The sequence below is a fragment of the Mustela nigripes genome, chromosome 1, assembly GCF_022355385.1.
Source record: "Mustela nigripes isolate SB6536 chromosome 1, MUSNIG.SB6536, whole genome shotgun sequence".
NCBI lineage: Eukaryota > Metazoa > Chordata > Mammalia > Carnivora > Mustelidae > Mustela > Mustela nigripes.
Genome location: NC_081557.1, coordinates 237456627 through 237528273, shown reverse-complemented (window position 1 = coordinate 237528273; position 71647 = coordinate 237456627). Strand labels below are relative to the sequence as shown.

General features: G+C 44.8%; 1 protein-coding gene across 3 annotated transcripts; it reads left to right on the top strand.

The window, feature by feature from the left end:
* Nucleotides 1-19042: 19042 nt before the first annotated feature.
* On the top strand, nucleotides 19043-56037 carry BEND4 (BEN domain containing 4). 3 transcript variants are annotated; one of them, XM_059383280.1, is made up of 6 exons: nucleotides 19043-19623; nucleotides 25318-25455; nucleotides 26953-27519; nucleotides 39461-39552; nucleotides 45523-45763; nucleotides 49193-56037. In XM_059383280.1, exons 1-6 carry the CDS (start codon nucleotides 19125-19127, stop codon nucleotides 49408-49410), a joined length of 1755 nt encoding a protein of 584 aa, XP_059239263.1. In that variant the 5' UTR covers nucleotides 19043-19124; the 3' UTR covers nucleotides 49411-56037. The 3 variants fall into 3 exon arrangements, with proteins under 3 accessions (XP_059239263.1, XP_059239276.1, XP_059239268.1); XM_059383293.1 differs by having other exon boundaries at nucleotides 45523-45692; nucleotides 49193-49286; XM_059383285.1 differs by lacking the exon at nucleotides 25318-25455.
* The last annotated feature ends 15610 nt before the right edge of the window (nucleotides 56038-71647 follow it).

Sequence of the window (71647 nt, the reverse complement as noted above, 5' to 3'; positions counted from 1 at the left end):
CTGAAATCCCTGTTGCACGTCTGTAGACCCTGCTTTTTGCTTCAACTGTGCCTTGGGATCCAGGGGTTTCCTTAACGTGCTCTCAGGGGCCTTTCGTGGGCCGACCCAGCCTTCCAAAACATTCCCACTGAAAACACACCTAGAAATGATGAAACTCCATGGCTTAAGCACAGGACTAGCTTTGGGAGTGATTAAATAAACAAAACTGGACCCCCAAAATTGCTCAAAGATTCCTGGTATTCTCATTGATACCCAGTTAATACTGGTATTATCGGAGTAGAGGCAGATGCAAAGAAACGTGGCCCAAATCACAGGGAATAAGATGGATTGTTCTGGCTATTACTACAACCATGTTTAAACTGGAGTCAACATGCCACAGTCAACCGTTCTATTATTGATAAATTAAAATTTATGTATGTACAGATCCCTGAAACCTTGATTTTAAGAAACTTGGGGTTTTTAATCCCCCCTCTGCTTGGAACAGTCTTCTCTTTACTCCTAAATAACTCCTATCCACATTTCACGTCTCCGCTTTCCTCATTATTGGTCCCGTGGAGAGGCTGTCCCTGACTCCTTTCCCACACCCCTGCAGGCTCTCCCACTGCCCCCTCTCATATGGTCTCAGAAAACCTGGACTTTTCCTTTAATGCTCTTAATGTACCTGTAATCAACATGAATTTACCTGTTTAATATCTGCCTCTTTTACCAGACTCCAGCTGAGTAACTGGTGGGCAGAAGTCATGTCCGTAGTGCTCACTGTTGTGTTCCCAGCACCTAGCATGGACTAAGTGTTTGGTGGTTCTGGGGAGTAAAGAAATGAAGGAAGTGAACACAACCTGAGCTATGTGTTGAAATGACCATGGATACTTACAACGGTTCTACTTTATTAAAGCAACAAGGTCCCTTATTGGGGAGGGGGGGGGCACAGTGATCCTTGGAGCAAGTTGTGGATCATTTTGTCAAGGCTGCCATTCCCAAAACTCCCTAATGAGATCATTCAAATCCTTTCAGGTACACCTACAGGGTCAGGAAGCTCATGGAATCTTGGACTTGAGCTCTAATCAAAACCTGACCTTAAAATTTCTTGGAACATTAGGAGGAATGGTAGAAGTCGGGTCAACCATCATTCAGAAGCTTCCAGCAGATATTAAGCAAAGAGCATCCAGAGAGACAAACCCAGGTGGTGCTTTTCAGTGCCCCGTGCAGTAATGTCCTTGGCACTGGGTCATTCCCCCACTTCTCAGAAGTGAGGACTCCCTGGGCGCCCCGAGAACTAGCGGCCGTTAGAGCACTGAGAGGGAGCAACCCTGGGAGATGACAGCACCACTGATGAAGGGGTGAGTCCTCCGAGCAAGGTCTTTGGCCTGAGTATCAACAAAGAAGAACCAGCACAAGACCAGAAGTGTGATGGGCGCCAAATGTTGCCCATATCTGGTCTCTATGGGCCTCCCCGGGAGGACTCCAAGCAGTGTTCTCTAGGCGGGGTGTTTGTGGAGCAAGAGACTCTACAGAATGAGAAGAAGAGCAGGAAATTTAAACTGATGTGGCCGTGGTGTCATTTGTACCTGCAGAGTGCTCTGCTCCGTACCCTTTGGGTAATACCACTGCACCCCAGGCATAAGGAGAAGGCAAAGAGAAGAAAGTTCAGAACATTATGCGTAGGAGGTGAGGGGATCCTGGCATTTAAAAAAAAAATGCCCTCCTTGGAGAGAGAGACAGCATTAGAATCACCACCACGGGCTACAAATGTTACAAAGGAGAAGGAACTGATGAGTGAATGCCAAGGCAGCAAGCACACACAGCGCGACAATGATGCCCAGAATGTCAAAAGCTTGGAAGTTTTCCTAATCCTTGTTTAATCTCCATGGGAGGTTTGTTGTTGTTTTTTTTTTAATATAGAAATGCATCTTTAATTTCATAATGAAAATCAAGAGGCAAAGAGATTTGAGTTTATCGCCAACTCACAAAAAGTTATCTATTCCATCAATGAGTGGACATCGTACTTATAAAAAGAAGGGGGTTCCAGGTGACGAGCATTCAGCCTCTGAGGAAACTGCCTTCAGCTCCTTCATTTAGCAAATAGGTGGTGAGCCAGGCACTGTTTTAGGGGCCGGGAATATTACGGTCAGCAAAACTCTCAGCCTTCATGGGGTCTGCAACCCAGTGAGGAGAGGTAGACCATAAACAAAGGAAGCAAGGGGGGAAAGTATTAGTTCTGAAGACTTGGGAGAGAAACGAGAGAGGAGGCTGGTGAGCATCAGAGCCGGGCAGGGCCTGTCTCACGAGGTGAGACTGTGGTCTTCGCCAGGCCTCACGTACTCATGCCAGGAATCTGATCACAGACTTGGGGACGCTGAAGGGTCAGGTCATGAGGATGGGGGCAGGGAGGGGAAGTTCCAGGCAGAAGGAACAGCGAGCAGAAAGACCCTGAAATGGGGGCTGCTCCGCAGGTGTCCCAGAAACAGCAAGGCTGGTGCGGACAGAGTGTGCTGGTTGCTGGAGGTTCGATCAGAGGCATGGTACCAGAGGGGCATGCAGGTCTGGTGTGAGCTTTGGTGGGAGTGAGAGGGTAAAGCGCAGGAGATCTGAGTAAAGCAATGACATGACCCAACTTCCCTTTAAAAAGCATTACTCCAGGGGCGCCTGGGTGGCTCAAACAGTTAAGCATCTGCCTTCCGCTTGGGTCATGAACTCCAAGTCCTGAGATTGAGCCCCACATTAGGCTCCCAGCCAGCGGGGAGTCTGCTTCTCCCTCTCCCCCGCTTGTGCTGTCTCTCTCCCTCTTAAATGAATAAATAAAATCTTTCTTTAAAATGCCAAAAAATAAATAAATAAAAAGCATTACTCTGGCAGCAGCATTTCACGCATTAGACATCTATGACCTGATGCCGCCCCTCCCCCCGAGTTTAAGGCTTAAGCTTCAAGAGATCTTACACACCCACCAACTCAACTCCAATACTCCCACTGAGATATCCAAAACTGGGCTGAGAGGTCATTTGCAAAAATGCAGAAAACAGCAATCCTGTCCTTTTAAACCTGGCACAGAGATGCACAGGGTAGGTACAAGACAGAACAGAGTTGCCCCTCCACAACAACTCAGGCCATATACATGCCCACATCAACAGCTCCTGGACCACACTGAAGGTGTGGGGTTACCGTGGCTGAAGAGTACATAAGGAGAGGGAAAAAGGAAGAAGCCAAAGATTGTGTATGTCTCATAACCTCAATGCAGTCTTGAGGAAAAGAACCATCTGCTTTGATGTAGGCGAGCCAGGTCCAAAGACACAGAGAGGGTCCGGCAGGACCAGTCAAGAGGATCCTTGGCCTCGTGTAGGATAGAAATAAAATCCAAGCCAAGAGGAAGTACAGCAAAGTTTACTGAATGGCATTCAGTGAAAGATTATAGCAGACCGAGAGTCTGAGAGATTCAGAAAGGAGAGTAAGTCTTGTTGTTGCTTGGAATTAGAGGTTTATATTAGAAAGGGGTCCATGGTACGTGTATTATCAGGAATCTGGAGGGGTGGGAGCTCTGATCAAAGAGGAGGGTGACAGGTAAATAATAAGTGTTATTTCATAAGTCATTGAAAGCAGGGGGTATTGATGTCAGAGCTGGCCGAGGTTTGTTCAAAGCTAATGTCTGGGACCACCTTTGGGATCCAGTTCTTCTTAGATGTCATCAAGGCTTTGGAGGCCAAGGACAAAACTCAGAGAATGAGTTTCTTGCTTCCCCTACCCCCGGGGTGGGTACATAGCTTCTTTAGTTTACTGAGATGCAAGGTGAAGTATAAAACGTGGGTAGGTGGCGCCTAGCAGGAAAACAGCAGAGACCGAGTCTTTCTCAAAAATGGAGTCGCATCAGTTTCCATATCTGTTTGATGGTGACCTTTGGTCCTAGAGATTCCAGGATCGTTATGGAATGGTTTCAGGTCCCAGAAACCATTAAAATGTCCCGGAAAACCTCGCACAAACCTGCAAACAGAAGACATCAGGGGTCTCTGTCACAAAGAGAAGAAAGGAGGGCCGGAGGAAAGGGGCTCTCCCCAGCGGAACTAAGCCTCAGGAGTGAGGAGGGGGAGGCCAGGGGGCAGGTTCGGGATATATACAGTGCCTGAGTCCTCGCCTGGGACCACGACTCACTGTCCTGCCCTGGGTACGTAATCCTGATTAAATGAGATGATGGCCATATACCAGGGCACTCAGAGAGGCCAATCTTCTGCCCTGTCCCTTGAGTCATCTTATCACCTCCTAGGAAGGCTGGAGGGGGAACGCAGGCAGGCTTTAGACAAGTTGCATGATGGGATTCCATTTCCACTCAACATGCACACAAGCACACAGGCACAAACCGGAACAGAACATCCGGAAGAATGTAAGTCAGGTGCTGGCAGTCATCTCTGGACTGCGGTACGATGGGCAGTACTTTTGTGGTTCATCTGTACTTTTTCCCTTTTCACAATGAATGTGGATTACTCATATCTTTCTAGAGGCAGAGAAGGGCATACAGTATAGTAGAAAGGCTTCCAACACAAATGGTTCAGGCACAAAAGAAAGACTCTGACACATGCAAAGCTAATGTAACCTTGTAGGTCAACTAATCTCAAATTTTAAAAAAATATTTTATAATTTTTTTTTTAGATTTTATTTATTTGACAGACAGAGATCACAAGTAGGCAGAGAGAGAGAGAGAGAGGAGGAAGCAGGTTCCCTGCTGAGCAGAGAGCCCAATGTGGGGCTCGATCCCAGCACCCTGAGATCATGACCTGAGCCGAAGGCAGAGGCTTGAACCCACTGAGCCACCCAGGCGCCCCCCCCAAAAAATTGTTTTAAAGGAAAGAAAAAGCCAGTCTCTAACAAGTGAATGTTTTGTCATCTAAACTACATCCTCGCGGGCAGGCCTGAAAGTAGCTCCTGAATCAGTGGCCCGTGAAGCCGGGTCTGGGTTTCGGGATCTATGACAAGCTCATCACGCCCCCATAAACATATATGACAAGTTCATCACGCCCCCATAAACAGACTGGCCTGAGGATGGCACAGACACGAGGCATCAGAGTGACTTCCAGGTCTCCTCAAAGAAATGTGCCCGCCCCTCCTCTTGTATAGTTTTAAGCTTGCCAGGAGAGCCACTTCACATGGAGGGGACTCAGTGCAGGAGAAAGAACTCCTTGCCATCCCTGTCCAGTAGGAAATGGAAAAGGCTGAGGACTGTGACTGCCGCATTTTGGTTTCCCTTTTCCTTTTTACGAGCTTTTAATGACACTTATCCTTTTACCTCTGCCATTATGAGCTGGGTATTTTGGAGACTGTTAGTCATGGGTTGCCAGACCACAAAGAGACATACTTGAACCTGACCCAGAGGAAAAGGGATTATGTAGAAATGCTAACCTTGGAGCTGGATGTAATAACTAGCTGTGACATTAGGTTGCTTCTCTTGATAAGGAGTTTATAAGCATAGTTTGGTTGAACATGGGATAGTTGCCATAAATGAAGACATTCTTGTGTTTTTATGATATGCATGTCACAGGCAGCTAAAGGATGGACTGTCCTGGACTCCAGGGACAATGATCTCATCCCTCTCCTCCTCCTGGGAATGGAAACTCTGCTTCTGGCCACCGCAGTAAGCAGCAGACCCAGATCAACCAACTGTAATAGCCGTTCTTTGGCAACAGAAATGGATTGGCCCAAGGGGTGGGCATCTATTCCAGAGTGGAGTGGATTGATGTCCCAGTCTGGGATTTATATCCAAGTACTGGAAGAAAGCACACTGAACACTGCACTGAGGCTAAGAGTGGATGTAAGATCGCTCTGGTGGGCAGATGGGCCCTCTTCAGTAGAGATGAACAAGGCCAACTCACAGAGAGAAACCGAGATACACAGGGCTGAGTAGGGGGTGGGAGGGAAGGAGTCCTGCCAGCACCAAGTCCTTGGTTCCTACTGCTCAACTTTGCTGTTCTGGTGAACCTGTTACCCCTGCAACCTTCCCGCCTGCCACCCGTCAATATGGCCCTTTGCTTCTACCCTAGGATTCAGCTACGACAACTAGAATCAGAGAAACACGGGATGGACATGTTTTGGTCACACACAAAAGAAACCTAACTAGTTTGTTTTTTCATTCAAATCCATGCTGATCTTGTTCTGAGTTTATTTTCAGTTGGGGGTTAAAAGGCTTCAGGATATAAGAAGACATCAAATAAAGAACGTAAACATCTTGTCACTGGCCACCCATTTCCACATTTCTCGAAGCAACCCCTGTTGTTAAGATAGACGTACGTTTCCTCTGTGGAATTCCCTGGCAGCTGAACGTGAATACAGAAACCAGCCACGGGAAGGGGGCCCTGGGCATCCAGGGGCAGCTGGCGTGGGGAGCCGGGGTGCTCAAGGCTCAGATGAGGCAGTGTTTCCTGCACTACCTCAAAGACCCAGCACCTTACAGGAGTGCAACCTTGACAAATATGCAGAGTGTAGTCTCTCACCATAGGAATTACCAAAGAAGCTAAAAACAGAAACATGCACTGCATAATCTCTAACCTCAGGGGACAAGAAAAACAGAGAATTGCTGTGTCAATCTCATTTCCTTGTTAGGCGCATTATCATAAGTGAGGGCCTTTCGTTCTGAAAGCTACACTTCACTAACATTTACCCGACTCCAGCTTCTGAAATATTGAATTCCATAGTAATTTTATTTTTTGCTTTTGATCTTTACTGTTTTGCTCATTTATCCATAAACATGAGCTACTGAACTGAGTTGAAATTAAATAGCTAGGGTTAGAACCTGAGGCCATCCAGATAGGACTAAACCAGTAGTCCAAGTTGGGAGACCTCACCGTTGAAGCAAGAACAATAAATTTAAAGTTTTTCTCTTTGGATACTTCATGTAAGGGGACTTGATGATGATCTGTGCCTTAATTTATCTTGATGCTCTGGTTTAGGAAGGGAAGAGATTTCTATGACACAGGGAGTTTCCAGAGTTCTTATAATGTGAATTTCAGAAATCCCCCCTTTCACCAAAACACTCTCTTACAGAATGGTTCCGTGCTGGGGAATTGCTAGAACCACCCTGAACAGCAGCAGTACGTTGTATCACTTGACTAATCTTGAAAGTAGCTTATTCAACCAATTTTGGCAACTGAACTATTTCCTGAAATCCAGAATAGCAAAACATTTGAGAATGAGACAGGCACCAAATGGGGGACTTAAAAACAAGTCACAGTGCATTATAGGGTGTCTTCCATTTACTAAAATATTACCAGTGGACGGAAAGGAGAGATGGAGTACATCTGAGCCATGGGCCACCCACTGCTGGGGCAGGGAGGGCTCAGGCTTGGGGTTGACGGCAAATGTGACCTCCTCCATCTGCCCGACCAGCAGATGAGGGAGTTCTGTGTGGTTTTCCGGGGTTCAGAATTGAGGAAAGTGGGACTCAGAGGCTTGCCTAATCCGCCCAGTCACACAACTCGACCACCCTCTCAGAGCCAATAAAGGGTGACACCTAAATTTGGGTCTGGTGGTGCTGGTTTGACTGTCTAGACTCTTCACAAAGCTTAGAGTGAGGCCAGCAGACAAGTGGAAGATACAGAGATCTCCCTCAGGGCCAGTTGTTTGGATTCAAGATAGACACAAAGATTTCATCTGATTTTAACTAATGATGACAAAGACAATGATAAGAATCAAGATTTACTGAGTGTTTTCTCTGTGCCAGATTCTGTTTATGTGCCACGTATTTATTCCTTGAACCGTGCAGCCAAGTGGGTATTATTATTATCCCCATTTCATAAACAGGGAAATTAAGGCACTGAAGGTTAAGTAAGTGGTACAAGCTCACAGAGCTATTAAATGGAAGAGCCAACATGAAACCCAAGTGATGAGCTCCCGAGCTCATGCTGCTATCTTCCACGTTCTCCTGCCTCTAAGACACATGGATAATGGAGAGTTAGCACGGCCTACAACTTTCTAATTCTACACTGTGCCACTCAGATTTTTTTTTCAGAACAACACTCCTGCTACCCTTCTACTGGAAAAATGACACCTTTGGGACACAGAGCAGCTTTCAAGTTTCTCAGGGAAAAAAAAAAAAATAGGATCCCTTTCAACTGGACTCTAAAAATAAATAAATAAATTCTACACTTGAAACCGTATCTATGTTGTTAGAAATTCTAAACACCTATGATCGTGTCAATGGACTGAAAACAAATGCCCCTGTAGGTTCAACACGGGTGGTCTGCTAGGCAGGAGGCACACCCCTGCATCTGCTCTTAACTTCTGGATTCAAGAATGACCTTTTTCTTGGGAAGGAATCCCAGTTGGAGGAGGGAAAAAAAAAATACAGAACAAAACCAAACCACTGGGCTCTTTCATTAAAGGGAAAGTAAGAGCTAAGTGATAGCTGCTGTCATGCATATTACAAAAAATACGTCACTTGCTTTACAGAGCAGACTGTGTCGCAAGTCAACTCATTGTTTGCACAGGTGTGTCTGTCCCTGAACAAACAAGTCCAGAGCAATCCTCCTAAATTTCACCGACTAGAAAGGAGAGAGCGTGAAGCATAAAACTAGCTTTTGACATTCAAGATTGTCTTCCTTTGTCATTTCGATTTTCCCTTACAATTCCATAGAAGGCTTTTCCCTTGATTTAAGGGAACATTTTTATCCCACAAAAATGGTTTTTATTAAAGGCTGAAAGAGGGCTATTAGTTTGCTCTCCAAGAGAGCAGTTGCTCTGGTCTACCCAGCATCCCTTCCTTAGGGAAGCAGTTCCAGTGGGTGGCCCTGTGATCCAGACCCAGCTGATAACAGAACCTTCTCTCCCAAGCAATAAAAGACCAGTCCAAGGATAGCATTTGACAGTTCTTTCTGTTGTGGATTTTAAGCTGGGAAGATGACACTTTGTGTGTGCTGGGGGCCACCTTTCTTGCAACATGGAGAGATGAATAGGGTGGAGAGGGAGAAAATTCTGGAATCAGTGAGCCAGTTTTTTTCTAATCTCAAAGACTCTAATTCCTAGAGTCTTTTCTTCCTTTCTGTGAGATACCCTAGCATCCTTCCAAGTTGAGTGAGCCAATAAATTTCCCCTTTGTGCTCATCTGGTTTGAGTTGGATTTCTGTCTCTTGCAACCAAAAGAGTCATAATATGAAAGACTAAAAGTTTAAATCATTGCCTTGACCTCTCCCAGAAGGCACCTGCCTGAGCTGAATGTATTTCCCTCTCTTACAAAGTACCGAGCTCCTTTTATACCTGATAAACCTGTCTTTTAGTTTGAATCATCTCCTGATTTTAATCCATTTCTTTCTTTTTCACGCCCCACTTAGCCCGGACTTCAAGCCAACGTGATTACCCTCTAACTGCAGTAACTTAGCCTGTCTTTGAGAAGACAGCGACATACCCTGTTTGCTCATAAACACCAACATGCTCAAGCACCCCAATGTGAACTGGTCTTCCAAGTGCTTACCTCACCATTGCTTCAAGCAGTGGTTCTCAAGAGAGGAGATTTTTTAAACACCAGTGCCAAGGTCTTGCCCCAGAGATTCTGTTTTAACTGGTCTGGGGAAAGGGCTGGGCATCGGTATTTTTCAAAATTCTCCCAACCAAGGTTAAGTCAGCCAAGATTAAATTTGGCTGACTAAAAATAATTTATACATTTTTTTTTATAATTTATACATGTTTTTAATGATGTTTATGTTTGCTTCAACTAGAATAACTTGCACTCTGACTACGCCCTTGGGGGTGGAGTTGGAAAAGGCATGGATGTTTTCACCCTGTGTAACTCTCCCTCAGATCTTGGGGTGTGCTTAAATTCATTAAAGCACAGTGGACATCTCCAAGCATATGACAGGAATGATCAAGGCCCTGTTCGTTTTTTTTTTTTTTTAAGATTTTATTTTATTTATTTGACAGAGAGAGCACAAGCAGGGTGAGCAGCAGACAGAGGGAGAGGGATAAGCAGACTCCCTGCTGAGCAGGGAGCCTGATGCAGGGATTGATCCCAGGACCCTGATATCATGACCTGAGCTGAAGGCAGACACTTAACTGACAGAGCCACCCAGGCACACCAACAAAGGCATTTCCTTAACATCACTTATACACTGGCCCTGTGTTCTGTGGCCTCATGGGAAACCACTGTTTGTGCAAATGTGCATATCTATTGTTTGCATTGGTCTTCTGTCTACATAGATAGATAGAGATAGAGATAATTATTCAAATTCTGATAGACTTGTTTCAAAAAAAAAAAAAATCAAACACTTGGGGTACCCCAGTGGTGCCATCGATTAAGCATCTGACTCTCCATTTCAGCTCAGGTCTTGATCTCAGGGTCATGAGATCAAGCCCCATGTCAGGCTCTATGCTGAGTGCAGAGTCTATTTAAGACTCTCTCTCCCTCTGCTTCTGCCCACCCCCACTCTAAAAATAAATAAATAAATCTTTTTTTTAAAAAGAGCGGGTACCTGGATGGCTCAGTGGGTTAAGCCTCTGCCTTCAGATCAGGTCATGATCTCAGGGTCCTGGGATCAAGTCTTGCATCGGGACTTGGCAGAGAGCCTGCTTCCCCCTCTCTCTCTGCCTGCTTCTCTGCCTACTTGTGATCTCTGTCTGTCAAATAAATAAAATCTTTAAAAAAAAAAAGGTTTAAAAAAAATCAAACATTTGACACTTCTGACAAAACTCAGTTTGTTTGACAGAGACGATCGCATAAGCCACCTCTGTGGCATATGTGTTGGTTTGCCAGGTAAGAAAGGACCCCAAACCGAAACTGGCACACAGACACAGGCACACAAAGAAAGCGTCACGTGCAGATGAAGGCAGAGGTGGGGACGGTGCTTCCGCAAGCCAGGGAACACCAGAGATGGCCAGCAAACCAGCCACCAGATGCTAAGGGAGGTCATGGGACAGACTCTTCTTCCCAGCCCTCAGAAGGAACTGATCTGGCTGACACCATGCTCTTGGACTTCTGGCCTCTAGAACTGTGAGGCAGTATCTCCCTGTGGCTTAAGTTCGTGGTACTTGGTTATGACAGCCCTAGGAAATAAGCTTCATCTCTTGCAGAAAAGAAAAGTCTATGATTCTGTAATCATTCACCTTCGATGTTGTCTCTAGTGGGGGGAAAGACCCAGAAGTTTGAATAACCTGAAAAGAGTAGATTCAAGGGTCATTGCTGATCTTCAGGCAACACGTGAAGTTTATTACCAGCTGCCTTTTGAAGACAAAAGAAGAGGAACAAAAAACAAAACTTTCCCTTTTCTTAGCCTAGAAAAGAAATTCCAAAAGCCCAGCTGCCTGGACACTACCGAAGTCAGTTAGAAAATTATCATAATTTTTACAGCAAGAACATATTTCTACTGTTTTTCAGAAATGGGTACTTACAGAAGTTTTGTGAACAATGTGATGTGCTCTGAACAACCAAGGGCATTAGTCAAATCCAGCTTCTTTCTTGGTTGGGGAGATCTGACATAGATTCACTTGTAGAAATACCAGTAAACTCTCTAATGTGTGAAGTCAGAAAACCTCCAGGTGGCATGTCATTGACTCATTCCAGAAACTCTTCATGGAAGCCGGTCCTCTTGTGGTACTCTGGAGGAACAATATTGTCCTGTTGCAGTACAATATTCATACAGAGAAATGGAAGATCCTGCCAACTCTTCTCAGAAACCGAACCCACCACCTGACTCGCTTGTTACCGCATCTCCTCAACTTTCGCTAAATGACTTTTTTCTTGCCATCATTTTCTCTCCTGGCTTTAATATCCAACTTTGTTCTCATGAACTTCTCAGGCTCATACTTCTGTCCAGGGTGCTTTCAGTTCTTTGAGAGAAATATTCTTTTAGAAATTGGCTCAAAGTGAAGAATGGAGAATCAAAGATTAAATTTACTAAGCTTGACAAGGTATATTTGTGCCTTTGATTCAAAAGAAGAAACTTGACTTGAGTTAAATCCTGCAATGGTTTGCTTTGTAACTTTGGGGACATTTCATCAAATCCTTGTTCTTTAGTTCCTTTCACTTTAAGGGAAATAGCCCCAACATCCCCTACCAGTGGAAGGGTCAATGAACAAATGACCTAAGCCATTATCCTGACCCAGTTAGACAATGATAGCCAATTCTGGTACTTTTGCTGGAGCCGATGGGAAAGTGGTGCTCTCTTTCCACACAGGTGACCACTGCTGGTGGCCAGGTGAACACTGTGAAGGAAGAGCCTGCCAAAGAACAAAAACACACAATGAAAATCAGAGGTGAGAAATGGAGAGAGGTAGATTCCTAATAACACCGTAGAAGCATCCATGCCCGCCCTTCACCAGATATACCACTCATCTTCAAGGTCATGGGAGCCAAAAGCATTTTTTTTTAATTTTATTTATTTATTTGACAGAGAGAGATTACAAGTAGGCAGAGAGGCAGGCAGAGAGAGAGAGGAGGAAGCAGGCTCCCTGCTGAGCAGAGAGCCCGATGCGGGACTCGATCCCAGGACCCTGAGATCATGACCTGAGCTGAAGGCAGCAGCTTAACCCACTGAGCCCCCCAGGTGCCCCAGCCAAAAGCATTTTTATGCCTACTGCATTTGCACTGGGTTTCTGTCCCTGGCTACTAAGAGTCCTAATAAACATATGGAATCCAGTTAGTGAGAAAAACAATAATTAGATGAAAGATGACTGTTCTTTTCTAGTCTTTAAAACAATGTGTCCATTCTGAAAAGGTCCTAGAAGCTGTCACAGTAAGGAAAGGGAGGGGACTAGACTCTGAATAGCCCAATGGCCAGCAGCTAGAAGGAGCAAATTTGGGTTCAGGGTAAAGAACACCTTTCCGCTATCCAGAGCTGTATGAAACAGAATGGGCCCCTTCCTAACTATGTTGTGCATATGTCTAACTTTCTTCCAACCTCATTGCCACTGCACCAGCCCTCTCATCTCAGCTCCTGTCTTAACTACTACCAGAGCCTCCTAAAGTCATCCGTGCGCTCACCAGATGTTCATCAAACCTCTGTTCTGCACTAGGCACAATTCTAGATGCTGAGGACTCAGTAGGGAGCAGAATGGAAGGACAAAATCCCCCCCCCCCCCCCCCGCAACGGAGTCCCCATTCTGGACAGGGGAAACAAACAACAAATAAGTACGACATACAACATGGCAGATGGTGCCAGGTCCTAGATGGGAAAGGAGATGGGGACTGTGGTGGGGGGGGCTGGGTTGCAAGAGAAACAGAGTGAACAGTGAGGTCCTCACCGAAAAAGAGACACTAGAGCCAAGACAGGAAAGAGAGAAGACAGGGAATGATACAGACCTGCAGGGAAAGAACACTTGAAGCAGAAGAAAGATGGAGAGTAGGGTGCCTGGGTGGCTCAGTGGGTTAAAGCGTCTGCCTTCAGCTCAGGTCATGATCCCACAGTCCTGGGATCAAGCCCCACATCTGGCTCTCTGCTCAGCAGGGAGCCTGCTTCCCCCCCCCACCTGCCTGCCTCTCTGCCTACTTGTGATCTCTCTCTGTCAAATAAATAAATAAAATCTTTAAAAAAAAGATGGAGAGTAAGAATCTGGAGGCAGGACATTAAGGCCTCTTTAAGACCAGTGAGGCTGGAGTGGAGTGAAGGGGGGAGAGTAAAAGGAACGAGGTCCAACAGGCAGGGGATGGTTGTAGATCATGAGTACGCAATTGCATAGACTCTGGATTTTACTCTATGGAGGAGAAAGACAATAAAGGGCAGTGGAGAGACATGATTATATTTTAAAAGGGTCACTCGGCTTGGAAAATAGCTTGTCTTCCTGCTGCCAGTCTGATTCTCCACAGTCCATTGTCCATAACGCAGAATGAATCTTTTAAAACATTGTATACTGACCCGGCAATCCACTCCTGGACATTTACTCCTCCCAAAATAAAATTTACATCCACACAAAAACCTGTGTTTTTTCATGAATTTTCAGGGCAGCCTTGTTTGTAAGAGTCCCAAACCAGAATATCCTACCATTGGTGAATGATTAAACAAACTGCGGGACATCCATAATGCCTGTGGAATACGACTCAGCAATAAAAAGGAAGAAACTAATGTTACACACAACGTGGATAGATCTCGAGGCCATTTAACTAAATAGCAAATCTCAAAAAATCACATATTGCATGATCTTATTTCTATAACTATAGTTACATAAAATATACCCATTGGAAGAAATGAATGAAGGTACCCAGGACCTTTCTGTATGATCTTTGCAATGTCCTGGAGTGAAGTGAAGGAATTACAAATTCTACAAACAAGGTTTTTTTTTTTTAAAAAGCATTATAGAAAAGAAATTGTCTTTTGGTGAATAACTGTGCATTGTCTCCATATAGCACACCCTTCCAAGTTATCTGATTCTGTTCTTTCATTGTCTTTGAACAACTTTTACAACTTTGAAAGTTTAGATAACTGACAGACATGCAAACTGTCCTGTCTGCACCTCCCCCTGGAAATCCAGTCTGTGCATGGGAAAACCCTTCCCGTGTTCAATTCAACATTCCTTTTTTCCATACCAATTTGTGCTTTTCTGACTTTTCCTTTGAATACTAGGAGGGCATCGAACAAGTTAAATAAAATTGTTAACATCTGTTCTTTTTTTTTTTTTTTTTTTTTTTTTTTGCGTACCTAGGAGAGTTGTAATTTTACCTTTCTGAAAATTATCTCTTAAGAACATCAATCAGGCTGTGCCTCTCCCCAGCTTCATCACTTCCAAGCTTCTCATGGCATTTCAAATGAATGCCAAACATTTCCTGAGGTGTACAAAACACAGCACATGCTGGGCCCACCCTGCCCTGGAGCCACATCTCCTTGCTCTGCCCCTTGTCTGGACACTCCCGACTACTCATCCTGGCTTCAGCTCCCGGAGAACATCCAACCTGTTCCTACCCGATGGCTCCTGCACTGATTGCTCTCAGCCCAGAGCGTTCTTCTTGTGGATGGCCCTTTCTCACCAGTAAACACCCAGCTCAAGTGGTCCACCTCAGAGAGGTCTTCTCAAACTATCTTATCAAAAGTAACATCCCCGGGGCGTCTAGATGGCTCAGTGGGTTAAAGCGTCTGCCTTCAACTCAGGTCATGATCCCAGGGTCCTGGGATCGAGCTCCACATTGGGCTCTCTGCTCGGCAGGGAGCATGATTCCCTTCCTCTATCTCTCTCAGCCTGCTCCTCTGCCTACTTGTGATCTCTGTCAAATAAATAAATAAATAAATCTAAAAAAAAAAAGGTAACATCCCCATCCTATTTTCTATGATAGTTATTTCTACCTGAAATATGATCAATAATAGTATTAAGTATTACATATGTTTTATATGTTGTATTTATTACATTAGTATACTGTTAACTACATGAGTATATATGTATAACATATTTACTTATTACATTATGTGAATGTAATATACAGTTTGGTTAGTTTCCAGCTTATTTATTCCCTGCCCACCCCAATTCTATAATAGTAGGATCTTGGGATCTGCTTCTATTATATCCCTCAATGCGTAGAAAGGTACCTAGCACATAGCAGGCACTCAATAAATATCTGTTGAATAAATCCTTGGGTGAGGGGCATCTGGCTGGCTGAGTCGGTAGAGCATGCAATCTTGGGGTCATGAGTTCAACCCCCAAGGCTGGGCATAGAGCTTATTTCAAAAAAAATCAACGAACCAACAAACAAATCCTTGGGTGAATGATGTTTCCAGAAGTAGTGAGGTCCCCAGCACCAGAAGTATTTAGGCATAGTATGTACAACCACTTAGCAATGTCATAGAAAAACTATAGGCGTAGGCTCAGTCACAAGAATAAAAGACCAGGAAGGTCTCTTCTAGTACTATGAGTCTATGAGTCTATGATTCTGTGGCCACTTCACCATCTCTGTCATGCAGTGGGAAAAGCAAAGGAGTATCCTCAGCCCTTTCCCACCAAATGATGGTATGCACACTCTTGTTCCTGCCGCAATATCATCTCAGCATTAAAATGTTGAAGCTAATCAGACATTTAATTTCAAAGTGGAAGGTCATTATCTTGTCACAAAATTTTATTCCAATTACTTTTTTTCTATTATACGAAATGAATTAAAAGTAGCACAAAACATTGGGAGATCAAACAGTCAATCAGAAGCTCATTAAATATCATTGAAATTGGTGCAATAAAAAGCATTTCCCATGGCTGACTTATTATTTAAAAGCTATATTCTGGATGGCTCAAGGAATTGACATGCTGCCAATCAAAAACCACCCTGTCCATAAAGAGCCATTTGGCTTTAAAAAGTTCACTATTCTTTTGTGTGAGAAGAGTAAATATCTAAGGAGATTTAAAGCCTGGGTATAATTACCATCCTATCAGTCCCCATGAGACCCTAAAGAGAAGATATCAGCAAAGTTACCATCTGATAATTTAGACAACAATTTACAGAAAGATGCTTACAAAGTGCTACCGGTGATTTTACAAACACCTCAATACATTACATTTCTGTACAATACTCAGCTAAGTACAATCCCAGGCAGGGATTAACGGTCAGTTACAAGTTTAAAATTGAGTCCAACTCCAAACTTGGAATAAATGCCCATTTTATTTTCTCAAGAGTGTTTATTAAGCACTTCATTTTTCTCTGGCCCCAGATGTAGGTGAGTATTAGCATGAGGATCTGTAAATTGATCATTTCCAAATTTCTAATATTTTTCCATTAGGACTCCTGCCCCCCACCTTGCCTTTTAAAGCTAAACCACTAGTTTTATAGAAATGACCACTTTGTGATGTATAAGATGGCAAGTCCTTTTAGTTGGTAAAATATAACAACAGAAGTACTGGTCCCAGTCTCTGAAGATGTTTAAGTGGTTGGCAAGGATGATAAAAATAAAAATACATAATCATAAGACAAAGCTCTCAGGTACAAGAAATTGCTTCTTCAGTAGAAGGATTCAAGAATTTCTCTCCTCTAAGTCACCCCACATAAACACTGCCACTACCCCAAATTTCTTTTCAAACGCCAGGACTTACTGGCAAATTAGCTGGGAGTACAGTGGGAGGTAAACATTTCAATGCAAAATTCAGAACTGCTTTATAGAAAAAAAAAAAAGTGTGGGGAGGTTTGTTATCATTTATTTCCTCCAGTATATCATTCAATTTCAGCTGTCTCACATCTCAGAAGAAGCTCCCCATTTCTCACTTATGTGCCTAAGAAACATCTCTCTGGCATCTCATTCTCTCTCCCTGTCTTTTACCAGCATTTCATTATTTCTTAACTGTCCCTCTCATGCTTGTCTCCCTTTTTCCTAGTGATCCACGTGTCCTCATTTAGCAGTTTTCAGAAGCCAGGGAGAAACGTTGCAAATAATGTTAAATATGATTAATATCTTGAATTCCTTGAAATATGACATGCATGAGTTACAATGAAACCTCTTTTATTTCCCCATGAAATGCTTTTGCATAATGAGAAAGAAAATGTCCTCTATGCCCTAATCAGCTCTGACAGTTCCTGGACTCCCAAATACTTTTATTTATGGCATTATTTATTTCATCTCTAATAAATGGAAGGGGGGGTACCCACAGCATGATCTGAAGAAGCTGCAGGAGAGAGGGAGACCATCCTGGGTGGAGGAGCACAGAAGCTGAACCAGCCAAGAGAGAGAAGGCGTCCAAGGTAAGGGAGATATGGGAAATAAGAGGCCAAGGACCTATACCCCCAGAAGAAAATGGGTCACTTTTCCAAGACTGAAAGGAACCTCCAAAAAGGAATGTAACTTCAGAGTGGAGAGAGGAGGGTCACACATCAAGGAGGAGATGCACTCAGATTCCTAACCTGGAGAATGAAGACTGACAGGCTGGAAACCAGTTTTGGGAGGGAGTATGCTGGCACCGGCAGGCCTAGGAGATAGAGGGATGATTTGCTCCAAGGAGCCTCTGGGAGAAGCCAGGGCACTCCTCAAGATTTGAAGTCAACTCTACTCCATGGGGATCCTCCTCCAAACCACAGAAGCTCGTCTATCATTCAATTACTGGAATTGTGTGTGCTCCAGAAACACTGGCCTGATGGCCCCAGATGCAGTGAGAAGCTTGCTGAGTGATAGAGCGGGCCACCCTGGTTCTCACATTTACGTATATATCAAATGACATTGTTGAAAGCATCTAATCACCATCCCAAAGGGAGGTATCGGGTCAGATTTTTCCCTCAATTGCACAGAGTCTACGTGCTATGAGAAGTGAGGATATGAATTCAAATGATCTGGACGCGTGTCTGCACCGGGCCACACACTCCCGAGGTCTGGCTTTGGGCAATTACCTCGCGGGGCCTCTGTTTACTCATCTGTAAAATGGGGTAAATGATTCTGCTACATTCTCTGGGCCCCTACTGGAAATTAATAAAATAATGTAGAAGTCCGAGATCCCGTATGATCCTAAGCTCCTGTGATCTGCAGGAGCTCAAAGGTCAAGCGCTGGGTGTGGGCGGACCCTGAGAGGCGCATAACGAGAAGCGACCCTAGGTCAAATCCTTCAAGATGTTCTTTTCAAAAGGTCGGGGGAGGATTTCCCGAGGGGTAGAACTGGCTGCAGTACCTTCCCAAAGCACACACACCCCACTCCAACTACTCCCAGCCCCTCTGTGCAACCCCGAGAGTTTGGGGTCACATAGGGGGCGCCAGGAGCTCGTTTCCCAAGCTGAACCCCGCCCGCAGCGGCAAAACCTCCAAGTCCGCACCTGGGGCTCCAAAGTCTCGCGCTGGCCGGGACCTGGCCCTGTTTATCCGCGCGCCCTCGGGATCCGGCTCTTCCCTTCCCTCCCGCCCCCCCCGTCGGAGGCGCACACCCGGCGCGCGGACCCCACGGGCGGCGGCGGCGGCGCCAGGCCCCGCCCCCGCCCCCATTATCATTAGCAGATATTACCCTAAACACTTGCTCTTTACCTCCTTTCTCCCTCCAGGCATTGGCGAGGCGGCCTGTCAATCAGCGCTCGGGCGGCAGCCCCCCTCGCGGGGGCTCAGCGATGCCAGCCTCAGCGACAGGCGGCAGTGGCGGCGGCGGCGGCGGCGGCGGCCCAGGCACAGGCACACACCCTCCCACACGCGCGCACTCGGGCAGAGCCGGCGGGCGGGAGGCGGAGGCACCCTCCGAGCCCGGCGCCCGGCGGGGAGGGGGCGTGCGACCGGGGACCGGCCCCGAGGCGCAGGATGGAGGAGGAGATGCAGCCGGCGGAGGAGGGGCCCAGCGTCCCCAAAATCTACAAGCAGCGCAGCCCCTACAGCGTCCTCAAGACGTTCCCCAGCAAGAGACCGGCGCTGGCCAAGCGCTACGACAGACCCACCCTGGTGGAGCTGCCGCACGTCCGGCCGCCGCCGCCCCCGCCGCCCTTCGCGCCGCACGCCGCCGTCTCCATCAGCAGCAGCGAGCCGCCGCCGCCGCCGCCGCAGCCGCCGCAGCAGTTCCAGGCGCAGAGCTCCTACCCCCCCGGGCCTGGCCGGGCCGCCGCCGCCGCCTCGTCGTCGTCTCCATCCTGCACGCCCGCCGCGTCCCAGGGCCACCTGAGGACTCCGGCGCCGCCGCCGGCGGCCCCCGCCGCCTCCTCATCCTCGTCCTTCGCCGCCGTCGTCAGGTATGGCCCGGGCCCGGCGGCCGCCACGGGCAGCAGCAGCGCGGGCAGCGACGGCGCCAGCCTGGAGCTCAGTGCAGGTACCGACCAACTCCTGGGCGCAACTTTCCTTCCCGCCCGGCCGCGGGGAGGGGTGGGGGCCCGGGCACCAGAAGCTGGGCATGGCGGACGCCGTTTCGCGCGCGCCGGGCCCGGCGGGAGGGGCGCGACGGGAGCCGGGCGAGCGCAGTCCCGGCTGAGAGAGAGTCGGGGCGTCGGAGCGCAGCCCCGAGGCCTCCGCGCACCGGCGGCAACTTCTAGAGGATTCCGCGCCGCCGCGTGCGGAGCTTCCGACGGCGCGCGCGCCTCCTAACAGGTGGCTCCGCGCTGGGATCCGGCGTGGCTCCCAGGATGCGGGACGGTGGCGGTCCGCGGCCCGGCTCCCTCGGGGGAGGGGTCGGGGAGGCAGCCTCGCCGCCGAGGTCGCGCGCCGGACACCCCAGGGTGGCGGCCGCGGCCGCTCGGGGCGAGGCAGGCGCTGCTCGCGCGGCGCTCGGGGACGCCCTCCCTTTACCCTCGGCGGCTGCACTTTTTCCTTCCACTTTTCCTTTACCTCTCCTCTCCGCTGTTTTTTCCTTGTCTTTCTCCTTCCTTACCTTCCGATCCTCTTTTTCACCACCTCTTTGATGTACTCTTACTCTGCCGCGGTCCACTCGGCTGCCTCTGGGGCTCCCTTTTTCTTCTTCTGTGCGCTTGTGTTTCCCGTGCGCGCGCGGTCCCTGCTCGGCGGCCCTCTTTCCCTACCCGCCCCGGAGTCCCGGCCGGTGGGGGCAAGAGAGCGGGCTCCCCTGCAGCGGCCAGGCGGCTGGACCTGGCGCTGGGCGCTGGCCCCTGCGGCGGACTTTAGGGAGAGGGACGTCTCGCCCCTCCCCCCAAGCCCAGGGACACCCCTCCCCGGGGCGCTTGGGACCCGTCGTCCAAGCCCCCCCCCCCCCCCCCAGCCGGGGGGGATGGGGCTGCAAGGCGCCCCCGGGGCATCTGGGCCCCAGCTCTGACGAAATGCCTGGTGGGGAGCACCCCCAGGGCACGAGGTTCCTCTCCGCCTGGAGCCTGCAGGAGGGCCCCTCCGAAAAGGCTGCTCTCCTTCGGGTTAGGCTCCGGGGAGGTGGGCTGGTAGAAAGGCCTTAGCCTGGGGCCTGCACCCAAGGGCACTCTGCGCTCCCTCGGGGCGCAGAGCCGCGTTTAGCTCGCTCCTGAGAACGAAAAGTTCCTGCTCTGGGCCTTGTATGGCATTTTAGAGCCCTCCAAATTCGGCATTTCGGTGGATCCAAGGCTTTTGTCCTGATGAAAATATGAGCATTGTCTCTAAATGAGTTATAGATGCCTGAGCTAATGTTCTGTTGTTTGTCAATATTTTGACGCATGAAGGATTGGTTTTGAGAAAGAAAATCTAATTACAGGTAATAGTGAAGACTTGTTCTGTCCCATCTCTCACCGATTTGGAGATGTTTGACGGCTTCGACTGAGGTTCTTATGTAGGGGTTCTTATTGTCTGTGGCTTGGTTTGTTGTTGGGTTTTTTTCCCCCAGTTGGTTTTGACCTGATATTGTGTTGCGTTTTTATGTTCTTGTTAGCCTACCCACCCACTTCCATTTTGTCCCTTCTTACTCTTTTGCGTTCTCCCCTTTGAGTAAGGTTTGTGTTCTCTCTCTCTCTCTCTCTCTCTCTCTCGATTTGGACTCTTCTCTTCATTCGTGCCCATCTTTATTCCCTTGTTCTGCTTTATCTTTGTTCTATATGGTGTTTGGGTTCTTTTCCCCTTTTCGATGTTTTGCCTAACCCTTTGCATGACCTTAGTTCCACCACGTTCAGGGGGGGGGTTCCCCCCTTTTTATCTGCCTGCGAAGTCTTTATAATCAACCTTTTGCTTCCTTTTATACACTCTAAATCTGCCCCCTCGTTTCCATTTCTCAGCCATAGTTTTAACCCGGCTTTTTCCTGCATTTCTCTTTTCTACACCAGCCACTTGCTGTCCTTTTCCATGCTCCTTCCTGCTCTGACAGTGTCCTTGCTGTCTTCCATTCACAAGGAGTTTGTTTTTCCTTTTCACCTTGTTGTGAATGTGCTCTTTCAGTGTTTCTTCCTAGTTAATTTTGTCCCGGTTAATTTTGCCAGGTGGACATCACAACATCATTGCGTCTAAAAGAGTGAACGGGGGCTTTGTCTGCTGCCCCATCAAACTCCCTATATTTTTTATTTCCTTTTATTCTCAAGGCTGCTGTTGCTGCTCCTTTTTTTTCTTAAGGTCATAGAGAGGTAAGCTTGATAGCACCAAGTACAGGATGCCATGTGCTTGTTGGAAAGATGGGAACTGGATGGTGGGTTTCTTCCATGCAGTGAGGAAAATGGTCTGGCAGGGGAAAAAAAAAAAGCCATGGTACTAGACATCATGAATTATGGTCCTAATATTAGTCATTGATGGACAAAGCCATCTCTTAACAGGCACAGAGATGTGAGTGGCCATCAGAGGGACAGTCACCTGAAGAGCTGATTGGCTCTTTGTGGAACTAGTGCTTCCACTTTGAACCAATGAGCATGCGTGCAGAGACAGACACCATTTAAGCATACTGGAGAGGGGGCTGGGGAGGTGGTAAGTGGCTTGTTGCACCCTCACGAAAGTGTTCTGCAGCCTCTCCAGCTAGCTGGTAAACGGAAAATAGTCAAGACGTCCATGTGATAAATCAAGTCAGAGATAGAAGAGAGATAGCTGAGTGTCCAGAGTAAATGCAGGGAAAAGATGAAAAGGTTGAAGTGAATCTTATTTGCCATTAAGAGCCATAAACCATTGAGAGGAGAAATATGTGATTAAAAATAGATTTTTCAGCATTCTTATAAAATCTCATGAAGAGTATAATTTTCCTTAAAAGGGGTAATATACCATGGTTTTAAGAGCATATTTTTCCTCTGTGGGAGGCTTAGAGTTAAAACCCACGTAGATCTTGATATGCAGCCTAAATTTGGCATCAGGAAATGGGAAATTGCATCTTTAAGCAGAGTACAATCAAAAATGAATTACAATAAATCCTATATAATTGCATAGGTCATTCTCTTTAATGAGATTTTATTAACCTGACTGTCAAGCTTTTGAGTCAGGCAGATATTTTATCTTCTTCAACTGATAAAAGTGTCAGCTATAAACCACCATATAAATATTCATAAATCTACACATCTGTGGCAGCCTATCAGCATCATTCTTTTGGACATTAAAAGCATTCTAATTACTTTCTGTCTAGCAGAGCTGAAATGCTGCCTGTTATAGTATGTGCTTGGCAGGCATGATTGCTTTTGTTTGCCATCACAAATAGCAGCATCCTATTTTATATACCGATGGTCCAGAAAATATTCAGGGATTGACTGAGCAGGATGAATATTAGGAAGCACCATCTGGTTTTGATAGCACCGAGTATATTAACTCATCTGTTAATTTTTGACACATCATTGATTTATTTATTTAGAAAAATTGCATCCTGTTTTGCTGTGTTGATGTTTGCCATTATGAAAAAAAATTGGATGGCCTTTTTTTTAAAAGACATAGTTCATTGATTTAAGACAAGGGTGATGCTCCCAAAGATGCTTTCATTTTCTAACTTCTATTTTCTATGCCATGAAGTCCTCTCTTCAGAAGTTATATTAATGTTTTAAGGAAATCATCTATTTTGAACTAGCTGGAAATCCCTTTGGTAGATAAAACGTATGGATACGTGATAGTAGATCACAAAAATTTTTTTCTGCTTCTGCATTTTTCATATTAATATATTTCACCCTTCGCTGGGCTAAAATCAAAAGGTTACCGCTAATCTCGACGACTGTGATCTCCTTCCTGGTAACAGAATACTCTTGGGTATAGGCTGTGATGGACAAATTCCATTCAAGGCTTTACTTACAAAGAAGGACATTCAAAAAGGCGCCTGGGTTTGATTGCTGAGTTCCCATCCCTTATTCACTTATCAGATTTAGGATGGATTAAACCACTTAAAATTTAGAAGAATTTCTAGAAATGAATTTTTTAATTAAAAAAATAATCACGGGTTCAGATTTTGGAATCAGACTAGGCACAATTTGCAACATGATATTATCCCAACAGATTGCACAGCAGAGCAAAATAAATTACAAGTGGTCACTTTACAGTGCTTCATGACTGTGATTTATTAACATTTTGCAGTGTTTACTTTTAGAGAACTTAGGAATAAAGTAGGTAGTGTTAAAGCCCCTTTGTAAACTGTTGACTTTGTACTTCCTTGCCATTGCTTGCGTGGAGCATTCTGTAACTAGGGGGGGAAAGCAGTTAAAAAAAAATTCAAAATACATGTTCACACTTCGCTCAATTAAGAATCATGGGTCAGTGACCATTCGATTGTGTTCATATGAAAACAGAACTTTTCTCCATTTCTTAGCGTAATGGGCATTGCACAGTACTTGCATTTCTAATTATATTCTGTCTGGAAAGCTAAAGTATTGCTGGCTGCAATATGGAGTAAGTAGAAAGATGTGCTGTTTTCTGCCAAGTGTAATAGTAATATTTTTCATCATATTCTTCCACGTATTGATGTGAAAACACTATTTCAATGTTTTAAGTTACTAAAAAGAAGAGAAATTCAACTTTAAGGCTTACAGTTGCTATTTTTGCATCTGTCAGTTCTCAGAACAAATTCAGAATGAAGCATTTTTTAAAAACTGAAGGCAAGAACTGTTTTATGGTTGTAGCTACTCTCTGATATTCTGATCGCATTTTAATACATTATCTTCATAATGTAGCATATTACATAATGATTTTTTCTCAGCATATTACAAGTTTATCCTTCAATTAAAAAAACAAATCATGCTTATCCCCAAGTCAGAATTTTTTTCCCCTTAAAATGTATACCCTAATGTGATTTATCAATATGATGAAAGCTACTGAGTGTGCCTTAGGACATGGAACAAATATATTCAAGCAATTCTTTATAGGCACTTCTATTTTAGCCTTTCTTTTCATATTTTGCTCCTTTCATCAAGGTTATGTTAGAAGTGTATAGGATGTAAATCATTTGGGACTGTGCTGATTAAAATGCAAACAGTAAATACAACTTCAGGTCTGGAATGGGATTATAGGATTAAAATGAATGGAAACTGCTAGTGTGCTAGAATTGAAAATTCCCAATCAATATCATCCTTTGATTTTTACTAATAACAAAAACCTGGAAGTGAAGATGAGAATGCAACATCATCTTAAGTCATCCCTCTTGTATGGTTCAACCATTTACTTTATTTGGTTTGGGTCAATGTAAAGAAACAACACCCACATATCTGAGGTCTTCCCCTATTACTTTTTGGTTTAAATCGTGAGCACAGTTCTTCCCTTCCACCTGGCAGGGCGCAGAGGCATCAGTTCCAGCAAACATGCTGCCCATAGCCACATCCCTTTTTCTCCCCGAAAGCGAGTGGACTTTATCCTTGCTGCTGCTTCAGTGAAGTTCCCAGCACATCAATCAGTTCTAGCCTGAAACTGTACCTGACATCGGGTTCTTTCTTCAGGACTCAAAAATCATTGTGTAAAAAAACAGACCTGTACCTAATATTTGTGGGATTTAGGACAAGAGTGCAAATTCAGGCCTCCATACCATATATCTAAATAATTAACTAACTGTTAAATAAAATATGTTCCATCCACCTATCCTGCTAAATACACCTTCTTAATGACCAGATTTGACTTTGGAGTTTTCAGCCAGCCCATGGCCTTCTCTCCCCACCCCCAGCTTCATCTTCCACTAGGAGGAACCTCACATACACAGGAATGGATGCCCCAGTCCAAACTTCCAGGCTCTGGCACCATGGTCTGTCTGTGGGAGAATGGCTCAGGGAGGAGTCCAACACAGGCCCTCGAAGCAGTTTGAGTAAGGAGTTCCTGGATCTTGGGTACCTCACCATGGGGAGAGGGTGGGATGGAGGAGGACGGTTAGGGTACGGGTCCCCCTGCCTGTGTCTAAGGGCAGTATTGGTCCTAAGAGTGGGAAAGCTCTGGGCCGGGAAGAAAACAGCCTTGTGGACTCGCAGCCTGCCCAGAGTGCTCTAGCCACCCCAGCCAAGGATATGTGAAATGCTCTAAAGTAAGACCTATTCGTTTACAAGAGGCCCTGCATATAGTCAGTATATACTTTGCTGTCCCCAGAGAAGCCCTCAAACATCTCACCATTTTTCATTTTTCAAGTTTATTCCGCCCCCAAATACAGCTGATCAACATGGTCAGAGACAGCAAGTAGCTAGTTAAATTTCTATCATAAATAGTTGCTGGCATCTCAGATCTGCAGTATTTTGTGGCCATTATCCTGGGGAGGGAGGAGAGGAGAGGAGAGGCGTCCGCCACCTCCACGTGAGCCTTAGAGAGCATCGCTCTGTTTTTATAAGTAGTCCATTCTGGGAGGTGGTCTGGAAAGAAGAGAACGTACCTTGTGACATTTGCATTTGGGGTAAATTTTCAAGACCCTCAGACAACACGAAAACATGTTTTCACGGTTTGAGGGGGTTTTGCTTGTTTTTCTAAACTGATTGCTTTCCACTTGGTTTTTAGTTTTCATTGACTGACAATTCATATGCTTTTGAATACGTTTCTGTGAACTAACCATCACTCTCGACACATGCCGTTTTAAGAGACTTGACAATCTAATGGAAGAGGCTCTAAGGAGAGACACTGCTGCTTTCCACATGATACTGACACAGATTGGCCTAAACATGGGCCCTGACGAGAAATCCAAGTTCACAGATAAATGACAAGAAAGCGTAGTGAACACAGATGTTGGCTAACACGGTTTTGCTTTCGGGCTTGTCATCGTTTGCCTTATAGGCCACTCTTCGTTTTACCTTAGATGTCTAGTGAGCTCTTCAAAAGGACTTATCTTTCTTCTCCAGTTTGCATCTGGGAGCAACGTACTCTCGGCAGGGACCGTATCAGCTGATTAATAGCAAGGGCATGAGGGCACTCCAGAAATAGAAGTAATGATTGCTGTAAGCCCTCCTATCAATGAGGAATTGAGTCGGCAGTGACTGGCTCGATTCATTAGAGTAAGGATATTAATGAAGCCAAAGTCGTGGGTTTAGACCTGTGCAGGCCAGTTAATGCCACAGCGATGGAAATCTCTATGTGGTGCCCAAAGACACAGTCTTGCCATTTCCCGGAGGGAGGGGCTGGGGAAAACTCTTCAGGCACCCCTCTGGTTGCAGAATGACAGAAAGCTAATGCATCCTATCTCATCCCCTTAGTTTGGGATGGAAAGTAGAAATACATATTTTTAACATTTTTGAATGGTATGCTCAACGCTGAGGCCCTCACTTACCTACCCCCTTCCCCTTGTCTTTGGCTATCCGTCTCTGATGTGTCTTTTCATGTGTTTCAGAGAGTCGAATGATCTTGGATGCCTTTGCCCAGCAATGCAGTCGAGTTCTTAGTCTCTTAAATTGTGGAGGAAAGCTTCTGGACTCCAACCATTCCCAATCCATGATTTCTTGTGTAAAGCAGGAAGGCTCGAGTTATACCGAAAGACAGGAGCAGTGTCCCATCGGGAAAGGGGTCCACAGTCAGACCTCTGATAATGTAGATGTAGACATGCAATATATGCAAAGGAAACAACAGACTTCTGCCTTTTTGAGGGTTTTCACTGACTCCCTACAAAATTACCTGCTCTCAGGGAGTTTCCCGACTCCAAACACCTCATCGGTCAGTGAGTATGGCCATCTGGCCGACGTGGATCCTCTGTCAACCTCCCCCGTGCACACACTAGGTGGCTGGACCTCCCCGGCGACCTCCGAATCCCACGGTCACCCATCTTCTTCCACACTGCCAGAAGAGGAGGAAGAGGAGGAAGAGGAAGGCTACTGTCCGAGGTGCCAGGAGCTGGAACAGGAGGTTATTTCCCTGCAACAAGAAAATGAAGAGCTCAGACGGAAATTGGAGAGCATCCCAGGTACTGTGCCATTTTCCTTGCAAGCCACCTGCAGATCCTTCCTTTCCGTTGTCTCAGCTCTGTGTGTGTGTGTGCGTGCACGTGCGTGTGAGCATGTGTAAGTATCTATTTTTCAGTTTGGCGAGCAAGGGACAAAAGTTGGGAAAAACAGGCACGTGCACGGGGTGGCCTTCACCTTCCAGTGCCAAATGGAAATTTCAGGATGAACTCCCAGCCGTGTCCTATCTATGTTTAAGTCAGTTGTAGGCCTGGAGACCACTGTCCTGTTCAATGATGTCTCTAACCTTGTAAAAATGATTCCAGACTTGATGGGAGAATCCAGTAGGCCAAGTGCCATGAGCCTGGGTTTTCATTAAAAAAAGTGTTCCTCTCTTTTACAAGCAGCTTTTGTATTTTTAAAGACTTTGTTGTATGTGTTTTATTAGTAGTAGAGAGTAAAGTGGAATGTTGCTTTCAGAGTGGGGGATGTGAGTAGAACTAAACAAGTGGTCTCTTCTGTTCCGTTAATTTCTTGTCACTCTTGTTAGGTTTCAACAGGCATGGTCTCTTTTTAGCATGCAGGCTCCTCCTTAAAGTTAATAAGCAACTGTAAACTGAAAAGAAGAGATTAAAGACAGACCAGTAATTAAGCTGATCCCACACTATTTGTGCCCCCTGGCGAAGCAGGCATTTCCTGCCTCTTAGAGACACTAGATTTGTGGAGTAGTAAAGTCATCTTTATGGCAAGATCTTCTCTGGGCTGCAAAGCCTTTTTTTTTTTTTTTTTTTTGCTATTTAAAAAGCGACCGATTTTGCTTATGTCTTTGAATTCATTTCCTACATGTCTGTGACTTACAAAAGATGGTAAGATCATTAGCTAGAACGGTAACTTCAAACCCTTTCCTTCATGCAGCCCATTGATAAAAATTTTTGAACATATATCCACCAGTGGACACATTTATTGGTTAATTACATACATGTCCTACTTCTACTAATATAGTGTGTTCAAAATAGGATGTATATAACACATTAAAATTTTTACATTAAAGTTTTTAAGGCTGATACATAAATGTAAATAGAAAGTTTGTTCTTTTCCTGACTCAGTGTCTTTGAACCACCCAGTTTGGCAGCTGACTTAAAAAGAAGGAAATAGTGAAGACTACCTTCTTGATTATTAGTACACGTGCAAAACAAAAACAAAAGCAAGCGTTAAGAATTGTCAGATCAGATATTTATTTTCCTTCCATCCCTTGATTTAAAAGCTTTCCCAAATGGACCAGAGTTTTGGTTCAGAATATTTCGGAATTAGATTTAGTGCAGTTGTATTGTGGGGGAGAAGGAAGAGGTGAAGTTAACCCTTTCTCTCCCTTTGCACTTGAGCCCTGGGGGTTAGATAAAAGGTCAGTCTTCCCTTGCCAGGCAGACAGCGACCACAGGAGACATGGGTCGAACTCAGTGCAGTGGCCACAGAACTCCACTGAGTTCGCCCAGATCCAAGAGAGGGGGCCGGAGCTTACACGCTGTGGGAGTTTACAGCTCTCAGAATTCCACAAATTGTGGTTAATTAACTTGGAGTTTTATCCCCAAAGGAGTATTTTCCATCTTGCTCCCCATCGTTCCTCTTTCCCTGGGGGAGAAAATAGTGTCCTGTAGATCAGTGAATTCTAGATCCTCACATCAGCCATCCAGAACTGTGGCTAAGAGTTTCACCGTGCGAGGACAGGTAACAGAATTGTCCAGAGTGGTGATGTCTAATTCCCAGTCCTGAAAGCTCGTCCTCAGCAAATACCAAGTAAATTTGCGATTGATCCTCCTCCCATTTATCTGTACCAGGGGAAAAGTCTGTCATGGATAACTCCTTGCTGAGCTGCCACTAATCACTGTCTCTGTTTCCCTGAAAGATGAAGATGCTGCAGTTTCTTGAGCTTTCTAGGTGGTCCAATATTGAACGATACTTGTTGAAATTAGGCTGTGGTCACCACTGTTAGGGTAAACAGTCCAGCCCTGTTGAAAGCTCCCTCCTTAAACTTGAGTCAAAAGCCATTTCACGTGGAGAACTGTGATTTCAGTAAATAATCCATACTGAAACCCAGCTAAATGAATGAAAATCAGTTTGTCTGGGTGCCTGGGTGGCTCAGTGGGCTAAGTGTCTGCCTTCAGCTCAGGGTCTCGGGATCAAGCCCCGAGTCAGACTCCCTGCTCCGTGGAGAGCCTGCTTCTCTCTCTCTCACTGCCCCTTTCTCCACTCGTGCTCTCTCAGTCTCTCTCCCTCAAATAAAATCTTTATGAAAAAAGAAAAAACACTGAGGAGGGTATGTGCTATGGTGAGTGCCGTGAAGTGTGTAAACCTGGCGATTCACAGACCTGTACCCCTGGGGCTAAAATACATTATATGTTTATTAAAAAATTAAAAATAAGCTAAAAAAGAAAAAAAATCTGTCAGTTATGAATAGAAAAAAAGTAGCATAAAATTCAAGAAAAATTTACTTATTTAAGGAGTACACGGGTGGCTCAGTCAGTAAAGCCTCTGACTCTTGATTTTGGCTCAGGTCATAATCTCAGGGTCGTGAGATCGACCCCTATGTCAGGCTCCAGTTGCTTGAGATTCTCTCTCTCCCTCTGTCCCGCCTTTCCTTCCCTTCCCTGTGCGCACACACGCTCTCACTCTCTCTTTAAAAAAAAAAAAAAAGATTACTAAACTCATGTACTCATTACATAGGGATGCCTTAGCATTGGACATCCAAACATGTTGCTTACAACGAAAACCTGAAGCAAAGGCATCACTGCCCCCTTCCCCATACTGCTCAACCTCCGTCTTTGGCTAAACAACAGACCAGATTGTGGGTGATCACCTACGAGTCCACCTTTCACTCCATTAGCTATAAATTTGGGGGAAGGGGACTGTTATTTATAGACAGCCATTTGAAGAAAAGTGTAGCAAGTAATAAAGTAGATAAAGTAGTGAAAAAGAGAAGTTCAAAGTAAAAAGCCATCTGGTTTTATACGTAACAGGAGTGCTTTGCAAGCAGTAGTTCTCCTGGATAATTTGGGATGCATTTTCTCTAATCGTTGTCAGGGTTTCCCAGTGGTTCCAGTAGGCCTCTGTTGTTCTAAAAGCCAGAGCATTCCCAGGGGAGGACCGGGGACCTGGGACCTTCCCGTAGTAGAAACCACCCGTGTGTTGTGAAATGGCTCTCCTTACAGCCAAGCAGAATGGATGAGTACAAAGGAGAAAGTGGCATTCAGAGGAAATAGGGTTAAAGAGAAGATAGGGACGCCTGCCCCAGGTCAGAGCTAGGACACTGATTTTAGTCCCTTCTCGGCTGCTCCGAGTTGTGCTGTTGAATGACTTTGAGATTCCTGGTTTCTTAATTTTTGGTTTTTTTCCTGAAATAAGCATTCATGCCTGGCAGCAGTTCTAGAAGTGGGACTTCAAGTGAGCCTATTAGAATATAGAGGCAAATTGGCTCCCTGGGCAGCTATGAAAGGGGACAGGAACGTGCAGACCTTACCGAGAAGAAAGAGGTTGGGGAAGGTGCTCTTCCCCCACCACCTGACCGGGCCTGGGTTGCTGTATCCTGTGTCAAGGAGTCAGCAAAGACTTGTTGATTGCCAACCACATGCAAGCAAGGGCTCCTGGACAAGAGTCGTGTGACTTGCCGATGTGGGCAGTTAAATATTGTCTCCTCAGGGAGGAGCCTCAGCCCCAACCTTCGGTGTTACATTATCACACCAGAAATCAGAGAGTCCGTTGAAAAAATTTTTTAGAAAAAAGTGAAGGTAAGTTAAAAGCAAAAAGGCCACAGGGACACTGGTGTGGCTCGGTCAGTTAAGTGTCTGCCTTTGGCTCAGGTCGTGATCTCAGGGTCCTGGGATGGAGTCCCACGTTGGTTCCTACTCAGTTGGTTCCTGCTCGCGCGCGCTCTCTCTCTCTCTCTTGCTCTCTCTCCCCCTCTGCCCCTCTCCCTGCTTGTACCCTTCTTGTGTTCTCTCTGTCCCTCTCTCTCTCACTGTCAAATAAATAAAATCTTAAAAAAAAAAAAAAAGTAAAAAGCCACAGAAGGAAATGATATTTGGATCAGGAATACGAAAAGCTGAGACATTATTGAAAGAAGGAAGATGTTGGGGAACTGTCTTCCCAGAGAAGGTGGCAGGTTAGGGCCAGCGCCCTGGTTTAGAAAGCTTGTGGTCAGCACGGGGTGAGAGAGCTCCCGAGGGAGGGTGGATGTAAAATCCCGTACCTCATCTCATTTAAGACCCCACTGAATGCAAGATGCAACAGCATTCTGTATTCCACTAAAAAGGAAAAAAAAAAAACACGCTGCAAATCATAATTGTCCCTTAGAATTCTCTTTGAACAAGCAAATATGAAAAAATGTGGGTCTTAGAATCATAAAATGTAATTTTAGAAAATAACTTCCAAAGTAAAATAATTACGACATGTTAAAAATACCTTGAGACGTTCTAAGTGCCGAATATACAGAAATATACTACTGACATCATTAAAGGACTTCCTACTTTTTAAAAAGCACATTTAGGATTATCTCAATTTATCTTTACCTCTCCCAACAAATACTAATTTTCCCACTTGATGGACAAAGAGGTTGAAATCAGGACAGGCAAAGCCTGGGGCAGAGCTAGAGTTATAATCCAAGCCTTTCGACTCTAGATGTAGTTTATTACCCTTTTCACCCGAAAAATACAGTTTGCACAGTTCATTGTAGTTACTTTCTATAAAGTCACTGTCGACACTGAATTAGCGAATCCTGAAGCGTCGCCCCTCGGGGAAATACAGAGCTGGGTTTCTGAGGACCTCTGGTCACATTTTTTTCAACAGATTGATGCATATTTATGTATGTTTTTGTTTAAAGAGACTAATTTAATAGCGTTGTCGGAATAACACAACTCAAAGCCAGCCGCACTGTATCCTGCTGTGAATGAGGCTTACCCGACCCATGTTTTCTCCCTGAGGCTCATCGCAGCCTTCCTGCACACGGGAGCACCAGACAGCCCTCCAGCTCTGCGCTCGGGGTCCCATTTAAATGGCAAGCCCACCAGCGAAAAGCCCACAAATACGAAAAACGTGGCACACGGAGAGATCATTTGCTACAGCGCAAGAGCTGAAACAGGCAGAGAGTTCCCTTGTCCGACCTCAGCTGGGAGAGAGCGCATCGGGCTGCCGGGGTTTTCGGTGACCCGCAGGTGTCTGCCAGAGCCCCACGTGCGTGCGTGGGCACAACGCTCTCAAATGCATGGTAGCAAGCTGGCCAGCTGGAAAGCGTGGATCATGAGGATGGACTACTAACTTGAGGGTACAAACCAGAAAACTCACCTTGGATTAGGCAGCCCTGATCCTATTAGTCCACAGTTGTCATTTCCTAAGAAGATTTTAAAAAGATAAATCAGGAATGCCAGGTTTTTGGATAACTAATTTTGCAACAGCTAAATCCTGGAGTGAAAGCAGCTTGGCCATGCCAGGGTCCTCTCACCAGCCCCCCGCTCACACGCGTCCACGAGGGCTTGTGCAGAAACATTCAGGGCAGCTTCAGGTCCGCAGAAGCGTGGGGATTCTAAGGTATTCTCAGAATACCCAGGAGTGTATTCTGAGTAAGAACCTGGAGCAAATGATAGGAACAGAGGAGTGCAGGATTGAGTTCTCTTCATTAGAAATCGGTAGAAGTCATTACAACTCTTGCTAGGGCCGTGAGATGGAGGGAGACAGAGCGATGTGTGGGGAAAGAGAATGGGTTTGGAGTCAAACCTGGGTTTGGATTTCTGCTATTTACTCCCTATGGTTCTTGGCAACTCCCTTAACCATTCTGAGCCTCAGTTTCTTCTTTCTGTACAGTGAGGTTAATAATACTGTTGGAACGTTGGAAGTATTACCTTTACTAACTAGCAAATGAGGGTCTCCCAGATCTGCTAGTAAGTTCAACAAACAGCAACTTTAAGGGAGTGAGAGAAACTGTCCTGCACCCAGTAATACAGAAATCTTAAGTGGTATCCTTCGATTTTAAGTAGTAGTCTTGCCGTGTAAAGAGGTCAGCACGCAGCCAGTTACCCGGGTTAGCAACTTCAGATGCACCTGTCACACTTAACGTCACGTCAGCCTCCTTCTGGACTCCGCCTCTCAGATGCCCATCACTTTGGGTTCCTCCTCTCCCCACTCTTCATCCGGGCCTATCTCAGCATGGACATGTGCAATAGCCACTCACCTCTTCTCAGACTCCGGTGTCTCCCCTGCTGAAAAGCCCCAGATCATCCGTGGCTGACAAGCCTCTACAGGTTTCACATGGTCTGTAAATTCCAGCACCCATTATGATACCTGGGGACCTTCGCTTCATGATTCTTTTCCTGTCCCTTTTTGGGGACTTGACTCCCAGTTCCCACTGTATGCCAAGCATTCCAACGCCAGTGGACAACTGGGGATTCCTGAGCAGCCTGACACTGGCTTCTGGTCTTCTTTTACTCTTGCTGTTCCTCCCAGCTCAAGGACATATTCTCCTTCTCCCCACTTGAAAAACTCCTGCTCATCCTCCAGGACCCAATTCAGCTGACTGTTGCCTCTGTAACAAATTCTTCCCCCAGTTCCCAGGCAGGACTAACCACTTCCCGTAGTACCTCATGCATACTTCTGTGATAGTGTTGGGGAAGATTTTTACTCTTTCTATCTCTCCCGAGTGTCCTGATAGGAGGAGAAGCAGGCTGTATAAGCTCGAGGACAGAGATGATGACACATCAGCTGTGTGTCCCAGATCTGAGCCCTGTGTCAGGCCTGTTGTGGCATCTCCACAGGTCAGTGAAATTCCACAGAGACGAGACATTGTCCTAAGCAGAAGCATAATGGTGCCTCTGTAAGGCTGAGGACTACTGAAAGCTTATGGTTTATTTCTACATAGTTACAGTTCAAGAGCTTAGACTTTACAGACACTATGTGAAAAGGGCACTTAAAGATGATACAAGCGCATAGATGGCATGGTAAATAATTTCAGAGGATGGTAAATAATTTCAGTCTCCCTCTAAAATCATAGAAATGGTGTATTTTGTAAAAACAGTGATATAGCAAAGTAGAGTAATTAATGCTAGAGAAGCCCTGATCAAGATTTTAATGTAATGATCTGCAGTGAAAATTAGATCCTCAAGACCCAAGAAGCATCCTTCATGTGGGAAAACAGAATTGGAGCAGATTTCCTGGGAAGAACCTTCTAGTTTTTACTTTCTAGTCTAACAACGAAGTCACTTAAGTGACTTCCAAAGAATTCACTAGGCTCCTACTCGTAAAATGAGACCAGCCTACGTTGGGCACTGTTTACTGGGCACTTTCTGCTTTATAATAACTATATACAGTGGGTAATTATCCCCATTTTACAGATGAGGTAACAGAGGCTGAGTAACTTGCCCAGAATCAGACAGTTCCTAGTGCCAGAGGAAGTACATTAAGGAGAAAAAAGTACCCAAGAATTACTTTAGGACCCATTTCCACGTCTTTCTGTCCACTAAGTGATATTTACTGCCTGATAATGTGTCGAAGACCCTGTCTGTGTGGCTTTAATGACCTTAACCCTGACTGTGACGCCATCAAGCCATCCAGGCTAGGGGGCCCGTCTGTTTCTGAGAGTCGCGCATTCATCTAGATGTCTTAGATACCCAGTGGAGCATTTGTAACCCATTTCTCTCAGGTTTTATTGACACCAAAGGTCTTCCTAACTTGCTTTTTTCCTCCCAGTCATTCTGCTCTTTCCCAGATTCTCTGATGTGTGTTCTAAAATGCTATTACGGGGTGGGCAGGTAGTAATTATTGATATCAGGATTGATAGTAGGAACATTTGAGGTACCTTTCTGTTCTCCCTTCCCTTTAATAGATGTTTTTACGGTTTTTGGTTCCTCAGGTAGTGTCTCGTTAAACCTGGTAGGTGTATCTGCCTTTCCTTTGCAGAGTGCGTAAGTGAGTAGATGAAACCCACCCAGTGGGCCTGAGTAGTAGCTTCTGCATCAGCAAGAGTGATGTGCTTAATATTCAGAACGAGCATGAGGACGCAGTTAGATGAGAAGGCGTCTGGGATATAATCAGCTCCTTGAGGATCCTGCTGCTCCTTTGCTGGGAGCCCTGACCTCACTGTCTCATCCCTTGAAAGCCAAAGGCGCAGTGTCTGCCCTGGACTGCAGGAATCCTGCAGAAAGCCCAGGCCCCTTGCTCCTCATCTCCAGGGGCCCCTGAATTCACTGGGAAAGTCCGCAGCATGTGCACGGAGCCACGGGCTGACAGGACAGCAGGGCAAAAGGACAGGAGGTTTTCCGTGATTTTCTTCTCACTGACCGGGGCTTCTCCCAGGAGGCTGCACGATGTAGCTGTGGGTCAGGGTACTCTCTTCCCTGCCACTTCCCTCTTGAGTAGACCCCCCTGTCTCTACTTTCCATACTGACTTTATTTTTCTTTTCCTCAGAAAGGTTTCATTTGATTCTGCAGCTTCCCATGTAAAAATCTGGGCAGCCCTCCAGAGAGCACAGTAGGGAGTGACGTTCCAAATATGTCACTGCAGGGACATGCTCCAGCCCTGTCCTGGGCAGGGCCTGGAGGCCTCTGCCTTGTGGGGACCAGGGCCAGGGACGTGCAGGGCAGGACCGGGGTAGGGACCCGAAGGGATGACTCAGAGGCCCCGGCACTGTGCCCAGTGGCTGTTTCTGTCTTGTATCTGGCTAGATATGAGCTTTGTCTCGGCCTCCTGGCCTTTAGCCTTGTGCCCGGATAGCACCCTGCAGGACCCACTTGCTCCTACCTCAAGTAAATGCGCACAAAATTCCGTTTTCTTCCAACATTTGAATCAGCTGGCCTTGCTCATCGCTTAGCACTGCTACCTAAATACTGGGAGTGTGGAGAATGGGAGAGCTGGCCTCCAGGCCTTTCCAGGGCTGTACAGACAGCACTGAAGGTAATGTATGCCAAAGGAAGGGGAGGCGGCAAATACATCAACATTCTTCAGACAGCTTTTAAATTATTATTATACATGCCCCCTGTAGAAACTTTTTAAAACTGGTTTACCAGGATTGGTGGTAATAGCTACCATAATCCTATTCCTAAAATGTAATCATTGTCAATTATTATTATTAACACTTTGATCTATTTCTTTCTAATCTCTATGTATATAATTATTCATAACATAGTTGAGGTCATGTTGAATATTCAGTTTTATAAGCATTTTAGTGCTTCATTTAAACATTTTTTCATAAAATTCTTTTTTTAAGATTTATTTGAGGGAGCGTGTGTGTGCATGCAAGCAAGGGCAGGGGAGAGGGAGGGAGAGAATCTCCAGGCTCCCGCTGAGCTTGGAGCCTGACACGGGGCTCGATCTCAGGTCCCTGAGATCATGACCTGATCTTGAAACCAAGAGTCGGCACTTAACTGGCTGAGCCACCCAGGGACCCCTTCATAAACAACATCATGACTATAAAATATGTGGGTAAGGGGTCAAAAGATGTTTCATTCAAATGCTCATCAGTCAGCAAGTTATTTGCAAATTTTACTAAAACTTCCAAATTAAATCCAGAGTAATACCTTGCCCGTGTCACTTGGCAAACATTGGCGTGTGGACAGCTGCGTTTGGTTCCCACCACAAACCAAGAAGGACAAAGTGCTGCTGTTGGGAACCTCACGCACAGCCCCAGGGGCAGGACACCAGACACAAAAGTTTCCTGGGGTCCCACAAGCCACACAGTGAGCGAAAACCCAGAACTCAAGCAGCAGACAGTTTCGTGTCTCCACTAGCTTCTCAGGACCCCTGCTTTCCCCCACAGTTAATACCATTAACAGAAGATTCATTCTTTCCTGCTGTGGTGTCAGTAAAATGGATTAGACCTTTTTTTCTTTTTCCTTTTTTTTAAATTATTTATTTAAGTGATTAATTAACATACATTTGTTTCAGTGGTATGGATCTGTGATTCATCAGTCTGATATAACACCCAGGGCTCATTACATCACGGGCGCCCTTCTTAATGTCCATCACCCAGTCACCTCCCCCACAACCTCCCTTCCATCAGCCCTCAGTTTGTTTCCTAAGATTGAGAGTCTCTTGATTTGTCTCCCTCTCTGGTTTCGTCTTGTTTCATTTTTTTGTCTCTTCCCCTGTGCTCCTGTTTTGTTTATTAAATTCCTCATATCAGCAAGATCCTATAATACTTACCTTTCCCTGATTGACTTATGTCACTTCGCATAATACCCTCTAGTTCCATCCCCGTTGTTGCAAACAGCAAGATTTCATTCTCTTTTATGGCCGAAAGTATTGCATTGTATATTGTGGTGTGTACCACATCATCTTTGTCCATTCATCTGTCGATGGACATATACGTCCTTTCCATAGTTTGGTTACTGTGGTCATTGCTGCTGTAGCGTAGGGGTGCATGTGCCCCTTCAGATCCCTACATTTGTATCCTTGGGGTAAATGTGGGTTAAACTTTTAAAAGGCTGGTGAAATTAGAGGTACTTGACAGGTTTTATTGAACTTTGCTTTGACAAAAGGCCTACTCCAAACTGATCATCTGTATGCATGACTTCTTTTCATTGACTTTCTGGTTGTTCAGCAAATGCTTCTCCAATTTGAAGACTGTGTTCAAGGACTGTAAGACACAGGTCCAGAAGGATGGTTATGTAAGAAAACACTTTTTTTTTTTTTTGACAAAAAGAAAAAAATCTTAAGCTGCTTATACTTGGTGTCATTCATTTTCTTCAAAGGGACGTTGATGTACGTTTTGATTGGTTACATTACAGTGTGATGACACCTAAAAAGTCCAGCTTTTCAACAGTGTGGACAAGGATGATAACCTCTGTTTACCATCTTTAAAACGAAAAAAAAAAAGAAAAAATGGAGAAGGCAGAAAGTGATACTTTAAATTTGGGGTTTAGATTAAATATTTGTTATTTTCTGTAATGTGACAAAAACAGCCTAAGAAAATCCACAGCTGAGACAGATAGTGGCAATAATTCCCATGAATTAGGTTATTGACTAAGCTACCAAGACCTTTAAAAGCCATTAGTTAATACTGCTCGTGAAAGGGCTCTAATAGAAATCTTAAGATGTAGGAATTGTTTATGCAGTGGTACAAAAAATGTCAGGGTTCCATGTTGGGTTAATACCTGTTCAGTTTTATTGTAATTATTCAGTGAATCTATGAGATTGAGCTTCAGAAAATTAGTGCAACAGTTAACGAAAGATACTGTAACTGAATCTGCACCGGGCCGGCTCCGTGGGAACCCCGGGCAGCTGTGTCCACGGAGGGAAGCAGGTTTATAGCACAGGGCCCTCCTGCTTACTGCAGAGCTAGGAGTGAATCCGTCCTTAAAAACATGTATTGTATTATTGATTTAAAACTGGTGAAACATTAGTTTGCAGTACCCTGATTTTAAAAAGCATCACTGGATGCTAATGTTACAGCTTGAGTCAAAGAAAACAAGAGAACGTCTCTTCTGTGAGTGGTTGTTGACCCAAATTCATCTCAGAGTGACTGTGACTTAAAAGTGTTCAGTGGGGGGCACCTGGGTGGCTCAGTTGGTTAAGCAACTGCATTCAGCTCAGGTCATGATCCCGGAGTCCTGAGATCGAGCCCCACATCGGGTTCCCAGCTCCAATGGGAGTCCGCTTCTCCCTCTGACCTTCTCGCCTCTGATGTTCTCTCTCACTGTCTCTCTCTCAAATAAATAAATAAAATCTTAAAAAAAAAGAAAAAAGTTTTTAGTGAATTGTGCTGAGCCTTAAAAACTCTCCCCAAACCGTAGCATCTGTTCTATATTTACAAACTGAAATAACTACGGATGTCAAAAGAAAGAAGATTCCGTTTCCTTTAGAAAATAATCTTTTTTTTTCTTTTTTTTTTTAGAAGTTTGCATCAAAACTCTTTTTAAACCTCGAAGCCTCTCATTTTCTTGTCACAGAATAGCTCCTGTGTAATTCTCACCCTTTCTTGCCCGCAGTGCCCTGCCAAACTGTTCTGGATTACCTGAAGACCGTGTTACAGCACCACAACCAGCTCCTGGTCCCGCAGCCCGCCGAGCAGCCCACCGAGGTAGGTGTCTGGCGAAAAGGGATATGTGGGTCCCTCGAAATTTCCTTAAGACGAAGCTTCTTGATAGCGTACAGGGTCCACCCGAGCACGTTGGCTAGTGAGACACAGTGTTGGCTTCCTGAGGTTTGGGGTTCTTAATACCAGTGGGGGGAGGGGAGAGCGCGCATGTACCCAAACTCCCCAAGATTGAACGCTGTACGCGGACGGGGGAGATAAAGAAACAGCAGTTTGAACAGTGGAGACCAGTCTGAAGGCTTTCTTTCGGGAAAGGCTGAAATGGAGACACCAAGCTGCCCTTCTCTGGCAGAGCCAGTGTTCCAGAAAGCGCCTTGCTCTCAGGCACCTCCCACACCGAGTGGGCTTCTCGAGTGTGAGATGGATGTCTTCCGGACACTGGGCTCCAGAACTTTTCTTCCTCTGGACTGCAACAGAAGCAACCATAGTCTCTTCCAAAGTGCAGGAGCGATGACCTGTTCTGAGAGCGGCAGGTCAGTGGAAACATGGTACATCCCTACAAGATTCTCAAGGCTCCGTTTGGAATATGTGTTACTTTCATCTTACGAATTTTAGAACCTAAATCCAGTGAAAGAAGGAATTGCCCGGGTTAGGAACATCTTGGACTGATAAGTTCTTTTCTCGTAGTTAAGTTTCCCTCCCTTGGCAGGGTGAGTCGTTCGTGCTGGTGACGGCAGGCCGTTGACCCTCTCTTACCTCACCATCACGTAGCCTTCCTCACTCCGTGTCTATTAAAACCATCTCGGAGCACCTGGGTGGCTCAGCGTGTTAAACCTCTGCCTTCGGCTCAAGTCGTGATCTCAGGGTCCTGGGATCGAGCCCCGCATCAGGCTCTCTGCTCAGCAGGGAGCCTGCTTCCCTTCCTCTCTCTCTGCCTGCCTCTCTGCCTACTTGTGATCTCTCTCTGTCAAATAAATAAATAAAATCTTTAAAAAAAAAAAAAAAAAAACCACCAACCATCTCAAGGCTCCATCCTCGTGTGTACCACTTCACAGATCCAGCAGCAAACCTACTCTTCCCACCCTGACCCCAGGCCTCCCCTGCGGGAGAAGTATGAGCTCTTGCTCCTTTCCACATTTCTGCATGTAAGAGAGACCGCGGGATGGAAAGGCGGGAGCCAATCTGGGATGCATTGAAACCCTCTTACCCCCGGGTGCTGCGTGAGACCTGTTTGGCCATCACTCCCTTCCCCTGAAGTTTGGAGAAGCTATTTCGAAGGTCTCTGTGCCTTTCCTCCAGCCCCCATCCCTGGTCCCACCACCCTCTCTTGAATTTAGCCAAAAAGTAAGCAATACCAAGTTGAACTCAATCCAGTGAATTCTGCCACACTGATTTCTACCTTCCTGCACACCCGGCGCCCCCATCCAGGAAGCAGCACCCCTCCCTCCCCTTTGCCGATGCCCACCCCAACCCCCATCTGCCCTTTCATCTCTGCTGCCCTGCCCCCCCACCCCCCCGCCCCAGCAGCCTCTGTCAGCCCTTGACTGTCCCACACTGCATCTGGCTCCGGGAAGGTGGGACACCAGTCTCACCCCACGGGCATCCCCGGTGACTATTGTCGAAGGCACTAACAGAACGGTGACCTCATTTTTCTTGGGGATCAAACACTTGAGAGTCTGGCCTGTGTTTGTTACTCCACTCTTGGTTTCCACTTGCTCTTACCCCCCATAATCTGGCTGCACCTCGACTGCTTCCCAGAGTCCGCTGCAGGTGGCCTTGGGGACTCTCCCAGATGTGCCGTGTGGGGCCCGTTTGTCCTCCCCAGGACATCACCCTCCTCCTCCATGCTCTCCCTTGGCCTCAGTGTCAGGACTCTCCTGGCTCCCCGTTCCTTCTCCTGCTGTAAGGAGTTTTCCATCCACTGTTGTTCAGAATGCCGCCGTCCGTCCCCTTCCCTCGTTGTCCGCCGCCCTTCCCCCACCCAGTCGTGTTCTCTGAACACCAGCTGCGTGCAGGTCAAGTCCCAGATGAAGATCTGGGCTGCCAGTCTCCAGCCTGCCTGACCAACAGCGGGATACCTTGCACCCTCGAACTCCCAGCACAGCCTCTGACTATCCATCCCTAGCCCGGTTTTCTCTCCAGTAAAGGCAGCACCAATCCCCGCAGAAATTTCTGAGGCATCACAGACTCCTCCCTCCTCCTCATACGTGTCATCTGCTTGTTTTATAGTTACCTTGAGGAGTCTCCCTCCTCTCTGCCTCCTTCCTCACACTTTGTACCTGGACTATTAGGATGGATTCTTTTTCCTTTCTCCACACTGGAAGGCTAATTTTCCAAACTACAGATCCAAAATGAATATCACACATTTAAAATCCTTTCACTGCTGCCTAGAATAGGGTCCACCTTTCTGAACTTAACCTTTCTATTGTGCAAAAAAAAAAAAAAACACTTCCAAAAAGCCCACTTCTTCCAAGAAGCTCTCCCTGATTGCCATACTCTCTGTGTTCACAGAGTAATTCAGAATTTACTTAAATATTAATGCATACGTAGGTCTTCCATTTGTTTGTGAGTTTAAATACATTTTACTGAGCGCTGTTCATTTTGTTTTTTTCCAAGTGACTCATAGATCAAAGTTTAATAACCTGTTGGTGACTAATTGAGGAGAATATGCCATCAGGATTCTATAGAAACATAAAAATAGGGGACAGATCTACATTTCCTCTGCATAGGAATATTTAAGCTTTTATTACCCATCATCATCGTTATTATGCTGTTTTTACTGTCATTTCAGGCACATGGACATTTTCTCATTAGTATTATTGATCACATTTTATTTCTGTTAACTATGCTTAAATAGTGTGGTAAATCTCGTCCATAACAGGGAGCATTTGAGTTGTTTGGGGCCGTAAATGACTTTCTTCTTTCTTTTCCTTTTTCTTGATGAAAATTGCCTCCAAATGGTATTTCTACACTTACGGAGACTTTCATTTTATGGAGAGCTGTTGAGCTCTTCTGTAGAAGTGGATTCTTTCTAAGGATTCGAGAAAGCTCCTTCCTTGGGCTGTAAGCTCCCTCATCTCAGACAGCTCTCATCCTGAAACGGACTCGACTCTGGTCTTAAGAGCAGGCTCTGAACTCCGGGACCAAGTTCCCAGCTCTGCTTTTGCCTTGTGAGACCTTGGGAAAGGATTTAACATCCTCGGCCAAACCGCTGCGGGAATCCTGTCTTGCCCGATGAGCTTGCACAACATTAGGGACGCCTGGGTGGCTCAGTCGGTTAAGCATCTGCCTTCGGCTCAGGTCATGATCCCAGCATCCTGGGATGGAGCCCAGTGTCCGGTCCCCTGCTCAGTGGGGAGCCTGCTTCTCCTTCTCCCCTGCCCCTCCCCCTGCTTATACTGTCACTCATTCTCTCAAATAAATAAAATCTTTAAAAAAAAACTTGTACAACTTTAAAGAAATAGAAGATTTAACAACCAGCTGCTCGGGCTGCAGTTCTGAGGCTGAGGTGTACTTACAAGAACCATAACTGAGAAGATGGTCTTAAACTAAGGACTGACAGACGCTCTCTGTCCCCAGTACCCCTTTTTTAATAGCCCCTTTCTTTGTTCTCCTTGAAGTTCTTTAATTTTGCCAATTAATAATTCATCAGAAGCTCTGTCCAAGTGGCACAGCAGTAAAAGTAGAACAGAGAAGAGAGGAAAGAAAAAACTCTCCGGAGGCGCCTAGGTGGCTCAGTGGGTTAAAGCCTCTGCCTTCGGCTCTGGTCATCATCCCAGGGTCCTGGGATCGAGCCCTGCATCAGGCTCTCTGCTCAGCGGGGAGCCTGCTTCCTCCTCTCTCTCTGCCTGCCTCTCTGCCTACTTATGATCTCTGTCTGTCCAATAAATAAATAAAATCTTTAAAAAAAAAAAAGAAAGAGCTCTTTACGGCATCAAGTAAAGCCGACTGGAAACCGCCGCCCTCCTGGGCTTATCTCCCAGTGGGGAGACGGGTAGTCTCCTCCCTGCACACCTGCAAGCTGGGATTGTTGTCCTTGCATTGACAGAAAGAGCTGCAGGGTGTGCATGTGGGGGTGGCCGCCCCCCAGCCCAGCTCTGCCTTTGCACCAGTGGCACCCTTGTGAGGGCCAGAGAGGCCGGGGTTGCGGGGCACCAGGGGCTGGCCTCAGGCTATGCTTCGCTGGCTCTGGAGATGGTGACAGTCACTAGAGATGTTCCTCCACAGAAATACTCTTGACACAGCCTGGGGTCTGAGGCACCCAGTCCTGTATGCCGCCTTCCCCAGGCCCCCCCACCCCAGCTGCCCTGAGGACTGAGGACACAGAGCATCAGAACCCCGTAACCCCTTCTTCATTCCCGGGGCATGGGAAGCAGGAGAATTCTGCTTGCTCTCAGCCTCCTCCTCCCTACCGTGCCCATCTGTTCCTCCTCTTTGGGAAGGACGTCCCAGCTCACCTGGGAGTCACCTTGACTCCTCTGGCCCCCACAGCCTGGCTCACTGAATTCTGCATCTTTTCCTCCTTGCTTCTCCATTGCACCACTGCAGACTCCGTCGTCCACCCCCGCGCACCCCCACAGCCCGGCTCGCCCCTCGTGCGGTCCAGAGGTAGCCTCGGCTAAGGAAAGTTCGGAACCTCTGGGCTCTTGCCCGTCTTGATCATAGCACCAGAGCCAAGGGTTGGTTTCTGCCCCCACGTATTCACATCTTAAACCCGTGATAATTTAGTTCTTCCTGTTTTACAAACAGGGAGGCTTTGGTCCAACCAGTTGAAGTCACTTACTCAAGAAACACAAATAAGACCCGAACCAAGATACAGTTCCAACTCCAGCTGCTCTAAATTCAGAGCACAACTCGTGTGTCTCTCAACTGCCTCCCTTCAGAAGGCAACTGAGTCACATACAACCGGTTGAAGGAAGTGGGACCCTGGGGTGGTGACTTTGCTTGAGTGGGACTCCACGACCACCAACGGGCTGCCTCCTCCCTGTCGGCTGCTGGGCCATTGGCCCTTCTCAGGGCTTCGCTAACAGCACTTTCTGAAATAGAACCGTATCAGACCCAAACAGCGCCAAATTTATCACCTGGAGTAAATTTGCAGAGTTGTAAAACTGAATGAGTTTTTCCTTCTTTATTTTGTACACCTTAATTACTAGGGAAGGAGTACATTAAAACTGAGATCATGGGTTAATTAATTTGTCCTGGACTGTAGAATTTTATGGACAACCAGAACTAAAGTAATGGTTGTGTAGGTGGATTTGACTAAACATGGCTTATAAATGTTACAGAAATTCCTGTAATTAGTCCCACTGCTGCAATTGAGCCTGGGAATTTTATAGCAGACATAAATTAAGAAGATGAAAAGGAAGAAAAATTTTGAGTTGACACAGTGGCATTTGCAGAAGCTATCATTTGAGGAAACCTGGTTTGTGTTATTATTATTATTAATGATGACTTTTTGGGAGGTTTTCGCAGTCCCCCTCCCTTTCAAAATCCACTTTTTAATGCCATTTCCACTGTTACGCGATGGCTATCGGGTGTTCGGTGAATTAAACACAAGTAGTACCTTACGAAAATAGACCACCAGCATCATTTCTAAAAATACTTAACCGCCAACCAGAGGATGAAGAGACCTGTTTGATCACACTCTTCAAAGTCATTTTTGCATATTTGAATAGATTGAAAGGGAAAGTTACGGGTTATATTTAAATAGTGTTCCCTGTCATTGGATCTTGACACATTTTAACCTACCTGTTAAAATGCAAGTTATAAATAGCTCCTCTTTCAAAGGTGTTCATTATACCTCATTGGCTCTTGTTACAGAAAATGCAAATGTAATTTGAAAAGTGCCCGTTCTGAGTGCGAGCAATTACCTGTGCTCTTCAATACCTGGTTCATTGTCAGCCCAGCCACTTGGTTAAAAAGCACTTTTGCCTTTGAAATGGAGATCGCCTCCACTGGCTGGCCAGCTGGCCCGGCTGGCTAAGTGGGTAATGAGAAAATACTTGGCTTTTCCAGGGAAGCAAGCAGCTGCTGAACAACTATCCTGTCTACATAACGAGCAAACAGTGGGACGAGGCTGTAAATTCTTCCAAGAAAGACGGGCGACGGCTCCTTCGATATCTCATCAGATTTGTTTTCACAACCGATGAGCTTAAGTACTCATGCGGCCTTGGGAAAAGGAAAAGGTCAGTGCAGTCAGGAGAGACAGGTCCTGAAAGACGCCCTCTGGATCCAGTTAAAGTAACATGCCTCCGAGGTACTGCATCCTTCCGCTCAGTGTCGCCATCTGTGATCTCATTTCACCGCATTGGCTGTGGCTCTCCCGTGCAAGTGTTCAGCCTTGACTGTATTTTGGTTTTGCCCGCTGAGACCTCTCTAGGCTTCATGTGGCCCATCTACTCGGTATCGAGAAGTTCTTTAAAAAACCTCCGTTTGCTTTAGCCTTGGCATTCTCACTTCCCGGCCCATAAACATTGCATAGCACCTCATGTCTCACGCTTTGAATTCCGGTTTTCTTTGCTGCCACAGAAGGCCCCATCTAGCCAACCTGGAGCGTGGGGGATCGCACAGAGGAAGGGAAGATGGGGGGCTCTTTAAGAATTAGGAAAATGAAAGACCTTGTTTCCGTTTGCAGCCTGGGCCCCCCTCCCCTCCCCCAGCTACCTTCTCAAGAGGACTTGCCCCCAACTCCTTCGATTTATTTAAAGTTAATCTTCCTGAATACTGGGGTGCCTAAAGTATCGGGTTGCCCAATCAGACTTTATTCTGTTAGTTTTTTTAAAGTCTCTTTATTAAAAATACTGCTCTGATGGTACCTTTCCTCAGTACGAGCAGCTGATGACTTCGCAGCTGACCCACACTGGTAGGCCAGACAGAGGGTGAGGACGAGGGTCAGGAGGCAGACGGTTGGTTCAGAGGGTGCAGATAGACAGGTAGAAGCATTGAGGGCCAACAGGAACACTGTTCACACCTGAAAAATTTCATATCAAAAAGCTCAAGTACTAACCTGTATATTTCAATAATAATTTTATTGGTTGGAAAAACTTAATTTACTCCAGACAGGGGAACAAAATATTTCCTGGCAAGGAAGTCACAGTGAGGAGACATTATTGCTGATAAGGCCTTGGTGTACAGCAAGGACACTCCAGCATCCCCTCCTGGGATGCCCGGGGTGCTCTGCAACAGTAGTCTGCCTGAGGCACAGGGAGACTCTCTTAGCAGCTGAAATTCCTCAGGCCTACTGCAAGCTTCTGACTGAGCAGGCTGGAGTTGGAGAAGGGGGAGGCATGCACTGCAGCTCATCACAGCACACACACACCCCAGGTGATTTTAGCTCGGGTGGCCCGGCCTTGAGGGAACCATCTGGAATGGAAGCACCTCAGTCAGCTAGGCATCCAGAGCACCCCCTGTTGGCCAGTCTGAAAATTCCACTTACTCGCAGTGGGTGGTGGGGATTTCCAGGGTCTGTCTTGGCGAACTCGCCACAGTTTCCTTCATTCTTCAACAGCATCAGAGCTGACAGTGACTCCCCCAAGAGTAAAAGAGACGTCTGTGAGCTTGGGGCTCTCCTGGGAACACTGTACTCCACGAAGGTGCTCTGGGGCCTGTATGGGGAGTCAGGACAAGAGGCCTCACCACTGTATCCCTTTCCAGAAATTGTTACTCAACGTTTTACGTGTTAAGCAGCGAGTGAGTGAAACTGAGGGATTAACATACACCCCAAAGCCCTCATGCCTTGCCCTGAGAATGTCGCCTGACCCCCTGTGACACGGGTAGAGTCCGGGTGGGCTAATCAGCATCTGTATCCTCCAGCTCAAGCCTCATTAGGCGCCACACCCACAGGCCTCCAGGTGGAGGATGCCCCTGGGTGGAGAACACAGAGGCAGAAAACAGTGGTGGTCTGTGTGGGGGCAGCTGGGCCAGACATTTATAGGCTTGTCCCCACAGCTGAGCTTCTAGGGCCTTCCTGTGACCCAGATTCCTTTCATAAAGGCTCCCGGGTGGAGGTCCGTGTTGGGTGAGCAAGATTAGAGCAGCCAAGGAAACTTCAGACACTGGACACTTTAGTGATGGAAAATGGGGTGCTTTGGGATGGAACCAAACCCCAGGCTGACCGCTTCTGAAGGTGGTTTGACCCTAGGGGGAAGAGGGCCTGTGAAGACGCGTCCTGTCTGTGTAACAGAACGAGCTCTCAGTAGTCTATGCCACAGTATCAGAGAAGGCCCTGTGTCAGCAGTGGCCGCCGAGAAGAGAGTGGAGGCTGACAGACGTCACAGAGCAGCACGGTCCCAGAGGTGCGGGGTCAGGGCACCCTCATCCATTAGCCCGTATTTCCTTGTGTTGACAGGAGTGGGGGATCAGAGACGGGGAAACTGCAGCAGTTAGTGGATACCTACTGACTACAGTAGGGGTGGGAGGGGTAGGAAGAGGACTACTAGGGAGTTATCCTGCAGTGTTTCCCAGGCCTGCCCCCTAAGCTAAGCCGTTTGGTTCTGGCAATTTTGCAGGATGAGTTGCTGAGTAAACACTGTTCATTCCCTTGAGTAAGGCAGCCAGGGCTGGGACTCTGGTGAGGCGAGCGAGGCTCTCACGTCAGGCACAGAATTGAAGGGGCTGTCCCTGGCTCTCTGCTAAGCTACAGGCTGCCTGTGGAGATGGGCATGGTTCAGTTCCTGAGATCACTGGGGTCTGGGTACTTAAACAGCATCAGCCTCTCCTAAGTGCAAGTCGGTCCGGGATTTCACCCAGTCATTTCAGACAGTTCCAGCCCTACAACCGGACCTGCTGTCTTGTAGAGGGAGCAGGGCTGGAGAAGAAACTGTGTGTAATTAACAGTCACCTTGGACTGTTCTGCCCAGTCAGCTGTGCAAAAAGCAAAGAATTTGACAGAACTTTTTCCAAAATACTCACTTCAGTTTACAAGTGTCCATATCAAAATAGCGAGGCAGGAGTCCTGCACGTGCCCTGACCCCATGAGAAAACAGAAGAAAAGATCGCGTGAGCTCGACCCAAAGGGAGGCTGAGTCTGTCTCATCGGAGTCTTGGTTCCTTTTTATACATTCACCCTTCTGGGCATGCTAATTGCTTTCTGGTGAAATTAAATATTTAGAGGAAATCGCATTTAAGAAATATCTGTCAGTACATGTGTGGATATCCCAATCAGAGAAATAAGTATAACCTATAATACATGTAAAGAACGTGGAAACCTCTTCTGAACCAAAATCCAGGCAGTTTCTCAGCCCCTGAGATTTTGTTATCCTGTGGAACTTAGTCTGCCAATCAGTAGCTGGTCAAAGAGCACCATGCTAGTGAGATCTGCTGTTTCCAGAAACACCAAAAATTCTAATGATGTGAGCAGATACAGATGTAGGTTTGAAATGCACCATGACTTTGTCCCACGGTGTATAGTCCATGTTATAAATCAGATCTGCCTATCATTCCACTAGCCAGTGTTCCTTCGAAGATCACCTTCTCACTTCACGTGATTTTTTACTTTTGCACAAGAGTAGACGACTTCCATGTAATCAGCTGAGTCTAAGAAGTGACATCATCATAGCATTACATTGGATTTCCCATAAAGCTTTTCCTGTAGAGCTTCTGTAAATGTGTAAGCAGCCTGTCCGCCCTCTTCTGCAAAAACCAGCTGTTTTTCTCTCTCTCTTTATTGTTGTGTATATTCCCACAGAATTCATTAGGATGCACTGTACCTCCAACCCTGACTGGTGGATGCCCTCGGAGGAGCAGATAAACAAAGTGTTCAGCGACGCCGTGGGGCACGCCCGGCAGGGGCGGGCGGTGGGGACTTTCCTGCACAACGGCGGCTCATTCTATGAAGGGATCGACCACCAGGCTTCCCAGGATGAGGTCTTCAATAAAAATTCCCAGGATGGGTCCGGGGATTAGTGGCCAGAATCTTGACACTGGAGCAGCTGGTCCTCACGAGTTCCAGTTTTCCACATCCTGTTACCCTCACCTGCGAGTCCAAAGCACGTCCTTCTGCCGGACTGGACACATCTCAAACCTTAAGTCTCTGACCGTATGCCACCATTCCCAAACAGAAATCCATGTTAGGGTTGTTTGGGAAGTCTGTGGGACCTACAACAGGCTTTCAGGAGATTACAAAAAGCAAAGAACCACAATTGCATTGAATTGATTGCTAGCTAGACAGTGAGGCTGAAAACAATAGGGGAGCTCCTGGTCACGTGTCCGAAACCTTCACGTCAGCTCTGCTTCCCGAGCAGAGCCAGTCCCCATGGAAGGCCAGGTTAGAGTAGAGAAGACAGAGACATGGAGTTATTTTAAGGGACAACGAACAAACATTGTCTTACTTTAATTCAAATAAGTTGTCTTTATATTTTCCAAAGACCTGAATTCCTACTTCTCAGCAAAGACATAGGATAAGTGACACTGTGCTGTCTCAGCATTGAAAAACCCAGAGAAAAGAGGTCACTGCTAGACAATGATTCATTGGAAATCAGGTGGGGTTTTTTTCAGTTGTTTTAGAATAACTGAAAAAAATAGAATAAACTACCCCCCCAAAAAAATTTTTACTATGTTGATCATAAAGGCACTACATGATCTCTGGAGTTTACAAACAGTAAGTTTTCGTTATGTCAGTCAAGAAATCTCCAAAGATCCAAAACGCTTTTCAAATGCTTGATTTCGTAGGTTCATAGACCCACAGTTTCCATAGCCTTAACTCAGACTTTGCTGATGCAATGCCAAAGTGATGGGTTGAGCAATGAGAGTTTTAACCACTCGGCTGTTCGGCGCACTGAAGACCGAACAAGTGGTATGACTGATGGTATTCACTGAATTGACCAGATGTTCGGGAATTGTGTACACACAGCTTCAAGGCCATTCTGACAACTATGCAATGGGCTTGTCTGTAATTGCTCTGAAATATGAGGGTCTTCCTCTGAGTAGATCTTTAGAATTTGCATAAACTTTTGTTTCTTACTGTCACTGATGAAAATGTTTCATCCCAACTGTTTTGCTGTTTGGCATCTCCTTCCCGCCCAACCCCCGCCCCCCAATGTAGTTCCCTTGAACTACAAGCTCTGGCTAAGTTCACACTAAACTCCCACTTGTTTCCTCCAGTTTAATTGGTTGAGCTCCTTCTGTGAATGACTACTGTCTTCGGGAGCATTCCTTACGTACAAACTACGGAGATACCAGAATCTGTTTGTGAGGACTTCGGGGTTGGCTGGCGGGAGCAGCCTCCTCTATCGTATTTAATCCGACTGTTACGTTCTTTGTGGAGCCTAGGGCTCAGTGGGCAGAAGTTACTGAAGGCTATTAATGTCGTCTACAGACACGACTAAGGGTTTTGAAAATTGATTGGACATTCATTTAAAGTTCATGTGCATTTTGTAACCATTTTTTGTGAGACAGTAAATTATCCTTTATGTTCAATAGTTAGCATCAGCTATATGCTTGGTCCTGGAAATAGGCCCGTCTTTAGCTTTTGTTAGGATTATGAGTTTCATCCATTGAAAGGTTTAATGTTTATAGAGATGGTCCTTTGTCTGATCTGTTCGGTGGTGTGGGAAGAACTAACAGTTCAATCCTGTTTTGGGCAAGTTGGCTAACATTTGTGAGTAAAGGAAATGATAAGAGCAAATGTGATGTTGGTTAGGGGAACCGAGAGACAGAGAAAGAGATTCTTCAAGGAGTTTCCAGAGGTCTGAGAAGTCAATACTTTACAAGATCCTTTGGTGACAGGAAATCTTGGTCTGGCGCAAACTGTCACCATAAGCATGTTACCTTTGTCTTTTTCGCATTAGGCTTTAGTTATCCTTACCACTGAGGACAGTGGCCTTTTTTTTTTCCCCCTTTAGCAACAGTATTTGACCACTGCTCAAAAAACTCCTGTCTTGTCCCTGCAAGCTTGAAAGTGTGGCATGTCTCCCCATCTAAGCGTCGTCGTATATCTCTGTGTTGTGCTGGTCTAGACTGAGGTGTTTGATGAGAGCATCTCTGTCCTCAGTCTCCATAGCCTTGTGTTGTACGTGTTTAAAGATGAAGGGCTAGTGGGGCGCCTGGGTGGCTCAGTGGGTTAAAGCCTCTGCCTTCGGCTCAGGTCATGATCTCAAGGTTCTGGGATCGAGCCCCATATCAGCTCTCTGCTCCGTGGGGAGCCTGCTTCCTCCTCTTTCTCTCTCTCTCTCTGCCTGCCTTTCTGCCTGCTTGTGATCTCAGTCTGTCAAATAAATAAAATATTAAAAAAAAAAAAAAAAAAAGATGAAGGGCTCGCACCACTGCTGTGAGAGAGGGTGATGGGAACCTTCAGTTTGGCTGTAGTTAGCATCACCTGAGAAGGCTGCTAGGGTAGATCTGCCTCTCAAACCACAGGGTCGCACACAGCCTTTGCTCCACAGGCACACCTGGTCTCCCTCCCCTCCCGCCTCCCGGGTGAATTATTTCTCTAGAGTCTGTTTTCCAGTGTTCCACAACGCTGGCCATCTCTTAGCACTTGAGGAAACCAAGACCCAGGAAGATCACTGGCTTCCTCAGCCTTGCACAGCCAGTTCGAATCCCTCTCCTGGACCCAGGCCTAGGGTCAGTTGCCCTGGGTCAGGTGTTCCATGACCTTCTTTGCCGTGTATGTGTGTCTGTCTGTCTGTCTAGATCCTGTGATCCTGGCCACTACCTGAGCCGCCCACTGACCGTCCCTGGAAGCGCGGCCCAGCATCTGTGGAGATACCCACCATCTCCTCTCCTTGGTGTGCGGTCTGGGCCGCTTTCTGAGCTCTCCGGCTGCTTCACGGTGGGGGCCTCATGGTCACCTCACTCTCAGATCAGGGCTCGCAAAGGACGTTGACGGATTTGTGGTGAGACCGTGTGCCCTCAACAGAGCAAGACTGTAAAAACTCACCCCCAGGAAGCCCAGATGCTGTCGCTGCTCTGTCTTCCTTCCTGTTATCTCTGGAGACCTGAGGGGGCCGCTCGTTTTCTTGAGTTGATTCTCTACCTTTTGTTGGCAGTTGGACAAGTTGCTTGTGACTAGAAGCTTCATTTCGTGTCAGCTTGTAGAATCATCCTTGAGTCATTTTAGCACTGGCACAAAATGGGTCAAGTTAAAGCCGCTCAGGACGCAGCTGTGCTCCACGGCCCTGGTGAGAGAGGGAGGACCCAGGCCTTCCCTGGCACGGAAGGCGTGGCTGGCATCGTTACCTGTCCGAGGTGTGTTTCCTGAGTGCGGCGATCAGGAGAGTCCTCGACAGTGACAGTGTCTTGATGTGTCTCGTGACTTCCCAAATTAAGACGATATCACAGAGAGGATGCCTGCTTTTCAAACTGATGGGCAGGCCCAGGTGCCGTTCCCCTGGGCTCGGGACAACCCTCCCGTGGCCCGAGTCAGAGGTCGTAGGCCAGGAAGCCACAGAGGAGAGAACTGTCGTGGGAGCAGTTTTACCAGAAGCACAATTCTCATGGTCTCTGGAAGGTACGCTGCTCACAGTGTCATGGTGTAGTCAGCCCAGTGTTAAGTTCAATGCTTGAGGAAATCTGTAAACGCGGAAGAGTATACCTTCCCTTTTTACTTGAAAGTATTTCATCTGGCCCTGAAACCTGGGCATCTCTCTGTTAGCGTTCCCAATTTCTGCCACAGGGTTCAGGTTCCTGTCACCATTGGTGTTTCGTAAGGTTTTACTAGGGAATGGAGGGGAACAGTGACAGAGTGTATGCAAAAAAATGGCTGCCCTCTCCTTCGGTGAGGGAACTGAGAGATGGATGCAGCTACTTCACAGCTGTAGAGCACGTGGGTGAATTTATATTCTGGATCTTTCTTGGCTCTTCATCAGCCATAAACACATGGACCTAAGAGATTTATCAGGATTATAGAGGTATAAATTGTTACACTGTATTATTTGATCCAACTACTCCTTGTGTCAGATGTGTGGAATGGTTTCTGTAGCCCAGTAGCTATTCTTACAATAGTAGACATTCTCCCCAAGTCTAGACAAAAATATAGTCTTGGGATCCTGCAGGTTCATGATTTCTACATTTTCCTACCAACTTTCATGTCTTGTCCTCCCTCCGCTTGCTCTCAGAAAATGGATGGGGCATCATGTGAGATGAAACATGCACGATTTTCAGAAAAGCAAACCTAAATTTGCCCTCACTTGGATTTTGTCATACAGCTTGTGCTCCAGAATCTCAACCCGCTGCCCACTGACTACCTCCTTAGTTTTTCTCAGATTTCAGTCGCTTGTTAAGATCTCATTCTCGGATAACTGTATTTTTAGAAAAGATTTAAACCGAACTTTTCTCATTCCTTGGTATGTCATTTCACAGTACAGATCTATAATTTTTGACAGCTCTCATATACAGATTTCTAGAAATGTAATAGAAAAATGATTTTGCACATATGGTGCAAGTCTTGCTGGTGTACGTTTCATGTGGCAACACTTGCCATAACTTCTTGGCAAAACATGTCAACTCGAGCGCTTGAGTCAGAACTCTAATGTAAATGTGTCTAAACAGCGGTATGCATCATTATGATATATTTTTGTAAACATAGTGATGGCTTCTTTCAAGCGTATAAGTACTGAATAAAAATCATCACTTCCCTTGGAATAATGTATGCTCCCCAGCTGATGGTCCTCTGCACAGTTACTTGCTCCGTCAGCCAGTGGCATTCGTGTTTTTTAGAGAGCGAAGGAATGATACCCGGCAACATGGAGTGTAGGAAAACCAGGCCACCAGGACTTGCCTCCTCGAGTGGAAAACTCCCAGCCGTATCTGACAGCATCCACCTGGGAGAGGCCACCCTCATCCTCTGTGCTGTGTCCAGTTGTAGGAAGCACCAAGAGGACTGGACTTGGTTCACCCATTGACCGGCTTGGTCACTTTGCCTCCTGAAGCTCTAAATTGACCAAATCTCTGTGGTACGAGGGGCCCGAGTAACGTTCCTCGTGACCCTCCACAGCTGACTGAAACGAGGGCTGGGTGTCCTGTCCGTTCAGTCACAGTTCCCCGAGTTCATGTGAAAATACATCCACTCAGAAGACTCTTCCAAAATAACTGCCCCAGTTCAAATGGCCACGTTGGTTTTGGCCATGTTGGAAAACTGTTGAGGCCTTCCCAGACCGCTCACAAGTGTCCTAACTGTAGCTGACCGTCCTTGCGTTCTGATGTGCCGGGTTCTCTCCTAAGCACTTTAATGCATTCTCTCCTCTGAACCCTCCCAACCACCCTCCGAGGCGGTTCCTGCTGTCCCGGTCGATCTGTAAGGACACTACCCACAGTGGAGAATCACTGGGCTTAGTAAGCGGGGTGACCAGTTCCGTTTTCCCTGTGGTCAGAGCAGAGTTCTTAAAGCCCATCAACACTTTGGAATGGATTTTGTTTAATGTATGGCATCGAGGGAAAGATGGTATTTCTGTTATTAAAAGCCACCTTTAAAGTATGTTGATGTTTAAATGGGACCCTATAAACCGTATCTCCTCTGGTAACCGCCCAGGTTTCTGCATAAGACTTGACTTACCTGAGATTCCGTGTTGCAGATGATAATGTGTTCACATTTGTTTCATAGGTTTCCTGTACAAAATTGTGGGGATATAAAAGGAAAAATTTGAACTCAGTGAAGTGATATTCTTTGGGAACTCCTAGATGTTAGAAATGGCACTGGGCATCAGTTAGCTAACATTTCATTCACTTTTTCACATTTGTTGTATTTGTAGCCTTAGAATCAATGAGTCTGGTTTGGAAGAGAGGGATTTCATTTATGATGTCACTGTGAGAACTGTTGTGAAAATTTTGTAGGAAAAATACAGTAATCTGTCGTTTCTTTCCGGTAGTGACGGCTTTAACATCGCTTTGGCTGTGTTTAAGTTCAAGAGCTTGCCACGGCCACGCAGGCCTGGCTTGTGTTTCTTGGAAACAGGGCATGGCAGACCATGAGATGGGTCCCGAAAGGTTCAAGGTCACTGGTCCAGCCCCCGCCCTGTCCAATGTAAGCATCACCTCTCTGTCTCTCCTCTCTGGACCTTCATGTAGTAGCCTAACACTGGGGCCAACTTGCCTTTACTCTATTTTCTATGATGAACACTTGTGGAGAAACTGTGACAAATCCATCGATTCTAATATTTTTATTGTTGGAGTCTTGTTGATTCTCTATGAATAATTTCTATTTGATGGTACTGTGTAGAATTAATACCCCACTAGGGATATGTTAATAAAACTATAAATGCATAGTGTAATATAGAATAGCAAGATTTTTTTGTGAACAATTTATATAGAAAAGTAAGTTGTTTTTTAAGTGTTAGGCACATTTCTTTTAGGAACTTAAAATGTTATAAGAGTTTTTTAAACATTCAATATTTTTAATTATAAGAAACATTTGTTACTAGAGCCAATTATTTCAGGTGTTCTAACTGGAGTATTGATTTTATTACCTCATATACCTCTAGAATGCCACATGTTCTGTTGGAGATAAAATTGCACAATAAATGTCAAGTCTCTGTTAAGTGTTTTTGCATCTTTCTCCAATTCATTGAAGAAGCTTTTCTGTGTTGTTTTGGTTTTTTGTTTTGTTTTGTTTTGTTTGAAAAGAACTTTATGGCCCCTGAAGCTAAGGCTTTTCTACTTGTCTCTGAATGCCAAGAAAATATTGTACACTTAAAACCCAAGTAAAAGATACTCAAGTTATGTCATGGAACAGATCAAAAATCATCCAAAAAAAACCCATTCGATCTCGAGACAGAGAGAACGAGCAGTCATGACGGAGCATGGTGTGGAAGCCGAGACGACTTCTGCCCCGTGTTTTGTACGTACTCACTGCACACACGGCCCGTTTCCGTTACGCAACGGCACCCTTGTACTGGGAAGGGAAAATCCTACAACTGTTACTTATGACCTTTAAAAATGAACAATTGTTGATTGTTTATGGTTTTCGAACAGTGATCGGAGTACAAAATCAAAATAGTTATGGCTAAATAAAGTGGCATAGTTGTGGCTTCCCACAATTAGTTATTGCATAAAACATGAATCTGACCTATCAGCCACTATAGGATGATAATGGAGGAAATGTCATTTCATAAATCAGACTAAGAAAAACTAAAAACACTGGTTTCATTTTAGGGAAAATCTAAAGAGATGAAGAGGAGAAGTAAGTTGGGGGAAATTGGAGGGGGAGACAAACCATTTGAGACTGTGGACCGAGAGGTTTTTGGAGGGAAAGGGGGTGGTGGTGTGAGCCTGGTGCTGGGTATTACGGAGGGCACGGATTGCATGGAGCACTGGGTACGGTGCATAAACAATGAATTTTGGAACACTGAAAAAAAAATAAAATTTTTAGAAAAAAAAAAGGATGTGATTTTTTTATCACCAGAAGATGCAACATTTCAACCAGCTGTTTGGATGAAACAGTAATTTGATCCAAATAATTTGTTTCCATTGGAATATCAATTAAAATGGAAGTTAAATTATTTGAGGGGAAAATAACAAAGACCTACCTTGAATTATGAGAAAACCCCAAGTTCCACCGAGCAGCTTGTGCCTCCAAATAAAGCTATATTCAGAAAGTTTACTCTGGCACACAACGAGAGACAGGGTCCCTGAGCCCGTGTCTCTGTCTTATGGGGACGGTTCCATCTGACGACCTCTGTCAAAGTGCACGCGTTCAGGGAAAGTTTGGTTCGCGTGGGATTTATGGTACTCCCGAGACTCTGTGGAATTAGTCTTGTTTGCTCTCTTCCTCCTCCTCCCCCCTTTCAAGCGGCTGTGCAGACCTCACATAGACACAGTCCCCGTGGTACACGCCTGGGGTTTCAGGCAGTGCGTCGGCAAGCAGATGGCCCCGTCCATTTGAGGAGTGTTTAATAAAGATGTTTGCTAAGAAGGTCTGGGCAGGACAGACTGCAGCTCCGAGGGAGAGGGCGGTGTCCAGACCCAGCGCCCTCAAGGGTTGTCAGTAGCCTGGAAGGGGAGGCCGAGTGAGTGGTTGGCTGCACCGGGATTAGAGAGGGCTGGGTGCGGAAGGCTCCTCACCAGGAAACACGACCCCCACGTAAGAAGCACCATTAGAGTTGGCAGAGCCCACGGGGAGGGAGCCGGAGGAATCAGCACCCTGATCTCCCTCCTGTTTTCCATCTCCTACCGCTGCTCCCTTCTAGCTGATAGCATCCGAAAACGAGAAGACAGGGAACCCATTTATGTCCACCCACGTCAGCATCCTGGGACACTGAGCCGGTGGAGAAAGAAGAAAGGGAAGGTGAGAGGCACAACGGCTATGATCGCAGAGACTAGTCTGATGGCCCTAAGAGCTCTTTGGTTCAACCTCACGGGAATCCTGAGAGCTGATGTCTTTCCGTAAATGACCTCGTAATTCTTAGCAAATTGGAATAGTTGATATTTACTTAGTAGGTTAAGTGTTTGACTGACATGATCACACGGAGTCGTCTTCATGAGTCTATGAGGTAAAGTAACATTGTCCCCACTCTACGGAGGAGTAAACTGACACAAGTTCCCAAGATTACGGAGCTAGCCGTGTCGAGTGGGGAGGCCAAAGCACCCATGCAGGCAGTCTGAACGCAGGTAAGAAGCAGAGGCCTTACCTAGTTCAGTACAACTCATCTTTGAAGGTAGTATCTGGAAGCTTTCTGAGACGGAGTGAAAAAATCGCATCAATGAGGGTAAGACAGCAACTACCTCTTACCTCTACCATGCTCGGCTGGTCAAACTATAATCTTGCTCGATTCAGTCTGAGAAGACCGCCGCATGAAATCCTGAAAAGAAGGCACAGACGAATATTAGTGCAATTCTGGGTCCTCGGTGAGGCTGGGCTCTGCTTCCGTCCTAAAGCTCATTAGAGACACACAGTCTCTGCTAACAGCCGTCTGGATTCATTGGTCTTGATGTTGAAGAAACAACGCTTCAGTCAATCAGTCATCAATAAGGTGGTATGAAATACGTCTAAAATAGAATCTGAGTCTTTGTACTTACCAAATGTCAAATTTTAATAAATTGGCTTATGCGGTGGTTTTGAAACAGCTTTCAAGAGAAATGCTCGTTCTCATTTCCCAAAAATGTTATAGACCAGCTTGATCCTGATCTTTTTTGCTTTCTTCAGTCATAAAAACCAAAATTCATCAAAACAAAAATATTAAAGAATACCACTAATCAAAATGAAATACAACAAACAGTAGGCTGTGTGGTTGAAGAGCAGTACAGGGACCAGAACAAGGAACGATAAATACTGACAGTTTTTAAAACCCAGGGTCCTCTTCTCAACAATGAGAGACAAAAAACAGAGACTCTCAAGCTTCTGCCTGATTCTGAAGGGAAATTCAGGCCGTGGGGAAATAGGAGGAACAGAGGTATGAAATGTCTTCTACTCTGTCCCTTTTCTTCTATCAATGACAATGATTCATTCTCCTTCCTGGCAACACAGAAGCATTTTCAATTCAACTGGAAGAAAAAAAAAACATAATAATGTGTTTGATTGTGGGTTGTATTGTGTTTTCTATTAGCATTTCATGCTAAATAATTACCCTTTTGGTTTCTGGTATATTTTTGGACAGACTGGTTTTCTGTGGCTGAAGAAGGATGTCAAAGCCGAAACTAGGTACGTGATATATGAAATGTATGATAGTTCTGGAATTCATAACGACTAGGAACTCTGTCACATTTCTCTTTAGGGATATTTAATGGGGAAAATTATCATCAGTCTCCAAGGAACCATAAACATTTGCTTAATGAAGAAGGGTCTAATCCTGGTGAAAAGTATAAAACAAGCCTTTTCCCTGAAATCTCTATTAATAATTGAGAAGTTACAGATAGAAGGAATTTAAAGATCTTCTGATCAAACAGGCAATTACCATCACTAAAGGAAAAGTAAGGCCCAGAAAATTTTAGTAACTAGCTCAAGTTCATGCATGTATTTACTAGCAGTGCCTAAATGTATATCAAAATAATGCATTGCCCTAGAATTGTGCTTTTACAACCACTTGTGCACATTTCTTTCTGGGGTCTCCCTTTTTGCCTTGGCTGCCAGGAAGCTCAGTGTTAACTTGTATCTTCATTGTATGTTCCCACAGCTCAGCTTTTCTGATATGCTTATTCTCGACCACGGTCAACCATCTTTTCTATTCTTGTCTTTGCATTTATCTTTGAAAGTTTATTGTAACAGTACTTTATTATAAAAAGCTATCTCTGTCTGAAAATAGGTGAATTCCACATAGTAAGTATATTAGAATGCTTCCTGGAATATCAATAGTAGTGTTCAAAATCTAACTTCAGAAATAGGACACCTCCTCTACCCCTTCCTGTCACCATTGCCCCTGTGCCTGCCCCACATTTACAAAAACATTGCAGACTCTGTTTCAACTTATACACAGGATCTTCTTCTCAACCATGATGTTACTTCCCCATCAGGGTTCTGTCCCCTTCACTGCAATGAGGGTAAGAACCTGACAGATGAGGTAAAGTGAGGCACTTGCCCAGAGGTAGACGTGCAATGTCCAGAAGACCTGATTTCTTCCCTCTCTGGGATCCTACCTACGAGCCTTTGAGTAGAGCACGCTCAAGTGTCTGTTGTCTGACAGGAGCTGGAAGTAACTTCAGGAGAACCAGCTGTGGTTTTAAGCTACCAAGATCTCAGGTTTAATTTGTAAGTGCAGCATAACTTAGTCTACGGTTGACTCATATTACAAGAGTCACTCTAACACTTTTGAGTCAGTGCCCCTCTGAGAATCCTATAAAAACCATAATCCTATAAAAAAAATCCCATAAAAACTCTCCCTAGATGAATAGACACTAGGGATTTCCCAGGGCATTCCCAGGGTTCCTTGACTCACCTAAAGCTTATCTGTGGTCTCAGTGTTAAGAACTCTTATTCTAGTACCTTCTCTCCTGCTCAGAACCACCTTTTCCTTGATAGCTTATCTTACAGTTCTTCATCTGAGAGCACTTGTTGGCTACCTAGGAAAAGACTTCAGAGTTAAACATATTGCTCTAAAATATTAAAATGTAATGGCTAATTTATTAGTCTGGAAAGGGGTTATTAGAAAGACAAATGGATGAGCCATTATCAAAATGAAAAATTCCACTATTAAAAAAGCATTGTGCTACATCATTATTGAAACAAAGCAGCTTTGCTCCCCTGTGACACCCTAAAAATGAATGGATGAACCCTCTCAAAATTCTGCCACACTTCAGTCTGGTGGCTTCTTTCATATTAAAAAAAAAAAAAACAACTTGATGGTATACTAATGAAAATATTTCTAAAGGAACATTTTTGAAGGACAATTATTCTGTGCCAGAAACAATCCTTCCCATTTTGTTAGCCAGGCAAACCTGCCCGTCTACATCGCAGGCAGGCTCTCGGCAGACTCGGCCGCCTACATCATTCCCCGCATGGCCCCGCCCTCCCTCCCTCCCCTGGCTCTAATCAGAAAGGCAAATGGGGCGGTTTGAGGGCCTCTACTCTGTGCAGCCCGATCTGTTCAGCGAGCAGATGTTCCTATTGCCTAGGTACTAAGTGCCTAACCATGAAAATACTCGGGGAGAATATTTCAAATCCGGCCACTCAAATCCGTTCCTAAAATAAAGCGACTTTTACAAACAAGTAACCAGATAATGATCCAGGGCTTTTAAAAAATCATCGCTTTTTGTCTCTTCCCGCTCTGGTTCTTACCCAACAACTAACAAAAGCTAGCTTCGGTTCCATCTCCCTATTGAGCTATCTGAAGCCAAACACCCCTTTAGTTTCATGTTTCCTTTTCTTTTTCTTGTCCCTTTTTTTCTTTTGTAAGCATGTATTGTGTGGTATGGGCTAGCCCAGGTGAGCCGTCAGTCCTAGGCCGTGCCCTGGGGTGTCCGGTTCCCTCGGACCAGAGAAAAGATAGGCTAGGAAGCAAGAGAACTGTGATGGTTTCAGGACCACACGACGGCGGCTTTCCCACCAGCGGCAGCGGGGCACCGGGCTCCAGCCCGCAGACTGTGGTTGGAGGGAATCGGTAATAGTCCCTGCGAGATCTGGTCTAGTGAGACAGGGAAGTGGACTCCCGAGGCACCAGGCGTGGCTCAGTTTCTCCAGGACACATCTCGATGAATGCGGTAGGATCTGGGTGTGCCCCTTTCGTGCTGTGGGTCACATGGGTTAGAGTATACAGTTGTCCACCCCCAGGATGCCTGGCTGGCTCAGTCGGCTGAGCATCTGACTCTTGGTTTTAGCTCAGATCATGATCTCTGGATCCTGGCATCGAGCCCCGCCTTGGGCGCCACGCTCAGCACGGAGTTTGCTTCGGGTTCTCTCTCTGTCCCCTCCCCACTCATACACACTCTGTCTCTAAAATAAATAAATAAAAATTTTTTTTAAAGTCGTCCACACCCATTTGTTAATGGAGTGCCTAAAGTGTTTTCTTCTGAAATCCTATGGTTAAAGCCTGCATTATAACAAAAAATTCCTAGTTGAATCTTTACTCTTAAAAAGGGGAAAGGAAAGGATGAATAACTTTCAAAATAATTGCAGGCGACAGCCCTTCCTACTCAAGAGACTACACTAGAAATATCTTGTGAAAAAGAAATTGCTTGGGTCCAAGCATGCTAAAGTTGAAAAAACCATTTTATTACTCACCTGTATTACTTATTGTCAACTTCTGGCTCAGTGGCTTTGTGATAGTTTCAAAGTCTTCGGTATGCTTGGTAAAAGAAAAAATAGCTATTCCCACTGAATTTGTGGATAACAGTGAAAAGCCACACGAATATCCTGGAAATTTGAAAGGAAAAGAAGCGGCATCACCCTAGTAATAATAATACCCAGGGTGCAGTGGAGGTGGCCAATGTCATCCTGTTATCTAACAGGTCATGCTGTTGCTTCCATAGAACTTAGGACGACATTATAATTACATATTTGTGGGATTCTTTGTATCATTTGTACCCCTCAGAAGAGTTTTAGCTCTATGATGTCAGGGGACACAATTCTTTTTTTTTTTTTTTTTTTTTTGCGTTTTTGTATTTTCTTAACCTAGCTCAGTAGCTGGCATGTTGTATGGAGCTCCAAAATAGTTTTTAACGTGTTAGTGTCCTGTGCTTATATACATGTATATACATAGATGATGATCACAGCAAAAGATTTAAAGAGGTTTGTGGAAAATAACTTAAGTTGTCCTAACCATGGTCGGTGAAGCAATGGTGTACAGCCGCAGTATTGGCTGCTTATGCCTTCTCATCCCACTCCCTCATTGTAGAGAATGTAGGCATGGCCCCAGCTGTGATGGAGAGTGAAGAAAGACAGGAAAACACTGAAGAAATCATTCTGTGTACCTTCCCTGTCATTTGAAGAGAATATGTTTTGGCTAAATAGGCATGTAAAAATTTCAGTGTCAATCGTATGCACAAATGGTGAACACATAGGTTTAGTTCTTTAAATTATTCTACACACCCAAGAAGCTAGAATGCACACAGGCACACAAGACGGCAATGTCTGGGCATTCAATAAAATGCACAAGCCTTGGAAGACCCGGAACCCGGATGGAAGTCCCAGCCCCAGGACATACCAGGTGAGTCACTTTGGGCAAGTCATTTAAAGCTCTCTGAGTTTTCATTTCCTGATTTGTAAAATGATAGCTACCTCTTTGAGTTAAAATAAGAATTAAAGCTGATATCTTATTTGTGTTGTGCCTCTTCTTTGTTCCTTGTTTACTGCCTTGTTTTGGATTATTTATTATGATTCCATTTTATCTTCATTCTTGGATTGTTATTAGCTGTACCTCTTGGTCTGTGTGCATGTGCGTGCTAGCGGTTGCTCCATGATTTACGATCTACATCTTTAACTTATCACACTCTGCCTTAAAATAAAGTCATACCACTTATGAACAGTGCAAGGATCTTACAACAATACCCCTCCATTTCTCTCTTCCTGTCCTTCTGACTATTGCTGTCATCTATTTTAATTCTATGTTTTATGAGTTTTTAATTTTATTCCATTTTGGTCAAAGAACATACTTTTGTAAGATACAAATCTTTATCTTTATTCACGTGTGTTTTATGGCCAAGCATATGGTGTTTCTTGGTAAATATTCCAAGTGCACTTCAAAAGAGTGTGCATTTCTGTTTTGGGGTGGAAGGTTCTAGAAATGTCAAATAGGTCAAGTTAGTTGATAGTGTCGTTCACATCTTCTATATACCTACTGGTTTGGGGTCTCCTTCTATTGATTATTGGGAGAGGGGTGCTGTGTGAGTTTATCTGTTTCTCCTTCCAGTTCTATCAGTTTTTCTCCGTGTATTTTGAAGCTCTGCTTTTAGATAACATAAATGCTTGGATTATTTTGACCTCTTGAAGTATTTACCCCTTTGTCATTAAGAAATAACTTTCATTATCCCTGCTGACAACTTTTATTCTGGAATCTATGTTGTCTGATATGAATATGCCTATTCCAACTTTCTTTTGGTTGGTGTTACTGTTTGGTTGGTGTTAGCTCATCCCATCCTGTTACACTTGACCTACAGGAATATTTATCATTATAGTGGATTTCTTATATCCGCATCATATAGCTGGGCCTTACTTTTTTATCTAATGAGACAGTCTCTGCCTTTCATGGAAATATTTAGACCATTTTACATTTATTGTGATCATCGATATAGTTCAGTTTAAATCTACCATATTGCTATTGGTTTTTCTGTCTCATCCCTTTTTTTTTTTTTTCCTTTCTGCTGTTTGTGTATCCTTTAGAATTCCATTTCATGTCTTTTGTAAGCTTATCAGCTGTACCTCTTTGTTTTCATTTTTTTAAGGTTGCTTAACAGGTTAGAGTATGTATCTTCAATTTATCACAATCTGCCTTCAGCTAATGTAATTTCTCTGCAGGTGTAAGAACCTCATAATGGGATGTTTCTTCTCTGCTAGTATTTGTGCTTTTGTTGCTATATATTTAATTTTTTTTATTTAAAGTTAATTAATTAACACATAGTGTATTACTAGTTTCAGAGGTACAGTTTAGTGATTCGTCAGTTGCATAAAACACCCAGTGCTCATTCCATCAAGTGTCCTTAATGCCCATCACCCAATTATCCCTTCCCCTCACCCCCTTCCCCTCAACAACCCTCAGTTTGTTTCCTAGAGTTAAGAGTCTCTTATGGTTTGTCTCCCTCTCTGATTTCATTTTATTTTTTCTTAGCTTCCCCTTGCTGCTATATATTTTAATTCTACATTTGATATATACCCTGTAACACAATATATAATCATTTTTACTTTAAACCATCAACTATCCATTAATTTTTAAAATAAGGAAACATTTTTACATTTGCTCACTTTTTTCAGTGCTTGTCATTCTTTTCTGTAGATACGGATTTCCATCTGTTTTCATGTTCCTCTGCCTGTAGGACTTGCTCTGAATTTTCTTGTAGTGGAGGCCTGCTGCTTGAGGAATTCTTTCAGCTTTGTGTGTCTGAAAGCTTCTTTATTTCACCTTTATTTTTATAAGAGATTTTTTACTGTGTATAGAATTCTAGGTTGAGAATTTTAAAGATGTCTGTCCATTTTCTTCTGGCTCGCATAGTTTCTGATGGGAAGTTTTCTATATTTCTTATTTAAGTATCTCCAATCTAAAGATCTTTGTATATATGTGTCCTTCCTTCCTCCCCACCCCTGGCTATTTTAAGATTCTTTATCACTGTTTTTTCAAGTTTGATTATGACACGACTTGGTACAGTTTTCTTTATTCCACTTGGGGTTTGTTAAACTAATTGGATCTATGGGTTTTTTCATCATATTTGGAAATTTTTTCAGTCGTTTCTTCAAACACATTTTCTCTCCTCCTTTCTTTCTCCCCTCTCCTCTGGCACTCCAAGTCCATGTTCTAGAAGGCAAAATAATGGCTCCCTGAAGATGTCTACATCCTAACCCCCACGATCTGTGAATATGCTATGTTACATGACATGGGGACCTTAAGAAGGGAGATGACCCTCGATTATCTTGGTGGGCCCAATGTAATCACAAGGATCTTTAGATATGCAAAAGGGAAAACCAAAAAGTAAAAACTGGACAAGGGAGCATAAGAGAGAGTCAGAGTGGTGAGATGTGAAGGTCTGACTCACTGTTGCTGGTTCTGAAGCTGGAGGAAGGAGACCAGGAGCCAAGAACTACAGGTGGCCTCTAGAAGCTGGGAAAGGCAAAGAAAAGATTCTCTCTAGAGCCTCCAGAAAGAAACGCAGCCCTGTCAACACCAGTAAAACCTTAGCTGGACTTCTAACCTAACTTCTGACTTCTACTGTAAGGTAATAGATTTGTATTGCTTTAGGCCTCTGAGATTGTGGTAATTAGAGCAGCCACAGCAAACTCATACAAACATATATTAGGCTGCCTGATATTGTCCCAGAGGTCACATGGATTCTGTTTATTTTTCTCTCCCTGTGCTTTATTTTGGATAGCATATATCACATCAAATTCACTAATCTTCTTTTTTTTTCTTTTTTGCAGTGTCAAATCTACTATTACTCCTATCCTGTGTATTTTTCTCTTCTGATATGGTATTTTTTTTTAATTTCTCTTCCACACACTTTATTTCTTGAATATATATATATATATATATATATATATATATATATATATATTCATTCACAAGTGCCCTCAATATGTTCACATTTTCATTTACATTCCTGAACAAATCTATATTTAGATAGCTGTCCTATGTCCTTTTCTGCCAATTTCTTCATCTCTGTCATTTCCGGAGCTATTTCTATTGATTGATTTTTCTCCTAGTTATGGGTCATCTTCTCCTGCTAGGAATTATTGATTGGATGCTAAACACTGTGAATTTTACGTTGACTTGCTGAATCTTGTTGGATTCTTTTATAAAGTGTTGGAGTTTGTTCTAGTGTGCAGTTAAGTTACTTGTAGATCAATTTGATTCTTCTTTATTTAAAAGATTTATTAATTTTTGTATTTATTTATTTGAGAGAGAGAGAGAGTGGGAGAGGGCCAAAGGGAGATCATCTCAAGCAGAATCCCCACTGAGCATGGAGCCCAACAGGGGACTCAATCTCACGATCCATGAGAGAATGACTTGATCCAAAACCAAGAGTTGGACACTTAACCAGTTAAGCTACTCAGGTGCCCCAGTTTGATTCTTCTGAGGCTTGTTTGGGCTTTGCTATGGTAGATCCGGGGAACCCTTTACTCTAAAATAATTTAACCTCACAGAGGTGTGGTCCTTCCAAGGACTCCCCAAAATTTCCTGTATATGGTAACTTTTCTCCATTCTGACTGATGGAAAAACAGCTTGGTGGGAATTGTTAGGTCTACTTATTCCCAATTATTGTTTCCCCTGTTTTGAGATTTCCCCACAGGCATGCTGAGGTAAGTACTTAACCAACGGCGTGAGGGAATATGACACATGACAGATGTGGCTTTCTCTCTGTACCTCCATCATCCATTATAATCAGCTTGACAGGTTCTCTCTTCCTTGAACGCCAGTTTCAGCTCAAGAAGCTCTCTCCAAGCTCTGTTTGACATATCCATGCTGCCTAAAAACCTGCTGTCCAACGTCTTAAAACAGCGCTTGCCTCACATAATTTATCTGGTTTTCTAGTTGCTTTCGCCAGAAGATAATTCCCATAGCAGGTAACTCATCATGGACAGAAGTGAGGGGATATTTAAAGAATTAAATGGTGGGTAAAAATGCCTAGCAAGAAGGCACTCAATACGTGATTATATTAATCAGTGAATTATTTGAATTACCTTTAATAATGATAGTAATAATATCGGCTAAGTTTAATTAGACTCTTACTAGGTCTGAAACAATATAGTATTTTACATCCAATATCTTATTTAATCCCCATGCAGTTGGATAATACTAGCATCACTATTTAATAGATAAGAAAACTGAAGCAAAGTGAGTGAAGCATCTTGCTTAAGGTCATACATATAGTAGGTAGCAGAGTCCGAATTTGAACCCTAATATACCTCCAAAACACAGGCTGTATGACCTCAAATATGGTGCCTTTTACATTGTGTAAGAATACTTAGAATGAGTCAAGTTGGTAAAATAGTGAGACTGACTTCTTTAACCAACAAACCAGAATTTATAACTTCGGGTGAGCATTATACTTCATATTACTAATTACCTTGAAAGGGCACAAACTTATTTTAAGAATATTTGTAGCACAGTTAGGGTTTCTCTTACAAAATGAACTGATGAGCCACAAACACAACCTAAATTTTTAACCCAAATGGTGTTCTTTACTTTTAACCCGAAATAATAACCCGTTTACTCATCCACTATATTCATCAGTCTTATATCCAACTAGTTTTGGCTGCTTCCAAGAAAGTCAAAATTATCCTCAAAAGATAAAGATATTTATCATTTTTGAAGGCTACTTTAAAAGATGGGTGACAACTTCGCTAGTTAACTCCCAAGCAACTGTTGGCAGCATTGTTTGAATAATCCTATAGCCTCACAAGGGATATATTTTTTTTAAGATTTTATTTATTTATTTATTTGACAGACAGAGACCACGAGTTGTTCGAGAGGCAGGCAGAGAGAGAGCAGGGGGAAGCAGGCTCCCCCACTGAGCAGACAGCCCGATGCGGGGCTCCATCCCAGGACCCTGAGATCACGACCTGAGCCAAAGACAGAAGCTCAACCCACCGAGCCACCCAGGTGCCCCAACAAGGGATTATTTTTATTTTTATTTTTTTAAAAGATCTTATTTATTTATTTGACAGACAGAGATCACAAATAGGCAGAGAGGCAGGCAGAGAGAGAGGGGGAAGCAGGCTCCCGGCTGAGCAGAGGGCCCTATGCGGGGCTTGATCCCTGGATCCTGAGATCATGACCTGAGCCGAAACCAGCGGCTTACGCCACTGAGCCACCCAGGCGCCCCCACGGGATTATTTTTAAAAGAACAGTTAGTTGGTCTTTAATATTTATTTAAAATACTGACATTTACTTAAAATATTGACATTACTTTATGGCCATACTTTTCTTTAATGTTTCAAGTTTTTATTTAAATTCTAGTTAGTTAACATATAATTTAATAGTTTCAGGAGTAGAACTGAGTGATTCGTCACTTACGTATGACACCCAGTGCGCATCGCAGGTGCCTCCTTAATACCCATCACCCCGTTAGCCCAGCCTCCTGCCCATTCCAGATTTACTCCAAGAAATCAACTAGGTAGGAAGTGCATTCCTTTATATGAGAATTCATAGTGATCTTTCTTTCTAAAAGTGTGTCAGTTTTACAACCACAGTAACTACGAATATTCTTTTGGAGATACATGTATTATAAAAAGTTGGATATTCCTGTGTCAGTAGGCTGCATATCCAAACATCAGATAATAATCTTAGTCCTTGATAGTCAAAGTGTAGTCCATGAGCCAGCACCTTCAGAATTAATTACCTGTAAGCCTGTTAGGAACAGAGAATCTCAGCCCCACTTGCAAATCTCCTGAATCAGGAAATCTGCATTAACAAGATTTCCAGGTGATTTGTATGCAGGTTAAAATTTAAGAAACGGCTCCAGCTGATTCTATGAAGAGACAAGTTATAATGCCAATGAAACAACTAATGAAGATAAGGAAAGGATAGAAGTTAGTGATGACTATCTTTATTACGGAGAAAGTTAATTCTACAGTGAAATTTTAGAAATGTAAATCTTTAAGAGAACTTCAGCCAAATTTAGTTAGACCAGAGATGAGTATCAAAAAATTAAATAACTAGACTATGAAACTTCTAGAAGAAAAGATAGGTGGTAAGCTCTTTGACATCAATCTTGGTGATAACTTTTTGGATCAAACTCCAAAAGCAAAGGCAACAAAAGCAAAAATAAACAAGTGAGGGTACAAACTAAAAAGCTTTTGTACATCAACAGAAACCATTAATGAAATGAAACGGCAACCTACCGAATGGAAGAAAATATTGCAAATCATGTATCTGATAAGGGGTTAATATCCAAATTATCTGAAGAACTCATAAAACACAATAGCAAAAAAATCCTAGCAATTCCATTTAAAAATGGGCAAGGGATCCGAACAGAAATTTTTCCAAAGACATTTAAATCACCAAAAGGGGATCCCCGGGTGGCTGGTCAGATGAGCAATTGAGTGTGGGACACTTGATTTCTGCTTAGGTCACGATCTTGAGATTAAGCCCACCTCAGCCAATCTCAAGCCCACCTCAGCACCGGAGCTCATTGTGTTGGGTGGAGAGGGGTGGGTACCGTTGGAGATTCTCTCCTTCTGCCCATCCCTCTGCTTGCACATGCTCTAATAAATAATAAATCTTTTTAAAAAATAAATAAATGGGAACACCTGGGTGCCTCAGTTGGCTAAGTGGCTGCCTTCGGCTGGGCTCATGATCCCAGGGTCCTGAGATGAAGCCCTGCTTCGGGTTCCCTGCTCAGCAGGAAGCCTGCTTCTCCCTCTCCCTCTGCCTGCCGCTCTGCCTACTTGTGCTCTCTCTGTCAAATAAGTAAATAAAATCTTTAAATAAATAAATGGCCAACGAACACATAAAAATGTGCTCCATATCACTTATCACTAGGGAAATACAAATTAAAAAAATCACAAGATAACAGCTCATACCTGTTAGAAGGCTATTATCATAATCCAATTAAAAATGGGCAGAAGACATGAAGAGAGAGTTCTCCAAAGAAGGCATACAGATGGCCAACTGACACATGAAAAGATGCTCAACATCGCTCATCATCAGGGAATTGCAAATCAAAACTCAATGAGATACCACCTCAGACCTGTCAGAATGGCTAAAATCAATAACACAAGAAACAACAGGTGATGGAGAGGATGGGGAGAAAGACGACTCGTGCACCATTGGTGGGAATGCAAACGGTTGCAGCCGCTGTGGAAGACAGCGTGGAGGTTCCTGAAAAAGTTAAAAATAGAGCTACCCTATGACCCAGCAATTGCACTACTAGGTATTTAGCCAAAGAATACAAAAATACTAATTCAAAGGGATACATGCCATCCAATGTTTATAGCAGCATTATCTACAATAGCCAGATTATGGAAACAGCCCAGCATCCATCGAATGATGATGAATGAATAAAGATGTTACGCACAACACACACACACACACACACTTGAATATTGTTCAGCCATAAAAAGAATGAAATCTTGGGATGCCTGGGTGGCTCAGTCATTAAGCATCTGCCTTTGGCTCAGGTCATGATTCCAGAGTCCTGGGATCAAGCCCCACATTGGGCTCGCTGCTCAGTGGGAAGCCTGCTTCTCCCTATCCCATTCACACTGCTTGTGTTCCCTCTCTTGTTGTCTCTCTCTCTCTCTTTCAAATAAATAAATAAAATCTTTTTAAAAAAAATGAAATCTTGCCATTTGCAATGACATGCATGGACTTTGAAGGCATTATGTGATGTGAAATAAGAGAGAGAAAGACGAATACTGCTATAATCTCACTTATGTGGAATCTTAAAAAACAACACGAAACAGCTCACAGACACAGTGAACACAGCAAACAGATTGATGATTGCCAGAGGCAGGGGTAAGGGTGGGAGAAGTGAGGGAAGCAGGTCTAAAGGTACAGACTTTCAGTTATAAAATAAATAAGTCATGGGGAAGTAATATATAGCATAGTGCCTACAGTTAATAATACTGTTCTGCATATTTGAAAGTTGCTAAGAGATCAGATTTCCGAAGTTGTCATCATAAGAAAAACTATGTGAGGTGATGGATGTTAAGTAGATTTGTTGTGGTAATCATTTTGCAACGTACCAAATATCAGATTATTATTCTATACACCTGAAACTAATATGTCAATTATACCTCAATAAAGTAAAAAAATGAAGTAAACGACTTATGAGAAAATTGAATCCCTTTCGTCTGAAAACACTGCCAGACTTTGAGGGGTAGTCCTGTTGCAAAACTAGGCCTGTGCTCAGGACACAGAAAGGCCCCGGGCCTCAAAGAAGTGAAGGTAACTCAGAGAGCCTGGGAGGAAACTTGCAAGGCTCAGGCAGAACAGGAGTCCCACCGGAACAAATAAGGTGGAAACAGCTGTGACATCTATTTCTTTCCTTCAGCAGGTCCAAACTTTTTCGCATTTGGAATAAACTGAGAAATTCTATATCAAATAGAACTTTCTATAAAAATTTTAAATTGCTTCAATCTGAGTTTAACAGCCACCTCTCCTTTCATGTCTTCCTAAATCATCTTAAGATT

What these genes read in the sequence shown, in the direction of transcription:
- BEND4 (XM_059383280.1), top strand. Translation starts at nt 19,125, where the DNA reads ATGGAGGAGGAGATGCAGCCGGCGGAGGAGGGGCCCAGCGTCCCCAAA. An exon ending in GAAATTGGAGAGCATCCCAG is followed by an intron (nt 27,520 to 39,460) that starts GTACTGTGCCAT and finishes TCTTGCCCGCAG; the next exon opens with TGCCCTGCCAAACTGTTCTG. An exon ending in CCGCCGAGCAGCCCACCGAG is followed by an intron (nt 39,553 to 45,522) that starts GTAGGTGTCTGG and finishes TGGCTTTTCCAG; the next exon opens with GGAAGCAAGCAGCTGCTGAA.